Here is a 72,089-nt window from a genome sequence, read left to right as displayed (position 1 = left end):
TATAAAAACCCATAGGGCACCTATAAAATTGCTCAATTTAAGTTTTTGTAGGTATCCTATATATAGAAAAATAGGACTGGGTGGGCTAAATCCGCTATCATCAGTTTCTGTTCTCTTGCACTAAAGAAGCCACGGTTAACTTTTTGTGTCATCTGTTACAAATCGTTTTTTCTTTCAACCCCTCTCTCTATATATAGCAAATTTCCTACAGAGAAGTTTTAGATTCTCCTGTGGCCAAATAGATCCACGGCTCGGTTGTTTCCGACTTTCAGGTCATGTTCAGAAAGGCCCTCTCTAATCCAGGATTATAAGAACGTTCTCCTGTATATTAAATTAAATATTTTAGAGTTATTACTTGATTTTAATATTTATACTAAAATATCCTATTTAAACATACATCATCATCCCTCTATATCTGTGGGGGAGCAACGTGGGGTATCTGCAGGAGGAGGGGTGCAGATACCCAAATCCACAACTGTGCAAGTCCTTTATATAAAATGTCATAGTATTTGCACAAATCTTAGCACATTCTCCTGTATAGCTAAAAATCAGCTCTAGGTTCCTTATAATACCTAACATAATGTAAATAGTTGTTATGCTGTTTTGTTCAGGGAATAACGAGGAGAAAAAGTCTGTATATGTTCGGGCCAGATACAAAAAAATTTTTTTTTTTTCTTTTTTTGGGTACTGGGGATTGAACCCAGGGCCTTGGGCTTGCGAGGCAAGCACTCTACCAACTGAGCTATATCCCCAGCCCCTACAAAAAATTTTTGAATCTTGTTTTCTTTGTTCAGTACCGAGATGGAACCCAGGGGAGCTCTGCCCCTGAGCTACAGTCCCGGCCCTTCTAATTTTTTATTTTCAGACAGGATCTCACTATGTTGCTCAGGCTGGCCTCAAATTTGCATCCTCCTGCCTCAGTCTCCTGAGAGGCTGGGATTCCTGCCATTCTGCCACACCCAACCCTTTGGCACATTCTTGACCAGTGGTTGGTAAAATCCTTGGGTGCAGAACCCGTGGGTACAGAGGGCGGACTGTATGTAGTTTAAAAATCCCAGCACTACCACTATTACCTTTTTAATAGATGTTACCTCTTTTCTCAAAAAAAAAAAAAAAAAAAAATATATATATATATATATATATATATATATTTTAGTTGTAGGTGGACATAATACCTTTATTTTATTTATTCATTTTTATGTGGTGCTGAGGATTGAACTCAGTGCCTCACACGTGCTAGGCAAGTGCTCTACCTCTGAGCCACCACCCCAGCCCCCCACTCTTTTTAACCTTCATTTTAAAATGAAATGTTCACATGTAAGTGAACATTTACACTGTGCATTCCTGATTTTCAGTTCCAGTCCCTCTTTACTGGTTACCAGGGAAACGGGGGACTTATTTTCTTACCATCCACTCCTGTCCCGTCCCTGACAGTTCTTTTATTATCTGTGGGTCCCCTCTGTTTTTTCTTGGTGGTTGTTGCAAATTATGTGTTGAAGAGACAGCGGGTCTGTTCTCTAGCTTCCGGCAGTCTGGATTTTGCGCTGCACCCCTTGGGTGTCATTGAATGTGCTCCTCTGTCCCCTGTATTCCCTGTAATTTGGTGGTTGGATGGGAGCAGGTCTTGTCGGGCACCTTCTGTGAAGAGCTCACAGTAAGTAGCTTAGGCTTTGGGGCCCTGAGGTCTCTGAGGCAGTTCCTCAGCCCTGCTGTGGTGGGAGAGAGCAGCCAATGACAAGGACAGCCATTCTATAACAGGGACCTGTCCCCGTCAGACCCGCGTGGCCCCTGCTGCGTTGGACTTGGCTCTTCCCTTGAGGCCACTTCCTTCCCTTGGGGGCACTTCATGCCCCATCTTTCTCGATTGCATTTTAACTTAAAAAGGTACAAAAGAGGTCAAAACTGAAAGAGCCGTTCATCCCGGTCCCACCGCATTTTGGGGAAGTGTGTGAACTGAGAAGTGAGAACTAGCTGAGCGCAGCTTCCTGCGGACACGTTCGGGGAACACGTGGTGCGAGCTGGTGCCCGCTCACCCTCCGCACAGCCCGAAGGGCAGAAGGGCAGGGCCTGCCCCAGGGCCACTGTCGGGGAGAACACCTTTCCTCTCTGAATTTTTCCTTACCCCTTTTCTTGAAATAAAGTAGACACCAGACTCATGTGGACTTTGGCTCTTAGAAGGTACAGGAAATTTCCCCCAAGAGTCAGGGGAGGGTGGAGAGACTGGACCTCATGCATCCTGGGTGACTCCACCAGCCTCCTACGGTGGCAGAGGCAGACGGAGGAGAGGCTCCAGGCGGCTCCCGGGAGCGCCTCGGCCCCTCCGCCTTCCCAGTTCTCCTTTCACGTCCTTTGCTGCCCTGCACCTTGGTCCCAGCCCTGGCTTGGACGTGCCCTCCTGCAGGACAGCAGCCAGGCCCTCCAGACCTTCGAGCGGCTTGCCCGCGCCCGCTAGATGGCGCTGTCCGCACTGGTTCCTTCCTCCCGGCTCGGGCGGGGCCGGGAGCCGCGGGCCGGGCTTGGGTCCAGCTGCTCCGGGAGGGCGCAGCCCTCTGAGGGCCACTGGCTGGGCCTGGGAGGGCGCGTGGGAGCAGGGATCAGAGGCAGCTCGCGGCCCGGCCGGGGTGACGGGGTGTTAGCCTGTCTCCCGCCTGCTGTCCGGCCGAGGGTGTAAGGAAGCAGGTGTCCCCAGGCCCCACTTCCTTGCGAGGAGGCTTGTAGACCAGGCCACCAGGACCCGGCCAGCGGCTCCTGGACGACCGCCCCTCTAGCCTGTCAGGAAGGCCAGAGGACTGGGACCAGGCTGGCAGGATTTTCTTCAGGGAGCCATGGAGGCGGCTGTTAGCGCCCCCACCCCTTTCATGTCAAGATAATGGAGAGGCATCTACAGAGCTTCTCTGAGAGTTTGATTTGCACCTCCAGCTGGGGGGACGCTGGATGGGTGACTGACACGCACCAGAGACAGTGGAATGGTGATTGATTAGTGGATCAGCCTGAGGTAGCGAAGGAGACAGCTGTGGTCCGGGACATACGTGCCTTGTCTGGCAGCTGCTGTCAGTGTCCCCACCAGATTCCTGTCCCCCTCTCTGGAGACTTACCTTAGGGTGGCAGAACCACAATGTCTTGCTGATTTGGGGGGACAATCCACAGCCCCTGGCACAAAAGGCTGCCTGCTCACCTCAAGACAGGGGTAAGTCTAGGGTACGTTGATGTCCCAGAGCTTCCGTGGGCCTGGCCAGGGCTGCACTTAACCCTGAGACCACGCCCTTACCGTCTCTGTCCATTTTCTGTCGCTAATAATACAGTTCCACAGACTGGGTGAGCTGTAGAGAACAGAGGTTTATTTCGGCTCATGGTTCTGGTCCAAGGTCAAGGGGCCTCATCTGCTTGGTGGCCTTTTCGCTGGCAGAGTCCTGAAGTGGCACAGAGCATCACATGGCAAGACAAAGGGAGTGTTCGAGAGGTAAAAGCCAAACTGGCTTTTAGAGTGGATCCACTCTTGAGATAACCCATTAACCCGTGAATCCGTTAATCACATGAATGGATTAATCCACTCACGAGGGCAGAGGTCTGCTCGCCTCCTGAGGGTCCCACCCCTTAAGAGCGCATAATGGGGATTAAAGCTCGGCATGCGTTTTGGAAGGGGCAAGCCATCTATCAGTCATAGTGTCCCCTGAGACCTCTCATCTTCCCTGTTCTGCTCCCTTGCCCCGCCCTTGTCAGGACAAGCCCCCTCTAGTAAATCCTTATCTCAGACTTTGTTTCTGGACAACCTAAGGCTGGGAACACAGGGAAGTCCCAGGCAGCTGACCCAAGGCTGGGATTCTGCAGTTGCTTGCTGGCAACTGGGATAAGGAACCTGCTGCTGGCAGTTCCTGACATGAGGCGGCAGAGCAGCTGCTTGGACCTCCACCTCTGGTGTCCAGGGACAGGGTTGAGGTGGACAGGGGTGCTGTGGCTCATGCAGCATCCTGGTATTTGAGTGCTATTGGGGAAACTAGTTATAAAGACAGCAGAATGGGAAGGTTGTTGCTGAACACCATTGTTGCTTTGAAGAGAGGAAATGACAAGTTCAAGGTCACAGATCAGCAACTTAAAGCAACATCGGGATTCCTTGGCAGCTTTTAAGGAAATCCTTCTTTTCTATAGCCAGCGGGCAGATGACTGAAGACAACGTGCAGGACTGAACTGTACAAGGCTCAGAATTTCAGAAAAGATTGAATTCCCAGCCCTGGGAAGTCTACTGGATTAGTCAGTTTTCTGTTACTGTAATGAAATAACTGATGCATATTAACTTTCTTTATTAAGAGAAGAGTTCTGGAGCCTGAAAGTCCAAAGGTCATGGCACAGGCTCTGGTAGGTGTCCCCTTGGCTGTGTCACCTCCTGTTGGGAGGCAGTGGCAGGATCATGCACGGAGGCTACTGATCATGTCCCACACCGGAAGCCAGAGAGCTGGGTGGGCTCCGGCTGTTAAAACCCTTCTTGAGAATTACCAAGGAGCAGGCTGGGCTGGGGCTCAGCGGTAGAGTGTGTGCCTGGCACGCACGAGGCCCGACTGGATTCCCAGCACTGCAAAATAAATAAATAAAATAAACAAAAATAAAAAATGACTCCCTTCTGAGGGCTTGTCCCCATTCCCAGTGATTTAAGGACCACCCACTAGACCTCACATCTGAAAGGTCCACTGCCTGTCTCGTCACCATTCTGGGGACCAAGCCTCCAACACGTGAAACTTTGGGGGATGCTTGAACCATAGTCAACTGGTAGCATCCCCCCCATGAGAGTCAGGGTCTAGGTGGGGAGGGTCTAGGTGGGGTGTGCGAGGTCCTTGAGACCTGAGGCAGAGGTATCTGGAAAGATGCTCTCGGGCACCTTGAACCCCCAGACTCTGGTTTGCAGAAGTGGTCCTCTCCCCTCTTTTGAAAAAGCCCCCTCCCCAATCTTGTTTAAAGAGGACAAAACTTAAGAAAAGCAAAGGTGCCTTACAAGACGAGGCTTCCCTCTTAGAACCTGTCCCTATCTCCCCTTTTGGCTGCTGGACTCAAAGCCAGGACCACATGGCAGCAGGAGCTGACCAGGGATGTGCTTTGTGCTGTGGGATGAGAGGAACTGACCATGGAAGGAGCTGTGGGGCAGGCGGCAGGGGCTGGCGGGGCAGGGAGGATATTCCCGGGCAGGCGGGCTGAAGGTTTTGGATCCAGGGAAGCTGCGTGTTGGGAAATTTATCAGGGTGGAAGGACTCGATCTGACGCCTGGAAGACCCAGGGGAGATGGTTCTGCACATTGCTGGATGGTTCTTGGAAGCTTGGAGAAAGTGACAGTGTGCTGTCCATGAAGCTGGGGAAGGCACGCAGAGGCTCAGAGAACGGGCGGCCAGCGGGCGACTTTGCTGTAGGTTGGACTGGTTTTCCCAAGAAACTGAGGTCTGATGAGTAGGGCTGGACTGGGGCTGGGGGACGCTTCAGTGTGGTCAGGAGCCCAGGGGAGGCTGTCCTGGCTGTGCCTGGCAGAGGGAGATGCTGCTCGGAGCTGAGCTCTCTCTTAGCCATGGGAGTGATAGGTGCCATGGTCTGAATATGGCTTGTCCCCCCGAAACTCATGTTGAAATTTAACCCCCAGTATGAGAATTCAGAGGTGGAGCCTTCAGAGGTGAACCGGGCTCTGACCTCCTGAGTGGGTTGATCCATTCGTGTGATCAGTGGGTTCAGGGGTATCTCAAGCGTGGTCTGCTGGGTCTGGGGATGTAGCTCAGTGGTAGAGTGTTTGGCTAACATGAGGCTCTGGGTTTGATCCCCAGTCCTGAAAAATCAGAGACAAAAAGGGAGCCGGGCACTGTGGTGCACACCTGTAATCTCTGACTAGGGAGGCTGAGGCAGGAGGATCACAAGTTTGAGGCCAGCCTTGGCAACTTAGATTCTGTCTCAAATATTTTTTTAAAAAAGTTCAGGGATGCAGCTCACGGGCCAAGCTTCCTGGGTTCAATCCCCACACTCCCTTCTCCCCCTGAAATTGGTTCTACTATAAGCCAGTTGGGTTAGGTACCCCTTGTACTCTGTCTCCTTCTCTCTTGCCATATGACGTTCTACATTGCCTTGGGACTCTACCAGAAGGCCATCCCCAGATGTGGCCCCCTTAACCTTGGACCCTAACCATAAGCCACAGTAGAACTCTTTTCTTTTAGACCAGCTCAGCCTGTGGGACTGCATTATTAGCAATGAAAACCAGACTGAGCTACCAGGGTTCAGAGGTCTGCAGGAAACGTCACAAGCAAGGTGGGTGCCAGGACCAGAGTGGACAGTGAGGGGCGATGGCAGACAGGGGCCCTGATGCGTACGGCCCCAGGGCAGTGGCTGATAGGACATGGCAGTCCCAAGGCCAAGGGCAAGATCTCTGTGTAATGCGGATCATCGACAGTGGTCAAGAGGGATTGGAGGAAGCCAAGGTCAGGCTTGAACCTGACCTCCGAACCCACCAAGTGAACAAGGGCTGATCCCTGAGGACGACCCTGCAAGTGTGTGGAGGACCCTGTCCTTCCCTAGAGGGACCACGTGAATTTACTAGGGCTGCCCCATACAGGGCCACGGAGGGGGTGGCCCGAGCAGGAACCCACTGTCTCACGGCCCTGGAGGCCAGAAGCCCAAACTGAAGGTGTCCTCAGGGTGGTTCCTGAGGAAGGTGCGAGGGAATCTGGTCAGCCTCCCTTCCAGCCGCTGGTGGTTCTGGTGGTCTTCGGGGTTCCTTGGCCTGTGGAGGCATCACCTTGACCTCCGCCTTCATCTTCTCGTGACGTTCGCCCTGCGCGCTTGTCGGTCTCTGAGTTCAGATGTCCTCTTTGTATCGGGACACAGTCCTGTTGATGACCTTGTCTGAGTGTGATCATCTCCAAAGTCCACAGTTCCACAGAAGGTCGCACTCAGGTAGAGGTGCAGCGGGGAGGACCTCAACGCCTTCCGGGGGAGACACAGTTTAACCCCAACAGGGGCATCAGCTACTGGCTCTGGTCACCGCACACCAGGAAAAGCACTGTGTCGGTTCAGGTCGTCTGGAAAGCGGGCCGATGGAGTCAAGGGGGTTCATAGGGGCTACACCCCATGAGCGGGGAGGACCAGGAGTCGGTGGGGAAGGTTTCAGGCATGACACGGGTCGGACGCTGGCAAAGGAGTCTGGGAAGGAGGGAGGTTGGGCAGGAAAAGCCTCCCCCGGGGGGACAGCTTGGGGTCTTGGGCAGCCTGGTGGAGGGCAGTAGAGCAAAGACTCAGAGGAGTCCCACACTAGGAAGGAAACGCGGGCGCTGCTGCCCCTGCTGTGTGTGCTCACTGGAAGGCTTGCGGAGGCCGGGCCTCGGCTCAACACGGGGCCCCCCCTGGAGCTGTCTGCACGCCGCCCTTTTGCAGGCTGTCTTTGGAAAGGGGAGCCGAGTGGCCCTGAGTGGAATCATTGACACTGATACCCAGGGACCCGGGGCCATTCTGTTTCGTAGAACCTGGGTCACAAATGGAGTCCTGGCCTAGCTCTGTCCTGCGGTAGGACTGCAGCTGTCCCTCTACCAGATCCTGAGTATGTGAGTGGAACCAAGTGCTTAGCGATCTGTAGGCCTCGGCGCTGGTTCCTTGACGCACCGCGGAGTGTCAGCTGCCATGTGGGGGAAGGTCAAGGGGAAGCCCCTGAGACTGCCAATCCATCTCCCTCCTCCTCCCACCGCCCTGACTCAGCTCAGAGAATCAAAAGCAGTGCCGAGAAAGAAGAAGGGAAGTATGGCATTTGCCAGCAGATGGATGGATCTGGAGACAATCACGCTAAGTGAAATAAGTCAGTCCCCAAAACCAAAGGCTGAATGTTCTCTTTGATTTGCGGCTGCTGACTCACAATAAGGGTGGGGGGGAATGAAAGAAAGTTGGTTGGATTAGACGGAGGGGAAAGGCAGGGAAGGGAGGGGGATGGGGACAGGAAAGGCTCAGGATTGGAGCGGAACTTTCCTCTGTTCACACGTGGCACAACACCAGTGAAACTCCACAGCATGGGCAACCACAGAACGGGATCCCGTGTATGTACAATATGCCAAAATGCACTCTGCTGTCAGGGAGAGCTACAAAGAAAAAGGAAAAACAGCGCTGCTTTTCTGGAGCAGAGACTGAGTTCGGCGTCATCTTCGGACCCACGGATGCGGGAGGAGAGGCCTTTATCAAGCGCTACGGGACTCACTGGTCTGGCTCCTGCGAAAACCACGTGGATCAAGGTCCACGGCAGTGGACACCACGGACTCAACCCGGGTGCCGCTTCTATGGCTGACGGGGCATCTGGGCCAGGGCTGGTCAGCATCTCCGCCGGCTCTTGGTCTGGCCACATACACAGTTGTGGCCTTCGCCCAGGACTGGGCTAATTTTGCTGCTGTCTGTCACAGAATGATCCAAAGTATAATCCAGCCCATCTGCACGGGCTGCAGCCACCCCGCCGGCCAGCTCTAGTGGTGGCCTGGTGTTACGGACCCCAGAAGCAAGAAGGGGCGGGCACAGAGGAAGCTTTGGGAGACCCCACCCCGTGTGCTCCAGGGGTGGCGGGTAAGCGGAAAGGTCCAGGAGCTGCTGCAGGGGGCTTTCCCTGAAAGGCCCAGTGGCCTGCGCATCAGGCCTTCTCCTCCAAAGTAAAGGGTGGGTCACATGCGGACCTCCTCCCACCACAGGAGCAGCACTTCTGGAGGGCGCTTGGGGGAGGGGAAGCGCACTCAGCACCTGGGAGCCGCTTTGGCCCACCTCTTGGTGGCACAGAAGGCTGCTCATTTGGAGCTGCTGTCATAAGCGACTGCTTGGGACACGTGACTCGCCAGACCCGATGGTGCTGGAGGTTTCTGTAGTCGAAAGGTCACCATGTGGTGTCTTTGGCAAGCTCTAACAGGAAAGCCACAACTCGGAGTCCAAGGGTGCTGGAGCAAGGCCATGCCATCTGCAGCAGAGGACTCCTGGTGTGCCCAGGGGACACTGAGTGGCCAAGTGGCCACAACTTTATATCATGGGCTGATGAACCACCCACCAAATCACAGGACCAGGTATTCATCACAAGACGCAGCCAGCACATCAGGGAGGGGCCCCCACAGGTCAACGGCGTGAGACAGAGGCATGAGCAGATGGTCCACTGTCACATGGAGGCCTGTCCCTCAGCTCACACACTGGGGTTTCCCTGTGACCAGCTGACACGTGTCGATATTTCCCGTCAGCTTGGCGAGTTGGCGGGAGCTGACACTGATTTGCTGCAGCACGGGGTGGGGTACTAAAGGCCTCTGGGCGGAGCTCTGGGAGCCACCTGCTTTGGGAGAAGAGAGAACTGGCCTGAGGTCAGGATGCACGGGGCTCCCGGGCAGTGGCTCAGCTGGTTGATCTGTCTAGAAAGAGCAAGATTGGAGGCTCGGCAACAGGGAGGTCTGGGGAAGGGCCCTGGCCCCTCACAAGGACCCGAGAGTGAAGATCTCCGTACCTCATGTCAGCAGCAGAGAGCACTCAGGACAGAAGGGGCATGAGGCCACCGAGGGGATGCGATGGCCTGGGCAGCAGGTTCTCGGTGGAACAATCATGGCGGCAGAGATGGTGGGCCATGGAATCCGCCAATCCGCCGGTCCTGCTGCAGAATTGCTCTGTGGGGAACTGCCAGCTGAGATTGCACTGGAATGGCCTCCTCCACCCACCGGATCCAGGTGGCACCCTGTCGCTGTCCCTCAAGGAGAGATTGCTCTTGAAACCAAGCAATCACTTGAGGCCCTGCCCCTCCGGACAGCAGGGGGCAGAGAGATGTTTTAGGCAGCTTTCTCACTGCTGTGACTAGAAGACCCAACCAGAACAACTATAAAGGAGGAAAAGTTTATTTGGGGGCTCACAGTTTCAGAGGTCTCAATCCATAGAAGGCCGGCTGCATTCCTCAGGGCTCGAGGGGAGGCCGGACATCATGGCAGAAGAGTGTGGCAGAGGGAAGCCGCTCACATCACCATCAGGAAGCAGAGAGACTCTACTGACAGATACAAATATATCCCCCAAAGCCACGCCCCGATTCCCACCTCCTCCAGCCACACCCACCACTTCAGCTACCACTCAGTTCATCCCTATCAGAGGCTTAATCCACTGATTGGGTTAAGGCTCCCACAACCCAATCATTCCTCCTCTGAACCTTCTTGCCTTGTCTCTCACATGAGCTTTTGGGGGACACCTTGCATCCAAACTATAGCATTCTGTCCCCAGCCCCCCAAAACTCACACTCATCTGACAATGCAAAAAACATTTAGTCCATTCCCAGGAGGTCCCATGGTCTCAACAGTTCTGAGACTGTTCAAAGTTCAAGTCCCAAGTCTTCTCTGGGGCTCGAGGCAATCTTGCATTGTGAGCGCCTGTAAGATTAAGAGCAATTTGCAAGAGTCCTGTGTATAAAGGTGCTGAGTGAACATTTCCATTCACAAAAACAGGGGCATAGAAAGAAAGGATGGGACCAAAGCAAGATCAAAATCCAGCTGGGCAAACGGGTCCAGTAGCTCCATGTCCGTCATGTGGGGTACTTGGCATCCTGATGTTCTCTCCAAAGGGCTTGCGAAGCTCTGCCCCTGTTTGCTGTAGTCCAGGTGGTCTTTCTGTTGGCTTGTCTCTGCTCGATTCCTGCAGCTTTCCTAGGATGATGTCCCACGCTACTGGCATTTCTTAATCTTGGGGGTCTCCACGGCAGCTTCAGCTTCCTTCTCACATCTCCACACTTTGATTTCTCAGGGGCTGCCCGCAGGGACCCCGACCCTGCAGCACCTTGGCTGGCCTCTAAGGCCTTCCTTTGAAATCTCGGTGGAAGCCTCCATGGCCCCCTATCCCAGCATCCTGCATTCCTGAAGAACCAGCACCACGTGGTTGATGCCAAGGCCTACCGCCATCTCGAGCAGTAGCCCAGCCTCTAGGTTCCCTGACCGCAGCAGCCTCTGAGGGTCCGGGTAGCTGAGCACATTGAAAAAACTTCCTAAGCCCCCTTGTGCAAGAAGGGTGCCCCCCTGGTCTCAAGAGAATTTTGAGCTTGAGATGGGATGGTCTTGCCAGCTCCTAAGATCCCCTCAGCCATCTTTCTCATTGTCTCTGGGCAAAGTCTTTGCCTTTTCTGTAGTGGCGATAATGTCTTTAAAACTGCAACCTCCTTAGCCCTGCTTTTACTCAGGTCTTTTCAAGTCCAAGTTTTTCAAATATTTCTGCTCTGCTTTCTGCTCCTGAATATTGCAATAAAGTTGACTGAAAGCTGCCAGCAATGCTATGCTGCTTAGAAATTTCTTCTGCCAGATTCAGAAGTCCATCACTTTAAAAATCAACCTCACAGAAAGTCTCAGGACTTAGGGGACACCAAAATGCCCAAGACAACTTCTTAGCAAAACATAACAGGAATTTCCTTTTAGTCCAAATACCAATGGTGTCCTCCTTTCCCTCTAAGCCCTTGTAAGCCCTGTCTTTACTGTCCAGAGTCCTGTTGGCATTCTGGTCTTCTGAGCTCCTACCAGAATTGACCATTAAGCTCCGCTTTACAACAACCTAAAGCATTTCCAGCGTGCACTGTTAAGCATCTCAAAATTCCTCCCAACAGTTCCAAAATGCTCCAAAAGTTCACAAACCACATGGTCAGGTTAGTCACAGCAGTGACCCCACTTCTTGGTACCAATTTCTGTTTAGTCAGGTTTCTCGCTGCTGTGTGTGATGAAGACCCAACCAGAACAACTCTCAAGGATGAAAACTTTATTTAGGGGCTCATGGTTTCAGAGGTCTCAATCCACAGAAGGCTGGCTCCATTTCTTGGGGCTCCAGGTGAGGTTGACCATCATGGTGGAAGAGTGTGGCAGAGGGAAGCAGCTCATGTGATGATCAGAGAGCAGAGAGGGTCGCCACTTGACCAGATACAAATATATCCCCCAAAGCCACTCCCCAATGCCCACCCTTCCAGCCACACCCACCACTTCAGTTGCCACTCAGTTAATCCCATCAGGGATTAATTAACTGATTGGGTTAAGGCTCTCGCAACCCAATCGTCTCTCCTCTGAACCTTCTTGCACTGTCTCACACGTGAGCTTTTGGGGGACAGCACATCTAGACTATAAGGAGAGGATCAGCTCCAGTCACAGTCCAGGACCATATGGGGGAGCCTGTCTCGTGTCGCATCAGGCTTTGGGTGACTCCTAAGTGGCCAGGGCTTCCATTGGAACACAGAAAGAGTCCCACTGAACTTAAAGCTACAGGTGACCATTTAGGCCATTTTTAGATGGACAGTCCAGTGGCATTGAATCATTCACATTGTGTACAGCCAACACCACCAACCATCTCCAGAACTTTTCCACCTTCCCACACTGAAACTCTGTCCCCATGGAACACTAAATCTCCATTCACCTTCCCCTGCCCTGACAACCACTGTTCTTTCTGTGTCTCTGGATGTGACTATTCTAGGAACCTTGTGTAAGTAGAATCATATGATATCTGTCCTATGACTGGCTTATCCCACATCTTCAAGGTTCATCCATGTTGGAGCAGATGTCAGAATTTCCTTCTTTTTTAGGAATGAATAATATTCCACTGCCTGCATACACCACATCCACTCCTGGGCTGAACAGTATAGCTTCATTTATTTCAAAATTCCTTACTGAGAGAAGTTTAGTTTTCCTTTTTAATCTTTCTAGTTACTGACAATGTAGAAAACACACCCATGATTATAATTTTATATTCTCATGCTGTTATTTCTGTAGGGCACATTTCTAAAAGTGAGATGGCTGGGTCACAGGATATAAGCATTTCAAATGTTTATAGATATTCCAGATTCTTCTTCCAAAAGGTTACACTGGTTCCTGGTTGCAGCAAAAGGGTCTGAGTGTGGGTGCATTTCTCTCCACACCAAGTTTCCACCTTCTAAAATTTTGCTGAGCTGGGGATAAAATATGATAATTGCACTGTTTTAATTTGCATTTTCTCCAGCTATGGAGGCAGAACATATGTCCGTGTATCTTGGTCATGTGTATTTTTTATTTTTGTGGAGTTTTTCGTTCTATCCTTTGTCCATTTCCCAGTCTTATTGAATTCTTTCTAGAATGTTCCTGCATTTTTTCCACTGGTGCATTATACGTGTACATAATGGTGGGTCTGTTGCTACATATTGGAACATGCACAGAATATAACAATACAGTTCGGCCAATTTCCCTCCCCCGCACTTCCCCTGTCAGGACCTCCCACCCTTTGGTCCCTTTCCTCTGCCGACTGATGTCCCTTGGATTTCCATGAGCGCCACTTCGGCCTGTCTTTTCCTTTCTCCGCTCTATCTTCTGCATATGAGAGAAAACGTACGACCCTTGACTTTCTGAGTGTGGCTTAGTTCGTGTAACGTAGTGGTCTCTCGTTCCATCCATTTTCCTGAAAGTGGCATAATTTCATTTTAATTCTGGCAGAAGAAAGCTCCGTCCTGCAGATCTACCATCGTTTCTTGATCCGTTCATTTGTGGAGGGACACCTGGGCTGGTTCCGTTGGCCGTTGTGATGGTGCTGCTGTCGACGTGGGTGTGCGTGTCACCGAGGTAAGGTGAGGTCCCTGCTCGGGACAGACCCGGAGGCGGGCGCGGCGCTCCCGCGGTGCCCTGCCCGCCCGGGAGGCCGTCCACGCCGTCCGCTTCCCGCCTGCCCCGCGCTGGGCCGCTTTTCCTCCCCGTCCTCGGCAGCCCTGCGGACCCTGTGTTCTTGGTGGCCGTCACTGGGAACGACCTGAGCTGAGCTCGCGGAGCTCATTTGCATTTCCCTGGTGGCCGATGACGTCGAAGGGGTTTCCGCGGGTTCGTTGGCCGTTCAGTGCAGGCCGTTTGTTCACGGGCTATTTTGCTTTTTGATGTTAGTCCTTGGAGCTCGTCGTGGGCATCACCCCCGTCGGAAGAGCCGCCGGCAAAGACGTGGCCCGCCGGCTCTCCTCTCACGTCTCCCGGGCTGTCACGTCTCCTCTCACGTCTCCCGGGCTGTCACGTCTCCTCTCACGTCTCCCGGGCTGTCACACGCTCCTTAACTGCTGCCCCCGTTCACTCGCTCCTGGTGTCACTGGCGCGGTGTCCTGGTTCCCGGTGGCGGTCCTCCACGGCCCTGTACCCTCCCTGACCTGCCGTCTGCGCTGTCACTTTGTCACTTTGTCTTCCGCTTGGAACCCCCAGCCGCGCGCAGGCACCCCGATGCCGCTGTGGTTTCCGCGGGGCCTCAGCCTCCCCTGGAGGCGGCCTCCGCACAGGTGTCACGCAGGGTCCTCCCGTTTCCTGCTTCTACGCGTTTCAGAATTTTGATTTCCATCTTGGGAACTTATGTTTTTTTTTTTTTTTTTTTTTTCTGGAATGAGATTTTCTTGGGTTTGATTTTCCCGGGAAAACAGATCCTGAGGCAAGGATTTGGGTGCAGGAATGGGGGAAGGGAAGGAGCCTGAAGGACGGGTTGGTGATCGGGTATCCCTGTGGGCAGCTGGGATTCCGACTGCCAGGGTCCCAGCAGAGATGGGACAGAACACGCCCACGCCCGTGCCTCCCGAGGGGCCAGGGGAAGCACTTGCCCTCGGGACATTCTCCTGGTCAGAACCCCTGACTCTTCCAGCTGCTGTTCTTGCAGGGTAATGGGGTCCTTAGGGCTCAGGGGGTCACAGGTATGTGCCAGGTATGCCCAGGTAGGGCTCAGGGGGTCACAGGTATGCTCCAGGGACACCTTAGTGTGAAGAGGCAGAGGTCAGGACACCGCGGTGGCCACTACACTGTGGAACCTGCACACTCTGTTCCAAGTGGACAGTGTTGACGCAGCACAGTTTATTTGATCCATCCATTTTCTTATTGGTTTTATTAAAATAACATTTCTGGGTCAATATTCTGGGTGGATTATCCGTCCCTGTGATGTTCTCGCATTTTTTGAATTATTGTAGCTGCAGAGGTCTTGATTCCTGGTAGGCACCGTCTCTGCCCTTGCTTTGACTGGTTCTTCTTTGAGATTGCTGTGACTGTTCTTAGCTCTTTGCTTTTTGCATTTGCATTTTAGGATCTCATTGTTCCCTGCAAGGCCCCCGTTCATGCTATGATTCAAATTGCATTGACTTTATAGATTAATTTAGGAAGGGTCGTTCCGTGTTTATGATGCTGAGATTTTCTATTCATGAACATGCTATATAGCTTTCTTTATTCATGTGTTTTGTGTTCTGCAGGAGTATTTTCTAACTTCCTCTACAAAGGTCTTACACATCTTATTTTCTCTTTTAATTTCAGTGCCTAATGGTTTTTACTGCAAATGGAAGTGGTTCCTTCGTGATGTTATTCTTTCTCATTGGTTATTGTAGGGCACAGGAGTATGATTGGTCATTTACAATACACATTGATCTTGTATCCAGCAACCCTATTGGAACTTTATTCGTTTCTGAAGTTCAAAGATGCTCTGGATTTTTCTATGTAGACAATCATATCGTCAGCAAAGAACCACATGTGTGGGCTCTTTCTTTTCTTTCTTTAAAAAAATTTTTTTAGTTGTTGATGGCCTTTATTTTATTTATTTTTTTATATGTGGTGCTGAGAATCGAACCCAGTGCCTCATACATGCCAGGCAAGTGCTCTGCCACTGAGCCACACCCCAGTCCTGGCTCTTTCTTTTCTGTTGCTATGCTGTTTATTTCTTTTTCTTGTCTTACTGAATTGGCTATGACCTCTAGCACAAAGTCAAGTGGAGAAGTGGCTGTTAGCTTCTGTATTTACTCTGAATTTAAAGGCTGATGCTTTTAATGTTTTAGCACTAAGTAACATGTCTGCTATCAGTTTTTGATAGTTATCTTTGACTAAATCAAGGGAATTCCTTTCTATTTTTAGTTTGTGTCATGGATAAGTATGGAATTTCCTTACATGTTTTTCTGCATCCACGGAAGTGGTGATATTTTCTCTTCTTAATGCTATCTAAATATTTTTTTAAAAATTGACCATTTCATCACTGGGGTGGTGCCAACCTGGCCATGGTGGGTATATTTTTAAAATGCATATTGATTTTGTTTTGCTTATATCTTAGGATTTTTACATCCATGTTTAAAAGTGGGATTTTTTAAAATCATTTTGTTTTCTTGTGTAGTCCTTACTCAACTGGGATACAAGCAATGCTATCCTCCTAAAAATAAGCACAATCTGCCTTTTATATTACTTTAAGACTTCATATGCAGTTTTTTTTAAAATTTATTTTTATTGTAAACAAATGGGATACATGTTGTTTCTGTTTGTACATGGAGTAACAGCATACCATTTGCATATTCATACATTTACATAGAGTAATGATGTTTGATTCATTCCGTTATTTTTTTTCTTTCCCCCCCACCCCTCCCACCTCTGTTTTCCCTCTATACAGTCCCTCCTTCCTCCATTCTTGCCCCCCTCCCACTCCCCATTATGTGTTATCATCCGCTTATCAGTATCCATCTTTTGGATTTTTGAGATTGGCTTATCTCACTTAACATGATATTCTCCAATTTCATCCATTTGCCTGCAAATGCCATAATTTTATTATTCTTTATAGCTGAGTAATATTCCATTGTGTGTGTATATATATATATATATCACAGTTTCTTTATCCATTCATCAATTGAAGGACATCTAGGTTGGTTCCATAGTCTGGCTATTGTGAATTGAGCAGCTATGAACATTGATGTGGCTGTATCTCTGTTCATACGCTGTTTCATCTAAGGTTTAATATTTGGTATTAAAGCTGCTCACAGTCTTCTTTAATGGTTTTAAGATTCCTGTTGTATCCATAGTTACATTCTCCTCTGTTCCTAATGTTTAAGTCTTCATCATCCTTTGAGTTGATGGAACTTGCTAGTAAGTTTCTTTATTTTATCGGTCTTCTCAGGGAATCAGCTCTTGGTGTTGCTACTTGTTGGGGGGTTGTAGGGAATCTGCTGCATATAGTCCTTTCTTATGGAATTTATGCCATTTGTGAAAGAAGACAAAGGGGGAATGGGGGGGTACCTGGCTGCCATCTTTGATACTGATGAGGTCGGCGCAGAGCAGGAAGCATGCGTGGGGCAGAGGCAGCCTGGGTGGAACCCCGTACACCCCCCATTACACAGGCAGGCCTCCCCCTGGCCCTTGGAGACAGTTTTCGAACCTGCCCTACTCAGTGCTTAGGAACGTTCTCGGTTGGGGTGAGGAAGACAGAGAAGAGAGAGTGTAGGCTGTGGGTATGTCTATGCACGCCCCCCCCTCCGTCCAGTCAGAGAGCCACTCAGGTCCCCTGCGGGTGGGCGATGCAGGGGACTGGGAGAAGGCCGGGCCTTCCTTCCCCCGGGGGGAGGGACCCCCCAGGGGCCAACAGTCTCCCCGCCTCTGATGACCTCCAACACCTAGTGTTCCTGCTTCATTAGTCCTTGTTTTGCTTTAGGGTTTCTTTTCATTCTTTGACTTTCTGCTTCCTTTGACTTTCTCCTCGATCCTTTTTCCAGCTTCCTGATTCCCCTGCTTTTGTCCTTGTTTTCAACCTTCATTTTTTTTTTTTTAAAGAAAAATATGCAGTTAAGGTTGTAACTTTAGAGCCTAGGACCAGTGCACTTGAACTGCAGCCCACACAGTTTGGAAAGTAACCCTGGCAGGGACGTGTGGTTCTCAGTATTTTGTCGTTTATTGTAGCTACCTTTATAACCAGTCTGTAGTTCCCTGTGGCCAATTTCTTACTTCTGAATGAGTGGGGCTGGATTTTTATTTATTTTTTTTTAGTTGTGGATCTACAGTTTATCTGCATTGTGCTGAAAGATTGTGACCTGTCAGATACGGATTCTCTGACATTTTTAAGAGTTCCTCTGTGACCTCATAGGTGGTCAAGTTATATACATATTCAGCGTAGTCTTGAAAATGCCGAGTGCTATTTGTTGGATATACGGTTTGACATAAAGTAAATTAATCTTTGTGAGTCACGCTGCTCAGGGAGATCAGTCTTCCTCTATGACTTTTCTATTTCTCCTTGCCTATGAGTCAGATTTCGCTTCGTGTATATCGAAGTTATTGTTAGGTATACGCAACTTCACGACTTCAGGATGGTACACGTCATCATTATGTTGTATATTTACTTATGCCTAATAATGCATTCTGCAATAAATTCTTCTTTTAATATGTTACCAGGCCAACTCTCTCATTGGTCAGGGTTTGCCTGGCGCCCCAGGGGCCTCTAGTTGCCAGGCAGTATTAATTTTCCCCAAACTGTATTCATGGAGAAAATGCACTTGGCTAAGAGTCTACATTAAACATCTTCTCTTGCAGCAGGGTGTGGTCTCACGACTAGATGCTAACCCACGAGATGTGACAAGAAGGCTGCTGGAAGGGAGTCAGCCCAGGTTGGAGAGCACCCCTTTTCTTTGTCTCCTTTTACTCTTTCTGCTACTTGGAATGTTGACTGGAGAGCTGGAATTTCAGCAGCCATCTTTGTACAAGAGGTTGCCTTGAGGATAGCATGAAGTACTGGAAGAGCACAACGTAAGATTCCCGTGCTGAATCCCTGTTCACAGTGGAATCGTCTCACCTCTCCTGGATGGCCTTCACACCCGCCTTTTTACGTGAGAGAGAAAAGCTAAGATGCTGTTCTTTTTGACTTTCATGTGTAGTCAAACTAACTCCAACATACATCAGGTATATCTTTATTTTTGAGACTAAATGTTCTGCCTTAGGGGTATCTGTTCACATATTTTGAATATAAATCCTTTGCTTAGTCACACATATACTCAAAATTTGAAAAAGATGTCAATTTCTGAATATTCTACAAATGTTTTATGAGTATCTAGCACTGTGCCTAGGACATGGTAGGCACTCATTAAATATCTGTCGAATAATGAATGAACAAATATGCTGTGAGTATTTTCTCCCATCTGTCATTTTGTTTTGTAGCTGTCATTATAACATCTTTGCTATACTGAAGGGAAAAACCTTTTACGTAGTTAACTGTTGGCCTTTGCCTGTTTGGCCTCTGTGTTTGTGCTATGCTAGAGGCCCTGCTTGCCCTGAACCTCTACGTCCATAACCTCTACGTCCGTCTTCCTGGGCTTTATTCTAGTTACTTATATGAGTAAGTGTGTGCGTGGATGTTGACTTGATTAGGAGTTTTGGTGTATGATGTGAGTAGACACCTAACTGTATTTCCTTCCAAATAGAGAGTGAATTATACCAGGAGCCGGCGATTTGAGATGTTCCCTAAGTGAAACCAGCGGGCCTCGGGGTGTTGCTTGGAGCCACAGGAACCATCTCTGTGCAGATGCTGCGGGCTCAGCGCCCCCTGCAGGGCACTGTGAGACGACACCTGGCTGCATTGTAGGACCAGGAGGCGATCAGTTTGGGCTGTATTCACCTGGTCACTAAGGGCCACTCTGCCGTGGGGACCATTTACAGAGGTCACAGAGTCCCTACATTCTGCGTCCACATCAAGACAGCCGTCTGCTACCCCTTCCCCAGGCCTCCTGGACACCTACACCCCACTCTGGTTCCTGCCTAATCCTCAGCCGTGGCGAAGTGGGAAACAGACTGGTCTTTGTCCCTGGTTCCTGGCACAGAGCTCCTAACCCCTGGATGGGAGTGTCTTTTTTCTGATGAGGTGACTCTTGGCAGATCCCTAGATGGCTTTCAGGATGGAGCCTGGTTGTCAAAAAGACCAACCTGGATGAGAAGCTTGGAAGTTCAGTCTCGTCCCCCAACCACTGCAGAGTGGCAAGGCGCTTGGGGCCTCTGGGGTAGTGAGCTGGTGGAGTGCGGGCAGGCCTGGCCTGGGCGGGTATCAGCTCTGCCCTGTCCCCACACCTTGCATCCCTTCCACCTGGCGGCCCCTCACTTGTCTCTTTATTATGAACCAGAACAGGTGGTTCATCCCTAATCTGGGAATCCAAAATCGGATATGCTCCAAAGGTTTGAGCACTGATGTGATATGGAAGATTCCACACCTGACCCCTCCTGACGGGTTGCAGTCAAAATGTAGGCGCCGATAATCCCGCACAAACTCGTCTTCCGGCTCGTGTGTAACGTGCGTGTAAAGCATGACGGGACGTCCTCTTCCCAGGATGCCTCATTGGGCACCGTCACGTCTCGCTCAACCAGAGGGACGTGTTCTGAGAAGCACGTTGCCGGGCGATTTTGTCACTGTGTGACCATCAAAGAAGGTACTGGCACAATCTAAGAGGACGAGGTCTCCAGGTGACACAGTGCTGTGGGACACTGGGCTTGTGACCATCACTGACGGAAACATCACGTGCAGCGCGCCTGCCTGTGCGCATGCGTGTACATATACACCGAAGTCCTGAAGCGCTGTGGTCCCGGCGTTGGGATAAAGGACACTCGACCCGTAGCAGCAGACTAGAGCGCCGTCCCCAGTTCTGTGAGCCCTTCCCGAGCCCAAGAGGGCTTCGCAGAGCCAGTGGCCAGGAGCGTGGTGGCCCGGGGCTCGTGACTGGCATCTGAAGCGGGGGATCCTGTGGGACGGGGCCTTAGCTCGTGGGAACTGGTGCCAGATCAGAGGTGCACACGGCCGTCCGGTCCAGTCGGCCCGTGGGTTGGCCCGTACCCCTGTCCTCCTCTCCTTCCTGGCAAAGTGGACGGCCAGCCGCGCTCTGCCCTGCCCTGCGGCAGGATGTCCCTCCCCCACTGCCCTCAGGGCCCCTCTGAGGAGGCCGTCCTGCTCCGCCAGCCTCACAGGGGCTGGAATGTCCTTCGGTCGCCCGTCGGGTGGAATGGCGCCACGCGTTTCCCTGTGCCTGCAGCAGGGCGGGGGGCGGACCCTGCCCGGGCGAGGGCCACTCACGGAGCCTCTGCGGGACCAGAGTCCACTGGTCAGCATGACCCTGAGCACAAGCTGGGTGTTCCCATGATTCATTGCTGGTGATCTCAGACCAAGCTCCCTTTGCTTCTGCAGGGAGCCTCGAGGACAGGCCGGGGAAGAGTCTCCATCCTCAGGATCCAGGGCGTGCCGGCGATTGACTGGGTCTCCGCAACTCGCCTTCATCACCACGCTTGTGTCTGAGCGGGGAACTTCGTGATCCGGTGTCAAGCTGGCCCAGCCTGGTGTAAGGTGGGGAGCGTCCCACACGGCCGCGGGTGCGGGGCTGGCATTGCGGGGCCTCTGCTCTCCTGGGTGACAGGCTGCCCATGCTCCCTGCCCCTAACTGCCAGGAAGGACGCCTGCTACGCCGGCTGCGGGTGACTTTGTCCTTTCAAAAGGACACACTGAAGTTCTCAGTCCTGGTATCTGTGAATGTGACCCTGTTTGGAAATAGCCATCCTTTGTTATTCGTGGGGGATTGACTCCAGCCCTTGCCCCTCCCACAGATACCAGAATCCGGATACTCCATCCCTCTACCAAATTGTGTAGGATTTGCCTATGACCCAGGCACGTCTCTAGGTGACTGACAATACCCCATATAATGTCACTACTGTGCACTTGGTTGTTTTACTGTATTGATTAGTGAGTGATGGGAAGACAGTCTGCGTACGTCCTGCACAGATCCAGTATTTTTTCAGATAGTTTTGATCTGCGGTTGAACCGGTAGCTGTGGAACTCACGGACGCTGAGGGCCGGCCGTAGAGGCTTTGCAGACGTGAGGAAGGTGAGGTGGGATCGCTGGGGTGGGTCCTGGCCCAACATAACTACATCTGCATGAAAAGAGGACATTTGGACAGAGACGCGGAGGGAGAATGTCAGGTGACAGCGAAGGCAGGGATGCGGGTGATACATAATAATTCCGTTATTTCAAGCCACTCCGTCTCTGGGATTTGTTGCGGCAGCCTCGGGAACAAATGCATCCCTTGCCACCATGATGCTGGGCAAGTCCTTCCTGTAGGCCTGCCTCTCAGCCCGTCTTCTCCTCAGCTCCTCCACCCCATATTTGAATTTTTCCTTTCAGTGAAGGACCACAAACCAAGGTCCCATTAAGTGGTGGCTAAGTGTGGGCCAGCAGCTGCAGAGACCTGGCCTGTGCCCCTCAGGTTGGTGCGGGTGTGGACAAGGCCCAGCTAAGGACTGGCGGTTGAGAGTGCAAGGCTGGGGACAGGGTCCCGGATCCTCCTCTGTCCTGTGCCAGATGTGGGGTCTCAGAGCCCTGCTGCTGAGGGAGGGTTCTGGGTGCCATTCAGAACAGGAAGCCTGGTATTTCCAATTCTCCTCTTAATCATATTAAAACATTTTCCTAGATCACAAATTCGTGTGGGCTGTGGGAAAATAATACTTATTTTTGGAAAAACAGAAGTGCTTTAAGGAGTCAGCTAAGGCACAGCTGAGTTGGAAGATAAATTCTGTTTTCCCTGTACTAGTAGGACCTCAAGGAAACGGAGAGACATTTAAGTCTTCAGTCCTGAAATGCCCCACGACATTCCTTTAGTTCCCACAGTGTTTGTTGGGAGAGAACATGGAAGAGGAAGGGTTGGCCCCCTTCCTCCAAAATAAATGATCTTCATTGAATTTCTGTGATTTTATTAAAAATGTATATTTCTTGTAAAAATATGAAACCCTACAGAAAAGTATTAAGAAGAAAGTAAAACCCATCACCTCGGTGTTACCACCACTAATGTTTTGGAGCACATCCTTTCATGCACCTCTCCATGTAGGCTTTTGTCTTCGAACATTATTTTGTATACATTGGATCATGGTAAATACATTTTTTTTTATACTGGGAATTGAACTCAGGGGCGCTCAACCACTGAGCCGCATCCCCAGCCCATTTTTGTAATTTTGTATTTAGAGATAGGTCTCACTAAGTTGGATAGGGACTCACTAATTTGCTGAGGCTGGCTTTGAATTCATGATCCTCCTGCCTCAGCCTCCCAAGCTGCTGGGATTACAGGCGTGCACCACCATGCTGGATTGTGGTAAATACATTTTAAAAATTTTAGACCTATTATATAGAAAAGTTCAAGAAAATCACCCAAATCCATAATCACTAGGTCATGGTTAGCATTTTGATGCATTTCTCCTACCTGTCTTCTTTATGTATACTCTCAGACTCATACAGATAGAGTTATAAAAGTAGGTATGTTTTACATGCAGTTCTGTTGCCAAGTGTGTATCTTCTATTACTAATAAATCGTAAACATCTTCCATGCTGATAATTTTTTCTACAGCCTGATTTTGTGACGGATGAAATTATTCCACCGGACGATTCTCCTTAACCGGTTTCCTGTTGGAGTCCCCCTCCCCCTCCCCCCACATTAAGTGGTACTGGGAACATCTTTTCCATCATGGCGGCTCACTTGCTGTTGGTCTTCTGGAGGTGAAATTGTTGAGCTCAAGGTGCGGGGCACAAGGCATTTTGCAGGATTTCGATACAAATAGTCTCTGAAAGATTCTATCTGCCGCTCCCCCCACCTTGAGCCAGCACCGGCTTCAGGGCTTCATTTCAAACCAGCAGCAGATGGTCGGCAGTGCCTGACCCCAGCCTTTCACCAGCCCCAGCCTGTGACTCAGCTCCCTGGGCAATACTCTCTTCCAGAGTGCTGGGTGTTGAGTACTTGGTGACTTACAAAGGGCTGTCACGTCCATAACTTCAACAGGCCTCAGCAGCCCTGTGCAGTCAGGAGGGAAGGGACCCATTCCTAGGCATAGGGGAAACCTGGGGTCATGGAAGGTCAAAGGACTTACTCGGTGATCCACAGTGCTTGTCAGTTCTGGCCGCCACAGCAAAATCCCACAGAGAGGGGCTTGGATGACAGCCTGCCATGTTCTCTCAGTTCTGGAGGCTGGGAGTCTACAGTTCCAGCGGCCTTGGTTTCTCTTGGGGCCTCTCTTTGGCTGGCAGATGGCCGCCTTCTCAACACACGTGGTCATTCTCTGGTGCCTCCATGGTGCCTCTGTGGGTTTACAGCTCCTTTTTTATGAGAACCCCCATCAGATTGGATTAGGATTCACGCTAATGACCTCATTGGACTTTATCACCTCTCTAATGGCCTTATCTCCAAACACAGTCGCATTCTGAGACGCTGGGAGTTAGGGCTTCAACATACGGATTTCCGGGGGGACATAATTCAGCCCAAAACTGCATTAACAGCAGAAATGAGAGAAATCCACATTTCTCAAGTTTCCCCGTCTCCGGAGAGCCAGGACTGTGGCCGGGTCTGGGGAATTGAACATAAACACAGCATTGGAGGCATTTCACACCAGGATGCCCCATGAGTCCTCAGGAACGCAGGCTGCGAAGTTCACGCGTTTGGGAAAAGCAGCAGACGGCACCGGGGCTGTTGCTCCCCAGTCCCGCTATTTGGGGAAGGTGGAGGGATTTTCCTTGGATCACTTTTTATCCAAGTTTGATGTGGGGAATCTTTTGGTTCAAAGAGTCTACAAACTTTCCAAAGCGATTCCAGTGCCTGGGTACTAGCGGTTCCTTTACTATGAAGTTTCATTCTCTAGCTGCGGGAGGAACCTTGAACCAAAGATGAGGGCCCAGGGGGGTTGGGAAGTGTCAGTCTGAACTTGTGTGAGCCTTGTCCACAAAACCAGGGTGGCCCACGTCTCCTCAGAGGGACTGGGGAGTTCTTTCTTGGCGGAAAACAAAGAGCATCATGGGGCTGGAGGTGTAGCTCAGGGGTAGAGCACATGCCCAGCGCTGCAAAGAGAGAGAGAAAGACGTTATTAACTTTAGTAATAAAAAGAAAGCCAGAAAGAAACAGTCATCCAGCCTCAATCACTGATATCTCTGAGGGAAACAAAGTCAGCGCAGATTGAAATAGGAAAAGCGGGACTTCTGACGTGGCGGTGAGATTCAAGTCCCTCTTCCTGAGCTCTGGGCAGTAATTGGCCGATTGAAGGGCGGACTTCAGACCTGGGGTCTGGGCGGCTGACGGGAGCTGTAGCCAGGGCTCTAAGCAGCGGTGCCTGTGGCGCTTCCTGGCGAAGGCTGGCGTTGGCAAGCTGGAGCTGGCGTTTCCTGGGGGAACCTGGGTCCGACGAGGTAGCAGGAAGCGCGTCCCAGGTGGCTGATCACCTCAGGCGGGCCAGCCCAAGTCCGGACACGTGGAAAAGCAGCGGGGATGAAGGGAAAGAAGCCAGAGGCCGTTGACCACTGAGTTGCGCAGGGAGAACGCGGTCCAGGAGCCCAGGGCACGCTTCCCGGGAGAGGCCTCAGCTTGTGGCTGGCGGGAGTTTAATCAGATCCAGAGGCTTTTGTTTAAGCCCCGGGCCTCAGATTTGCACCCACTGACGGACTGAATTGAAATCAGACGGCACTGGGGGACATCTGGGGCTGGCCCTCAGGACAGCAAAAGCCCCGGCAATGGCCTCTCGTGGTCCTCGACGCGGGTCGGGTGAGAGGCGGGTGGGACCAGGCTGCTCAGGAGAGTGGCTCTCACGCAGGTGTTGGCTTTGCACCTGGCTGGCCGTGCCAAGCCCTGGCTCTGCACCACGGGGCGGGACCCCTCAGCAGAGCGGGCACAGCGGCACCTCAGAGGAGGTGAGGTGGGAGGAGAGCCCCCCAGGGCTGGCGGGTTTGCGGAACAAGCTGACTGGATGGCTTTCCTTTTGTGTCCCCTGTGGTCCCATTTAAATTTACTTAGTGAGTGTATTTGTTTCCCAGGACTGCTGTAATGAAGTGTCACCAACTAGGTGGCTTAAACAGTTGCTATTTATACTCTCACAGTCCTCAAGGGCAGAGTCTGAAATCACGATGTCAACAGGGCTCCCTCCGAAGGCTCTAGGAGAATCTGGCTTCGGCTTCGGGAGGGGGCTGGAAACCCTTGGCATTCCTTGGCCGTAGACTGTCGCCCCATCTGTGCCTGCTTTGTCGGCTGCCCTGCCTCCCCACCTCTCTGCCTTCACATCATCTTCCCTCTGTATGTGTGTCTGTGTCTAAATTTCTCTCCTCTTATAAGGACACCAGATGTGTTAGACAGCTTTCCATTACCATAACAAAATACCTGAGACAACTGATAAAGGAAAAAGGTTCATTTTGGCTGATCATTTTGGGCCTTTGAGGGCACTATCCAAACCATGGCCCCGATCACTGGATCAGGGTCCACCCTAATCCACAGTGACTTCCCTTGGCTAAGTTATCGGGGGTTAACTGGATTACATCTGGAAGTTCCTATTTCTCAATAAAGTCATTCTGAAGTTCTGGGTGGACGTGAACTTGGGGTGGGGGGAACTGTTCAACCCAGTGGGAGATGAAAACTCTAGTGGTCCCACGGCTGCCGATCACCCTCAGGTGAGAACAGTCTGGGAGTCACTTTCCGTCGAGCGTGTTCGTGGCCTCCCGTCACTCCCAGCCTCGTCCTTGGGTGGTTGCAGGCTGAGGCTGGCAGGGCAGGGGCTGGGCAGCGTTATCTTCCTCTCTGGCCTCCTCTTCCCTCCACGGCTGTGGGGGACACAAGGAGGAGCCATCAGGGTACAGGAGGGTCTGCATGGCTGACACCATCCACGGAGACCACTCTGTGCTTTAGGGTTTGCCTGGTTTTAAAGCTGTCACTTCCTCTCATTCAGCAATTTGCAGACCCTCCAGGGCTGGGGTTCCTCAGCAGTGGCCCCTTGCTCTGGGCGGGTGCCCTTCTGGTGGGCACCTGTCCCTCCTCAGACCAGGAATCAACCAGCCCACCACAGCCCTCGCCTGCCTGGCTCTCTGCCTTCCAGGCACCCTCTGGACCCCACCTGCTCTCTGGCGGGCTGGCCTCACCTCCCTGCAGCTGATCAGACTCTGAGCGACAGGCTAGACCCTGCTTGCTCTGGGCCCTCGGGGAGCGAGCCAGCCACAAGCTCCGGCCTCATCTCCCCCAGCCGTCGGGTCCTCCAAAACTTGTTTGGGAGACTCAGTGTCCCCAGGCAGACACCCGCCCGCTCTCCTCATCCCTCTTGGGAGAGGCGAGACTTCCAGCTCCTGCTGGAGGAACCCTTTTGCCAACCCCTGTCCTGCCCGATCCCTTTCCATTCGAGGGCACCTGCTCCACATCCTGTACTGAAGCCCTGTCTCCCTCTCATTCCACGTCCAACATCTCGTATTCGGTCCAAATTGTGAGTGGGAGATCCTGGTCCCCATGTCACATGCCAGCCCAGGACTTGTCGCTAGTGGCTGTCAACAGGTGGGCGTCCCTGCCCTGTGGTCTCAGGGCCTGATTAGGGGTGTGGCTCAGGGATGGAGGTGGAACTCCAGGGATTCTCTTGACAGGAGCCAGAGGAGGCGGGAGAGGCGAGCTGGACCTTTAGGGCGGCCTCTGCGGAGGGCTGACCTTGGAAGTCACGTACGTGGGTTGGAGCAGGATGAGGTGTTCAGAGGAGTCCACGTGGAGGCAGGGACGGGCTTACAAGGTGGCGAGAGGCCGTAAAAGGCAAGCCAAGGTCTGCAGGGAATGAGGACCGGGGAGGTCTGAAACCAAGGAGGGGCGTGGCGAGTCGACAGCTTGGTAAGGAGGAGCTGCCACCTTGTTCCCCCCCACAGCAGCCTCTGTGACCCAGCCCGCCCTTTTCTCCTGAGCTCTCTGCTCTTTCCGGGCTCTTTCCTCTGCTTTTTGGAGTGATGTCCTGTTCTTAGGTCAGATTCCCTAGAAGGGATCCCGAGAGAGGGACTCTTGAGCAAGTGGTTTGCTGGGAGAAGGCGCTCAGGAGAAGGAAGAGGGCGCCTCGGACGCTCAGCAGGGAGAAGCTCAGCGGGGTGGCTCCGCCCGACCTCGCTGGTCCCACGGGGGCTCTGGACTGGGAGTGGCTGGGGTGTGAGCTGTTTCACGGTTAGGCGAGGAGCGGGGCTTGTTCCTCCCTGTCATTGTCACTGGATTCCGGCTGCCTCCTGGGGAATGCTGTGACCTCCCGGGCATTTCCAGCAGAGGCGGCTCCTCTTCTGCCCAGGGAGGAGACTCTGGGCCAGGTGCCAGCAGGTCTGGGCCGGCTTCTCCGGCCCTCAGTGAGGGCGCGGGCCCCTCCTCAGCCCTCTCCCCTCCGCTCAGCTCACCCACTCTCCCGTCCACAGTGGTTCACTGCGCGGGCTCCTCCCTCACAGAGTCGTCATGATAGTAACTTCTAGGTGACACTCTCCCTGCTGATGTGTGTCAGATCATCTGCGCGGCCATAATAAAACACTCAAGGACATAAAAACCGATGTTCTCACAGCCCTGCAGGCTGAGGGTACAGACCTGGCGAAGGCGACTCCCCACTAACAACAGCACCTTGCTACGGCGTCCTGGGGGCATGAATGCCATGTCCTCACGTGGCAGCGGGCCAGGGGAGAGAACGCCCTCCGTTAGTCCTTTGGTAAGGGCACCTCATTCCGTTCGTGAGGGTTCTGTCTGCATCACCGCTTTTTAAAATTAAAATCTTTTTTATTTTTACAGACGGCATTTTGATTCATTGTACACAAATGGGGTACAACTTTTCATGTCTATGGTTGTGCATGATGTAGATTCACACCATTCATGTAATCATACATGTACACAGGGTAACACTGTCTCCTACTATCTTTCTGACCCCACCCTCTTCCACCCCTTTCTCCTCTACACCATCCAAAGTTCCTTCATTCTTCTCTTCCCCCCACCACCCCCTATCGTTATGTATTGTCATGCACTTATCAGAGAAAACATTCGGCCTTTGGTTTTTTGGTCTTGGCCTATTTCACTTAGCATGATATTTTCCAACTTCATCCATTTACAGGAATTGCACACTGAGGAATCTCCACACTACTTTCCAGAGTGGCTGTACCAATTTGCAACTCCACCAGCAATGTATGAGTGTGCCTTTTTCCCCGCATCCACACCAACACTTATTATTCCTTGTGTTCTTGATAATAGCCATTCTAATTGGAGTTAGATGAAATCTTAGGGTGCTTTTAATTTGCATTTCTCTAATTACTAGGGATGATGAGCACTTTTTCATATATTTGTTGATCATCTGTACATCTTCTGTGAAGTGTCTACCCAGTTCCTTAGCCCATTTATTAATTGGGTTCTTTGTATTTTGGGTGTAAAGTTTTTTAAGTTCTTTATAAACGTTGGAGATGAGTGCTCTGTCTGAAGTGCATGTGGAAAAGATTTTCTCCCACTTGTAGGCTCTCTTTTCATGTTATTAATCATTTCCTGTGCTGAGAAAAAACATTTTAGTTTGAATCTATCCCATTTATTGATTCTTGCTCTTATTTCTTGTGCTATGGGGGTCTTGTTAAGGAAGTCTGGTCCTAAGCCAACGTGATGAGGATTCGGGCCTACTTTTTCTTCTGTTTGGTGAAGGGTCTCAGGCCTAATTCCTAGATCCTTGATACATTTTGAGTTGAGTTTGTACAGGGTGAGAGATAGAGGTTTAGTTTCATTTTACTGCATATGGATTTCCAGTTTTGCCAGCACCATTTGTTGAAGAGGCTATCTTTTCTCCTTTGTAAGTTTTTGGCACCTTTGTCTAGTATTTATGTGGGTATGTCTTCTATCCAGTACCATTGGTCTACCTGTCTATTTTGGTGCCAATACCATGCCACTTTTGTTACTATTGCTCTATAGTAGAGTTTAAGGTCTGGTATTGTGATACCCCCTGCATCACTCTTCCTGCCTAGGATTGCTTTGGTTATTCTGGGTCTTTTGTTCCTCCAGATTAATTTCATGATTGCTTTCTCTATTTCTATGAGAAGCGTCATTGCGATTTTAATTGAAATTGCATTAAATCTGTGTAGTGCCTTTGGAAGTATGACCATTTTGGTAATATTAATTCTGCCTATCCAAGAACTTGGGAGATCTTTCCATCTTCTAAGATCTTCTTCAGTTTCTTTCTTTAATATTTTGTAGTTTTCATTGTAGAGATCTTTCACCTCTTTGGTTAGATTGATTCCCAAGTATTTTATTTTTTTTTTTGAGGCTATTGTGAATGGAGTTGTTTTCCCCATTTCCTTTTCAGATGTTTCATCACTTATGAATAAAAATGCTTTAGATTTATGCATGTTGATTTTATATCCTACTATTTTGCTGAATTCATTGATGAGGTCTAGAAGTTTTTTGGTGGAGTTTTTTTGGATCCTCTAAATAGAGAATCATGTCATCAGCAAATCGGGCCAACTTGAGTTCCTCTTTTCCTATTCATATCCCTTTAATTTCTTTAGTCTGTTTAATTGCTCTGGCTAGTATTTCAAGGATGATGTTGAATAGAAGTGGTGAAATAGGACATCCCTGTCTTCTTCCCGTTTTTAAAGGGAATGGTTTCAGTTTTTCTCCATTAAGAATGATGTTACCATGGGCTTAGCATAAATAGCCTTTACAATATTCAGGTATGTTCCTACTATCCCTATTTTTTCTAGTGTTTCGAGCATGAAGGGGTGTTGTATTTTGTCAAATGCTTTTTCTGCATCAATTGAAATAACCATATGATTCTTATCCTTAAGTCTATTGACATGATGGATTACGTTTATTGATTTACAGATGTTAAACCATCCTTGCATTCCAGGGATGAACCCCACTTGATCGTGGTGCACTATCTTCTTAATATGTTTTTGAATTCAGTTTGCAGGATTTTTTGAAGAACTTTTTCATCTATATTCATCAGAGATTTTGGTCTGAAATTTTCTTTCCTTGATGTGTCTTTGTCTGGTTTGGGTATGAGGGTGATATTAACTTCATAGAATGAGTTTGGTAGGGTACCCTCCTTTTCTATTTCCTGGAATACATTGAGAAGTATTGGAATGAGTTCTTCTTTGAAGGTCTTGTAGAACTCGGCTGAGAATTCATCTGGTCCTGGGCTTTTCTTGGATGGTAGATTTTTAATGGCTTCTGCTATTTCATTGCTTGATATTGATCTGTTTAAATTGTGTATGTCCCACTGGTTCAGTTTGGGAGGATCATATGTCTCTAGAAATTTGTCAATCTCTTTGGTATTTTTCATTTTGTTGCAGTATAGATTTTCAAAGTAGCTTCTCATTACGTTATGTCTTTCAGTGGTGTCTGTCGTGATATTTCCTTTTTCTTCATGAATTTTAGTAATTTGAGTTTTCTCTCTCCTTCTTTTAGTTAGTGGGGCTAAGGGTTTTATCTATTTTGTTTACTTTTTCAAAGAACCAACTTTTTGTTTTGTCAATTTTTTGAATTGTTTCTTTTGTTTCAATTTCATTGATTTCAGCTCTGATTTTAATTATTTCCTGTCTTCTACCATTTTTGCTGTTATTCTGTTCTTTTTCTAGGACTTTGAGCTGTAATGTTAGGTCATTCAGTTGTTGACTTTTCATTCTTTTCTAGAATATGCTCCATGCAATGAATTTTCCTCTTAGTACTGCTTTCATAGTGTCCCAGAGATTTTGATATGTTGTATCATCATTCTCATTGACCTCTACGAATTTTTAATCTCCTCCCTTATGTTTTCTGTTATCCATATTTCATTCAATAGCATATTATTTAGTCTCCAGGTGTTTGAGTAATTTCTGTTTTTTATTTTGTCATTGATTTCTACTCTCAGTTCATTATGATCTGATAGAATACAAGGCAGTATCTCTATTTTTTTTGCATTTACTAAGGGCTGCTTTGTGGCATAATGTATGGTCTATTTTTGAGAAGGTTCCATGTGTTGCTGAGAAGAAAGTGAATTTGCCCATTGTTGGATGGAATATTTTATATATGTCATCTAAGTCTAGGTTATTGATTGTGTATTGAGTTCTATGGTTTCTTTGTTTAGTTTTTGTTTGTAAGATCTATCCAGTGATGACAGCAGTGTGTTAAAGTCACCCAGAATTATTGTGTTGTGGTCTATTTGATTCCTGGAATTGAGAAGGATTTGTTGATGTACATGGATGCACTGTTGTTTGGGGCATAAATATTTATGATCATTATATCTTCCTGATTTATGGTTCCCTTAAGCAGTATGAAATGTCCTTCTTTATCCCTTCTGACTAACTTTGGCTTGAAGTTCACTTTATCTGAAATAAGAATGGAAACCCCCACTTTTTTACTGAGTCCATGTGCATGGTAGGTTTTTTCCTTTCACCTTTAGTCTGTGGATGTCTTTTTCTATGAGATGAGTCTCTTGAAGGAAACATATTGTTGGGTCTTTCTTTTTAATTCAATCTGATAGTCTATGTCTTTTGATTGATGAGTTTAGACCATTAATGTTCAGGGTTATTATTGAGATATTATTTGTATTCCCAGTCATTTGGACTTATTTTTGTTTTTTAACTTGACCGGGATTGTCCTTTGATTGATTTTTCCTTTAAGGTAGTTCCTCCCTTTGCTGATCTACATTGTTTTTCATTTCCTCCTCATGAAATATTTTGTTGAGAATATTCTGTAGTTCAGGCTTTCTATTTGTAAATTCTTTTAACTTTTGTTTATCATGGAAGGATTTTGTCTTCAAATCTGAAGGTTAGTTTTGCTGGGCATAGGATTCTTGGTTGGCAACCATGTTCTTTCAGAGCTTGAAATATGTCGTTCCAGGCCCTTCTAGCTTTTAGAGTCTGAGTTGAGAAGTCTACTGCTATCCGTATTGGTTTCCCCCTATATGTAATCTGATGCTTTTCTCTTGCAGCCTTCAAAATCCTATCTTTATTTTGTATGTTAGGCATTTTCATTATAATGTGCCTTGGTGTGGACCTGTTGTTATTTTGTGCATTTGGTGTTTTGTAAACCTCTTGTATTTGATTTTCCATTTCATTCTTCAGGTTTGGGAAATTTTCTGATATTATTTCATTGAATAGGTTGTTCATTCCTTTGGTTTGTATCTCTGTGCCTTCCTCAATTCCGATAATTCTTAAATTTGGTCTTTTCATGATGTCCCATAGTTCTTGGAGATTCTGTTCATGATTTCTTACCATCTTCTCTGTTTGGGCAACTTTATTTTCAAGATTAAATATTTTGTCTTCATTGTCTGAGGTTCTGTCTTCCAAGTGACCTAGTCTGTTGGTGATGCTTTCCATTGAGTTTTTTATTTGGTTTATTGTTTCCTTCATTTCAAGGATTTATGTTTTTTTTTTTTTTTTGAATCTCTATCTCTTTGTTGAAATGATCTTTTGCTTCCTGCAGTTGCTCTTTCAACTGCTTATTGGAGTGATCATTCATTGCCTGCATTTGCTCTCTTATCTCATTCTTTGCTTCATGAGTCATTTTAATTATGTATATTCTGAACTCCTTTTCTGATATTTCTTCTACCTTACTGTCACTGGATTGATTAATATAGAATCTAGGTTTGTTTGGATCATTTTATTCCCTTGTTTTTTTAGTTGTTCATGTATCTTCCCCTCTAGCAGTCAGATCTGGAGTATTGCAGTTTCCCCCCTATAGGCTTATAGTGACCCTATAGGTTTCCAAAACCTTTCCTTTAAGAGGGAGATCAATATTAGCAGTGCTCAGTACAGACAATATGCAACCCTAAACCAAATAGCTCCTATGAAGATGTTAGGAATATTATCATAATAAACAGAATGAGTTCAATTATTATCTTCAGTATAACAGATTTGCAATAAGGTCTGCAGTTTCTAATGGAGGACAAAGAGGAGGGGGAGGGGTGTAGGATGTAGCTGTTATGGGATAAGAAAAGAGTATATAGAAGTTCTAGATCATAAAAAAAGTGAAAGTGTAATCAAAAGAAGTTGGTTGTTAGTATGAGAAAAGGGAGAAAGAGACTCTGAGGAAACAGGTAAACAAAAGGAAAATAGAGCGAGAAAAGTAAAGAAATAAAAAATTAAAAATTTTCAAAAGGAGGGAAAAAAAGAAAAAAGAAAAAATCCACACTATAATAGTCATATAGTATTCAAACCTCCCAGTGTTCAGTAGCCTGATGTATGAGAGGTACCTGCCTATGAGCTTCCAGTCTCCAGTAGGCATCTCAGGATGGGATTTGCCCCACCTAAAGATGGGAGATACAGCTTCCAGGATTATCCAAGATGGCCACTCTGGCTTCCAAATGTGTTGGCAAATGGGGAGCTGCTGGTTGGGGTGTGGGCATGGTCGGCTGGAGGTCCTGGAGGCAGGGTGCAATTTGTCGGGTAGGGGTCCTGGAGGCAGGGTGTGGTTGGTCTGGTTGTGGGATCCTGGAGGCAGCAACCAATCAGTCGGTCTGAGGGCCCTGGAGGCAGGAAGTGGTCAGTTAGGCTGAGGGATCCTGGAGATGGGGCTCAGTCAGTTCAGCCAGGGAACCTACAGGTCCTGGCTGTTGTCTCAAAATGGCAGCAGCCACGTGTAACCAAACTTGCAGGTACTGTGACAGTGGACTTCCAGGCAACAGCAGGCAGCTGGCACTCCACCAGTAGTCTGTGGTCAGTCTGCTGGCTGCTGTCAGATGATTGGCAGGTGAACCTCAGGCAACGGGTGCTAGGTAGGTGAAAAGCAGGCAATGGACAGGCAAGAGGCAGACAAAGGTGGATGATAGGCACCAGTTAGTGAGCAATCTGCGTTCTAAAAGTAGTTGATATACTGGCAGACTTCAGGTGATTGCAGTAGACAAATGGGGTAAACAGCAGGGGATTGATAAACAGCAAAAACTGCCTCACGGAGAAACAGATATCCTCTGCTTGAAACCCAAGTTATGGAGCCACAAGGAACACAGCCTTCCTCTAGTCCACCATCTTGGAATTCCCCTTGTCCAAAGATATCTGTGTAACTTCTTATATCAGTCCTTTATTCATTACTACAACAAATACTCAAGGCAGGCTAACTTTATAAAGAAGAGAGGTTTATTTTGGTTCATGATTCTGGTCTGAGTTTGAGGCCTCATGTAGTGATGGCCTTCTTGCTGGGGAAGTCCCATGATAGTGGAGGGTACCACATGACAAGAGACAGAGACCATGTGTGTCTCCTCTGGTTTTTCTCTCCTTATAAGGTCACCAGTCATCCTGCTGACCTTATTTAATTCTAAGCACCTCCCAAAGACCTCACCTCTCAACACTATAATCAATTAAGTTTGTATCCTCTTAATACCTCTCAATAGGGACTAAACTTCAACACATGAATACTTGCGGGATACACTTGAACCATAACCAAACCATAGCAACTCCAAGGGGCTACACTTCTTAATATGTTGCATTGGGGATTAAGTTTCTTTCAACATGAACTTTGGAGGGGGAAAAAACATTCAAACCTGAGCAATGTGTTATATTCTTTTTTTATTACTTTGTACTTATCAAAACTAATTATAACTATTTTTTGCATTTTATGTTACCATTTTTACTTTATCTTGATCTTGTTTGCAACCCAATCAAGTTCCAAATTCTCACTTTAGAGTTGACAAATGTGAGCACCAATAGGTACTGTGCCTGTGCTTATTATAGAAGAATGGTTAGTATGTAAGGCTTTATAAAATAAACTTTGGAGAGACATTATTTGGGATTGCATTAAACCTAAGCTGAATTTGAATAGAATAATCTTCTAAATGATACTGAATTTTCCCACTCCATGAACATAGTATGTCTTTCCTTTTGATTTAGATTTTCTTTAATTTCTTTCGAGTGCTGTGCACTTTCCAGCATGTAGGTCTTGACATTTTTTTTGTATGTGTGTGGTGATGGGGATTGAACCCAGGGCCTTGTGCATGTGAGGCAAGCACTCTGCCAACTGAACTGCATCCCCAGCCCAGTCTTACATATTTTAAAACTTTATCCTTAAGTTTTTCACATTATTGATGCCAAGATACATCTATTTTAATCATACAGGTTAATGAGTTTTGACAAACATTTGCCTGTGAAACCCCTACCTTGATCAACAGTCTCCCAGTCCCAGATAATCCACATGCTTTCTATCAGTTTACATTAGTTTTTTCTCTTATTGAATTTCGTATAAATGTAATCATACTTTATGAAGTTGTTTGTGTATAGTTTCTCTTGCTTAGTGTAATGTCTAAGATTTGTCCCCACTTTGACTATTAAGAATAAAATTATTAAGTACTTTGTGTGTGTATATTTTGTGTAGACGTGTTCTCATTCCTCTTGAGTAAATAACCTAGAAGTGGAATATGTGTGTCATATGGGTAAGTAAGTATGTTTCACTTTATGAGAAAATGCCCAATTATTTTGCAGAATTTTGCATTTACTTCAGAAATGTATGAGAGTTCCAGTTGCTTCTCATCCTCCCAACACTTAGACTTGCCAACCTTTTAAATTTTAACCATTCTAGCAGTGTGCCATGATACCTCAGTGGAATTTTAATTTAAATCTCTCTGATGCTAATGATGCAGCTATTGGCCATTTGTAATATATCTTCTTTTGTGAAATATGTTTGAATATTTTACCTATTTCTAAAAATACAGTTGTCTCCATATTGATTTGTAAGTTTTTGTTTTTTTTTTTAACATATTCTAGATATTAGTCTTTGTACAGATATATGCATTGTGTACATTGTTTTCCTGGCCCATGACTCACATTTTTATTTTCTTAACAGACTCTTTTGAAAAATTTAAATTTCCTCAAAATTTAACTTATCAAATTTCTATTGGCTCATAGTTTTGTTTTTTAAAGAAATATTTGCTTTCCCCAGGGTTGTGAAGATTTTCTGCTATGTCCTTCTAGTAGTTATTAGTTTCAAGTTTTGTGGTCTGTTATTTACTTCAAATTCATTTTTGTGTACAGTATGAGAAAAAGAGTCATTTCCATATGGATATATAATTGTTCCAGTATTTTACAGAATAGGTTATCCTTTCATTGTTGAATTATTTTGGCTTCTTAATCAAAGCTCCAACTGACCGTATATGTATGGTTGTGTTTCTGGCTTCTCTATTCTGTTCCACTCTACCTTTATAATAATATCAACTGTCAATCACTGTAGCTTTATAGTATGTCTTGTCATTAAAATATTAATAACAAAATATAAGTATTAGACATTTTTCAAATTTGTTCTTTTTCAAAATTGTTTTTGCTATTCTAGGACCTTTGTATTTCCATACAAATTTTAGAATCATCTCATAAACATTTTCAAGAGAATCTGCTAGTCTTTTGGTTGGGATTGTATTAAACCTAAGCTCAATGTGAGTGTAATAATCATCGTAACAATATTGAATTTTCTAATTCACAAACATGTTATACCTCTTTCTTTATTTTGTCCTTCTTTAATGTCTTTCAGAAGTGCTTTGCAGTCTTTAGTGTACAGGTCCTGACATTATTTAAAAAAGCAAACTTTATCCCTAAATATTTCATATGCTCAATGTCATTGTCAATCTGCAAATATTTCATTTTCTAATTTATTATTGCCAGAATGGAGATATGCAATTGATTTTTGTATATCGACCTGGTATCCTGAAATCTCACTAAATGAACTTCTTAGCAAACAGGCTAACTCCTGTCACACACATGGAGTCACACACGGCACCCAGGCAGAGCTGTAGAGAGGAAGCTATTCCAGGATCCCTCCAGAGCCACTGGACTCCAAAGACAAAGGTGAACTTCCAGGAAGGGCCAGGAGTAGGGCGTGGCAAAAGAGGCCTGTAAGGTCTGAAATTTAAGGAAGTTCCTGCTCCCTGGGGCATGCAAGCACACGGCTGGATGTAAAAGGTGGTGGGGGAAGACCGGGTGCCTCCTTAAATGTCGCATCTGCTCTCGTGACATCATGAAACCTAAATGGAATTCCTTCTAAATTTTTGGAAGATCTCCTTTTTCATACACACATTTAATTTTTAAAAAAGTTTTTGTAGTTGTAGATGGATAGAATGCCTTTATTTTATCTATTTATATGCGGTGCTGAGGATGGAAGCCAGTGCCTCACACATGCTAGGCAAGCGCTCACCACTGAGCCGCAACCCCAGCCCCACACGCTTCATTTTAACTAGAAGGTCTAACTGAACTTGCAGAAAGCAGACAAAACAAAACAATTCAAGGTTAGTCGTAATTCTTTGTTTTTAAATCTCTGTGTGCTTACAGACACTGGTGGCACCTCTAGGTCATGCATGTGGCCATACCAGACCCAGCAGGCAAATGCGACTTGCTGCTAACTTCTGGAACACAACTGTCACTCAAAGTGAAGGCAGACCGTACACTGTTTTGGGGGGACTTCTCTATGAACCCCTCACCATGCTCTGTGCAAAAGGAACTCCGGCTTTATATGGGAAATAGAGCTGGGCTCTAGGCAGAGGTCTGTGGCCAACAGGCTGTGCCCCACCCAGTGTCCTGCTGAACACTGGAAACTGGCTATGTTGCAGGAGAGCCGGTCACCAGGTGGGGCCGTCCCAGAAACCGTGGCACCTGTGATTTGGGCCCTGCCACCAAAGGCCAGCACAGTCATCGCAACAGCCAGGGCATCTCCTACGAATTCCCAAGTGCCACTGTTGAGGGTCACTACTCTAAAAGGGCCACTAGGGTCTGGGCGCGGGTTCTGTCCTCCCACGGCTCCCTGGCGTCCCCCCGGCTCCAACGCAGGGGGCCTTTCTCAGTCCACTCTCCCAAGCTGCCCGCCCCTCACATTAGAGACAAAACATCAAAAGAAAAAACAAAACCAACCTTTTCCTCCACCGTCCCTGCTGGTCCCAACCCAATCTCCCTGTCCCCCTTCACAGTCAAAGTCCTCAGAAGAGCCTCCTACCCCTGCTGGCCCCGCTTCGTCGCCTCGCAGCCACGCGTCTATGGCAGAAATGATTCAATCACAGGAAAGAAGGAGGCTCCCACGGCCTCGTGGCCGCTCTGCGGGACGATGCGGGGCTCTCTCCTCCAGCCCCTCGCCCCGTGGCTCCTGGCAGTGAAGGGAGGGGGACTCATCATCACGGTAGCACCACCAGGAAAGGACCCCTGAGCACGGCTCCAGGCAGTTTCCCTGAGGAGGCGGGGAAGTCCACTCATACTTCGCTGTTGGGACTACAAATGGGTGCAGTCCTCTGGAAAGCAGTGTGGAGAGTCCTCAGAAAACCTGGAATGGACCCACCGTTTGACCCAGTTATCCCACTCCTCAGCATACACCCAAAGGACTTAAAATCAGCAGACTACAGTGACAAGGCCACATCATTGTTTATAGCAGCTCAATTCACACTAGCCAAGCTATGGAACCAACCCAGGTGCCCTTCACCAGATGAATGGATAAAGAAAATGTGGTACATATACGCAATGGAATATTACTCAGTCATAAAGAAGAATGATACTATGGCATTTGCTGATAAACAGATGGAACCGGAGACTACCATGCTAAGTAAAATAAACCAGTCCCCTAAAACCAAAGCCCTAAATGTTCTCTCTGATATGTGGGTGCTATATCACAATAAGGGGGTGGGGAGGGAAGAATAGAAGTTCAATGGATAAGACAAAGGGGAATGAAGGGAAGAGGGGATGGGAATGGGAAAGACAGTGGAATGAATCGGACATGACTTTCCTGTGTTTGTATTTGAATACACGACCAGTGTAAGCCCACGTCATGTCCAACCACAGAATGGGAAGTTAAACTCCATGTAGGTATGATACGTCAAAATACACTCTACTGTCATGTATCACTAAAAAGAACAATAAATTTAAAAAAAAATTTCTCCTTGCTGGCTTTGTTTTTCTCTATAATGAAAATTTCTCCACTCCAGCTCCTCATAAGGAAGGCAGAGTGTGTGGAGGAACACACACTTCCTGGGGTCCGGCTGGCGCCCTTGGGTGGAAGGAGGGCCTCAGGCCCGTCCTGGTGAACAACATCCCAATACTTTTCAAAAGGGGACCAGTGTCTTCATTTTTGCACTGAATTGCACAAATTCTGTAGCTGGTCCTGCTTTGAGGAATTAGCAGAGGGGCCCCAGGAGGAAGTGATGTTTAGAAGATTCTGGGCTGCAGGCACCCCCAGATGGCAGTGGTGGGGGCAACTGGGGCGGCTGGGGATGGGGCTCTCTCTGCCCTGCTCAGGGAGCAACAGCCGGCCAGTGACTGGGGACCAACAGGCTTGGTCTCTCTTGAACGCAGGCTCCAGAGGTGAACTTGGGTCTCTTTATGTTGCTTTTCTCATTAGAGAGAAAACTGAAGAGTGAAGACCCAGGATTGAAGATCTCCCGGATGCAGACACACCCTTTTCAGAGAGGAGGGGAATGGTGTTTCCCCAGGGCCCTGCCCAGGCTGCCCGAGCCCAGGACAAGCCTGCCCCCAGGGACCCACTGCCCTCAACAGCCAACGGCGGCAAGAAGCTCACGGGTCCAAATAGATGACAGGTGTCAGGGGCAGAGAAGCCCAGTCGCAGGAAATGTTGATCCTCACGTTCGCCGAGTCTGGATTTGCAAATTCGCCTACTCGCTAAAATTTCTTTGTAAATCCCAAATCAATCCTGGGGAGCTTTGGCGGTCACTTGCAGACATGCGCAGAGCAGCAAGGCACCTGGTCCGGAGAAGCGTGTTCCTGGCTGAGGTGGAGCGAGGCCCGTTTCCTGGCTTCTGCTCCCAGATTGTTAACCAACGCTTTCCAAGTCTGTTTCCCGCTGCGTGCTTTGCCCGTGGTCCCTTTGCTCAGTGACTTTTTTGTTTAAATGGCTCCCACTTCAGCCTTGAAGTGCAGTCCAGTGTCCCCATGAGTGCGGAGGACGGACGTGCCGTGCTTCTTGCAGAACACCGAGTTGCACAGGGTGTATTCACAAGAGTGTTCTAATGGGTTCTTGTGAGTTGAAGGTTAACAAACCCGCAGAAATTTCAAGTATGATGTTCTAGGACAGAAACACACGAAAGAGAAGGCCGTGCATTGCTGGGTTGACGAGATGTTGTGACCATCAGTACCTAGTCTTGCAGGCACCCCGTGTTTCCCTCTGAGTTTCTAAATCAGGCTGTGGGTGACTTTATAGAACATCACTTCTGCGAAGGACGTGAATCAGCTGTAGCCTGAGAGTCCTAAAAGCTTTAGGAATGTGTTTTAGGCTTCTTTGTCTTGCGAATTCATAAATACAATCTTCATTTTATTGATGAGAAACAAACTCAGAGAAATTAAGCACCGTTGGGCTGGATGTCCGGGTACCTCATCCCTCCCCACCCCCGGCCAAATTTTTGTGTTGAAGCCCTAAATTTTTTTTTAACCAGTTCACAATGGTCTTTTTGACCAAAGAAGCAGTATTCCTCTTTCACTAGCAGATCAGTTTGACACATGTAATGAGTTTGACGGTACACATGCAGCCAATCTCGTTACGTAACTGTGTAATGTAAAATGTCCATCATTTTCCTATGCTTTATAAGACAGGAATTTGTGGGTACTGGATTACTGATGTCAGACTGTCTAGTTCTGCTTAACATGTTTTCCCAATGTTTGAACATATATATTTTCTTCTTCCCATCTTATAATATTTTTAAAAAATTAATTTGTTGTAATTAGCTGCACACGAGAGTAGAATGCATTTATACAAATGTTTTATTCTATAGACCAGGCCACACTTTTCAAATATTTCCCTTGAAGCGTCCCCAAGGCAGAGGACGGTAGCAGAAGTCCCTGGGGGTACAGAGAAGGAATGGAAATGAGCCACCCAAGTGTCAAATTTGTTGAAAACCTCCCATTTTGCCTTAAAAATTTTTGCACATAATTCAATCTCCTCTGCAGACTCTTATTTTGTTTTGCCATAAAACACTACATTAAATCACCGGTTGAATTGTTTAACTCCAACAACCAGACATTCTGATGTCATATGCATTCCTGGAGGGATGGGGCTGGGTGTCCCCTGGGATCTGCAGAGTAGAGGGTCTCAGCACAGGACAGGACAAATGGACCCGCAAATGCATATTATGACTCATTGCCAGAAGCCAAGGCCGGGTAGGGGAGGGGCCTGATGAACTCAAGCCCCAACACCCCAGTGTGGTCCCCAGGGAAAGTGCTGTTTGTCTCTGGCACATGCATGTGCCTTTGCCACGACTTTCCACTTGGGGGCGCCCCTCACACAGGTACCTCCATACTCAGGTGGTCTTGTCTCAGGGCTGGGGGCCAGATGAGTCGTCTTCCTCCTCCTATGCTGGCCTCCCCCTGACAGGTCGTTGGACATATCTAAAGCCATGTTGTGAACAAAGGACAAATACAACTGAAGAACTGGGCTTTTTCACAGATGAGTCTTAATCTCTGATTCACTTCCCAGGGTCTGACCAGGGCATTGTGTTCTTCTGAAACCACACGTGTGCGCGCGCGCGCACACACACACACACACACACACACACACCACTGATATTGCCTGGACAAGTCCCTGGGTCTCCGTTCCTATGATTCTGTTGCCTGATAGGTTCTATATCTCTCTACAGTCCCCTGGGTTCCTATCAGCAACGGCCTGTATGACACGTGTGGCATCCGCAGGGATTTGTAGAAAAATGCAGGTTCGGGATCCCACCTGGGCCATGGACTCTGACTCCCCAGGCAGCTGTCTTTGCAAATGGCGACACCGTCCATCTGTGAGCCGTCCTGTGGCCCAGCCACTCCACCACCATCCCAGGGACTGACCAGCTTGGCGATGACTCAGAAACCACACCACTTGTGTCCCTCCTCCACCCCACCTGCTCCCTCCAGCCTGAGCGGTGTTTAGAAGACCCTGTGAGTCGTTGCCCGTCCTGTGGCTTCTTACCTGGAGGGTGCAGCAGACACCGAGACCGGCCGCCCTGGCAGGGGCTGCCCAGGTCCATCCGTGCCACTCACCCCGCTTGCTTTCTCATGAGCGTGTTATGGCTTGGACGGACGTGTCCCCCACGAGCTCTCGGGTTAGTGCAGGGACATCGGAGGTGAAATGACTGGACCTGAGAGCTGGAGCCCAATCCGTCCATCCCATGTGAATGGCTAACTGCAGGCAGGGGCCCTGGGCTGTGCCCTGCAAGCTCACCCTTCCTGTGGTCCCTTCCTTGCTCTCTCTGCCTCCTGGGCACCGTGAGCTGAGAGCACTTTTCCCTCAGGCCCTTCCACCATGATGTTCTACCTCAACCTGGGCCCAGAGCCACCGAGTCAGCCCACGTGGACAGAACCTCTGGAACCCAGAACCAAAATAACCTTTTCCTCCTCTAAGTTGCTCTTGTCCGGTATCTTGGTCACAACCTTGAAAAGCTCACACAGAGTGATTTTGTTTTCCTTTCCCAATTTTTTTATGATGATCACAAGGCATTTTTTTTTTAAAAAATTCTTCTTATTTTAATTTAATAGCAAAAGGATTTTAAAGTAAGTAGTTTCCTCTGAGTATTTTTTTTTAGGTCTCACATATATTTTGTTTGAAACATCTCCCTTTTTAGTACTCTCAAGACAGCATGTCATGCCGTCTAACAGATGAATGGATAAAGAAATATGATACATATACACAATGGAATATTACTCAGCCATAAAGAAGAATGAAATTGTGGCATCGACTGGAAAATGGATGGAACTGGAGAGTCTCATGCTAAGTGAAATAAGCCAATCCCCAAAACCAAAGGCCAATTATTCTCTCTGATATATGGATACTAACTCACAAGAAGTGGGGAGGGAAGAATAGAAGTTCATTGGATTAGACAAAGGGGAATGAAGGCAAGGGGCGGGGGCAGGAATAGGATAGAGAGCGGAAAGGATTGAACTAACTTTCCTACGTTCACCTGTGCACACACAACCACGCGAACGAACGGCAAGGCATGCTCCACGTATACCCAATGTCAAAATCCACTCTGTCTTATACATCTGAAAAGAATGTGAGAAAAAGACAGCTTGTCATTTTAAAGTTTCCTCCTTGAGCCGTGCCCAAGCTAGGGATGTCTCTTAATTTCAAAGTCATAAACACTTTTTGATCGTCTCTATGAAATATAATTATTTTGGGTTATGTTTAAAAAAAAACGGTGGGTAAAATTCCTATTTTAAAACTATCATCAGATTTTCTTTATGGCCAAGCACAGGAACATGTTCCAGGGACATGAAAAGATGAGCTTCTTTATGCCGGTGACACGTGGACCTGTTTCTATTAAGTGTGAACACGTTAGTTGTGTCGTGCTGGGTTGAGCGTGCAGGTTAAGGAGTCCTGAGAGGAAATGCCAGGAACCAGATGTGTTCCAGATTTCAGATGGTGGGATGTCCGTGCAGGCATGATGCGCTATCGGGGAGGGGACCCAGGCCTAAGCATGAAAGTCACTGAAGTTCTACGCGTCTACCTTCTACGCAAATCCTGACGGCGACTGCCTGCGAACAGAAGGCCATGTTTCACGTTGTGGAAGTTTCCAGTTGTGATGTCATGGCAGCCCTCGGGGAGTTTGGATTTGGATCAGCTTTTGATCAGGTGTGCTCCCTGTGTCGTTGTCTCCACTACACCGTGTGTGCGTGTGTGTGCGTGCGTGTGTGCGTGTGTGATGCTGCAGATGGAACCCAGGGTCTCTGCATGCCAGCCAAGTACTCTGCCACTGGGCTGCACCCCCCCACCCCCGTCTTTTTTAACTTCTAAAATCAGACATTATTATGATGTTTCTTCATCAGTATCTAGTTTTGCCAACATTTTTCTTACCAATTTCTTTGCTCATCGTTTCTTCTGATTTTTTGGTGCTACAGTTAATTTTGAAATGATTTCATACTTGTAGAAAATTGTAAGAAGAGTACCAATTGCTTCTCTCTCTCTCTCTCTCCTTCTAAATCATTTGGGAATAAATTGCCATTCCAATGCCTTATTATCTCAAATAATTTAGAGTATATTTTCCACAAACAAGGATGTTATCTTACAGAGCCACAGTGTAACATCAGAATCAGGAAATTAACACTTGTACATGGCTATCACGGGCCCACAGAAACCCCATCCGTGTTTTGGCAATTTCCCAATAATGCGCTTTATAGCCTGGGATCTAGTCCAGGATCACCAGTCGGACGTGGCTGTCATAGCTTCTTAGCCTCCTTCAGTCTAGGACAGTCTGTCCGTCTTCCTTTGACTTCCTGGACCTTGGAGCTCTCAGCATCCAGGTGAGTTATTCTGTAGGATGTCGCTGGAGGAGGATTTGTCTGATGTGCCCTTTGATTAGATGGAGGTTTTGTGTTTGGGGTGGGATGTCTCAGAAGCTGGCCCCTGGTCAGGGAGGGCACCCTCCCCATTTGCCCCATGACTGGCGCTGTCATGTTATGTTTGATTGCGACTTTGGTTACTTGGTTAAGGCAATATCCACCAGGCTTCTCCCCTGGACAGTAATCCGTCCCCCTTTCATAATTATTAAGTGTTTTCAGGGGAAGACTTTGAGATCATGTAAATAACTCTTGTGTGTTCAAACTTTCACCACTGGTCTTAGGAATCAGTCATTTTCCAAAGAAATCCTGGTTGCTCTCAGGGGAGAATGGTATTAGAAACAAGATCTGGGGGGTAAGCGTGCTCACCATACGGGAGTGATATTGCTCTCAGGCCCACCCAGCAGTTAAAGCTAGGGAACACCTGTATGTGTACACACGGTCATAGCTACGCATTTCTGTGTCTGTTCATAAATACTGAAAACATTAGTTTACCCCTTCAATGATAATCTAACACAGGGTTCATTCCATGTTTTTCCCTTTCTACATTTGTACCTCCTCAGACAGTGAGAACCTGGCTTCTGTTACTCTTAGAACCTGACTTATTGGATCGATCTCATCCAGATAATCAATCTACTATTGTGTTGCTACATGTCCCCACTGCTCAGAGACACTTGTCCTGAGGGTATTTTCCCACCAAGAGAGGCAGTTAAAGAGATGGGCCTTGTTTCTCAAAGTCCCTTAAGGTTATGGGGACAGAAGTTGGAGCAGGAACCTGTCAGGGCTAGAGCCAAAGAAATGGAGTGAGCTTCACTTAGAGTCTTCTGGACGGCTCAGAAAACCTCAAGCTCTGAGCTCATATTAAGATGATTCCAGAGCCTTCTTATTTTCCTCAGGCACCTGAAAAGAGCAAAAGAAGATGAAAAATCCTCATTAAAGAAGGATCACATCATTTCAGTTCTCAAGTGTTCTCTACAGTTAATTTCAAAAATATGATGTCAACTGCACATTTGAAAATAACCAGACACATGAGGGTTCGTGATGCTTTTGAGCAAGAACCAGCAGAAAGAGTTACAGGGGGACAGTGTGTGCAGTGTGCTACAAACATGGAAGACTGTAAAATAATGATGCTTTTCCTGCCCAAGAATATACAGGCTGTGCTTGAATTGGGGCAAAAAGGAGTATCAGCATCAAAACTGACTGAGAATCAGATGTGATGTGTGTGTGTGTGTCTGTGTGTGTGTGTATGTGTGTGCGCGTGCTGGGGATTGAACTCAGGGCCTCATGCACGCTGGGCAAGTGCTTCACCACTAAGCTGCATCCCCAGCCCAGAAATTCAGTGGAATTCTTAATTCCTACAGTAGGAATTTGGTTATTAGCTTATTGTACATAGATTTGGAGATAATCGGTGATCTCGAATACAGGTCGGGATAAAGCAGACAAAACGACGCATGAAATATCAAAAATGAAAATCAGAAAAGAGGCCCAGTACGTAACGGGGCGTGGAGTAGATGGACTCTCTTCACAGCCTCGGAAAGGGAGGCTGGAGGAGATGGTGCAAGTTTTGAAGAGAGCACGGCTGAGTTTTTTCTGGATTTGATGAAGAACACAGATTCAAGAGGTCCCCAAATGCCAAGCTGGATCAATAAAGGGTAGGGGGAGGTGCCCCAGGAGACGCCACTACCAGGAGGGTGACGTCACCCGGGGCCTCCTCCACGGGCCCACATGGGTCTGGGAAACCAGTCACTCTCTCAGGCACCCATACCTCAGCCACCACCCAGAAGCCAGCTTGGGTTCTTCATTTTGAAAGTGAAATTCCATGGTTCTTCACTCCGTAGAGTCCTGGGCTTACGTAAAGGAACCAGATTTTAGAAAACAATGGGATAGGTCAAGAGGAAAGGCAGTCAGTGTGGTCGCCATGTTGGTAACAGAATGTGCACCCGTGGATGGGGAGCTGGGCAGGGACTCAGACTGGAAAGGGGAGCAGAACCGGGAGAAGGCCCGGGACGAGCCCTGGGGACCAGGTGGGGGAATCCAGCCTAAGCAGAGTCCTGGCACTGTGGCTCCCACGCCCCACTTAATGATGAAGATTATGTGCATCCTTCTTCAGTGTCTCACAATGAAATTCAGAGGAACGTTTTTAAACTCCGTGTCATCGCTGACAGTAGTACGGGCGAAATAAAATACCCTTTGGTTGGTGTTGGGGAATTGAACCTAGAGCCCCACCCTCCCACTAAGCTACTCCAGACCAAGAAAGACGTAAAGAAGACAATCTGTATTTTAATAGAGAAATGCTCAGGCATAACTCCCTTAGAAGACATGGTCTTCCCAATGGGAGACTAGTTTTTGGAAAAAATAATCAGAATAAAAAAAAATGTTCACTCTCATTTATGATGACTGAAACTCTGAAAATAAAATCAGTGTTTAGTACAAATAGTAATAAAAGTGTAAAATTATTGCTACAATTAGTTAGGTTTTGGGTGCCCTGTGACTATACATGGGTTCTTATAATTTAACTTTGGGTTATTAGACTGTAACATTTTAAAACACTAGTCGTTATTTATGATCCGAAGTCCAGCGTGGGGGCAGATGGCTGGTCCTGGTTGTGCAGGACCCTCTTGCCCACTGTAGGACCTGGGCTGTCTCCCACACCCCTCTGCAGACGCCAGTAGCGCCCCACCAGGTATCGGACCCAATCACGACGCGTCTGGAGGCCTCCAAACCTGCTTCTGGTCCCGCCCCTTGTGCAGGGTTTCCCCGGCGCTGTCCTCCCTCCGGTCCTGGACCCTGCGGCCTCCCCTGGGGCTTTTGTAAAGTGGTCTCCACGCAGGGGATGCCGTGGGGCAGCCTCAGAGAGGACAGTCCCCATTGTTTTTTTTCTTCAAATAGGACCCTGGTGATGGCTTCGGCAGCCCTCAGAGAGGGGACCTCGGTCCTGCCCAGAGGAGGGGGCCTGATCCGAGGTGGGAAGTGTGGCGTCCACATCTGCCCCTGGGAGGGAAGGTGGGCGCTGATCCTCGTTCACGAAGCACATCCGTGAAGAGCGGCCACCTTGGACCTGGCGACCCATGGGGAATGGATGACCTAGCAATGCCCTTCCAGAGCCTGCAGCCTGGCGTGGGTGGGCTGGGGAGACGGCAGGAAAAGGAAGTAGGTGATCACAGGAGAGAGGAGCTGCGTGTGTGGGGAGGGTGTGGGAAGGGAAGGCCATGGGGCAGCCACCCGAGGGCTCCGCTCTCCTCCCAGGGTGACCTCTGAGGGGTGGGAGTGGGGGCCAAGGGTTTTGGGGGCCCCAGCTGTCCTCACCCTTGGGGCTGATAATGACACAGTCCTCAGTGGAAGAAAATTTGCAAAGAGGAAAAGTTGGGGATTGTGATTGAGAAGGGGGGAGGGGTGGAGCTCAGCGGGGAGGGGTGGAGCTCAGGAGTAGGGCTCCCTGGCGTGTGGGCGGCCCTGAGTCCCCCCCAGCGGCAGGTGTGTGCACGCGCACGCACACTGGGAACGGGCAGGGAGCCAGACTGGAGAGGCTCAGAATGCAGAGTAAAAGAGGGACGAGCTGGTGAGTTATGGAAGATATTTTGAGATTCCAGCAAAATACAGCATTTTGGGAGGAAGATCCCTTACGGGTTTCCCCTTTGGTGACATCATGGAAATGAACCAAGAGATCTGAAGCATTTAAAAAACTTCCCAAGGTTTGGATTAGACCATGGCCTTATTTAAATAAGCGCCCAATCCCACCTAATTCCCATCCCTCCACCCCCACTGCAGAAATAAAAGGAGAATTACCCATTCAAGATGGCCCTGGGGCCCAGCCCTCTGGTTGGTGGGCTCGGGTCACATGACCCCAACCAGCCCCTTAAAGATTGACACCATCTTTTGTGAGGCAACAAAAGGGCCCCAGAGGTGGGCTGGGCTGCTCAGTAGGGGAGGAGCAGGAGTCTGTCCCCCACAGGAGGCCAGAACTGCGCTAGTCCACAGATCCCAAGCGGTAAATTCCTGAAAAGACTCAAGGAAAGGGAGATTTGAAATGTTGCAAGTTTTGCTCCTTCCTGTTCCATAACTTTCTCTATTGTGCAAGAGTTTTCTTCTCCAAGTTTTAACAATGTTTTGAAATGTATGACTTTAAAAACCAGTTTAAAAATACCTATTAAAGAAAAAGGAAAAAGTTGAAGAGTTTGTTTCCATCTCACCATCTGCCTAGGACACTGGGTGTAGACCCACGACCTTATCCCCTCATACTCCCAACACGACACCACCTCCCGCCTGTCTCCTCGCTGTTTGTTGACCATATGTCCTGCCTCAGGACCTTTGTGCTGGCTTTCCTGTCCCTGGAAAGCATTTTTGTAGACACGAGTGGCTTACTGCTTTGCTCACACATGACCTTCTTGATGAGCCAGAGTAACTGCCCTACTTCCAACTGCACCAGTCCTTCTTGGGCTTATCTATTTTGTCTTTTTTCTGCAGCATTCATCACCTTCTAAACTTGGTAATTTACTTCCTTATTACATTGATTGTCAGTCGCCTGTCCCCCACTGCTGGGCCGTAAGTCCCACCAGGCAGCCATGTCCACTCTGTGTTCGTGGGTCTAGAACAGTGCCCGTCACAGAGCAGACATTCAGTACATTTTTACTCAATGAATTAAATGAATGAAGAGCGGCTAGTATTTGTTGAGAACTTACTTTGTACCAAGCACTGTTCTAAGTACTTAACATTCTTGCAACAACCCTTAAGGAAAGTTTTAATAAACCCATTTTACAAACGAGGAATCCTGGGCACAGAGAGGCTAAGCTACTTGCCTAAGTCCATTCAGTAAAGTAAATGTTGGTGCCGGGATTCGAACCCAGGCAGTCTGACACCAGAGCCCGCGGTATCTGCCACAAGGCGGGATTTGACTCCTGTGGCACGTTTTCCTTATTATATTTTAGTTGAATGAAATGAATAAAGCACTAAAAACCAGCATAGCCAACTCGCTTTCCGGTTCTAGCGGCCAGGGCTGACCAATGCCATGGGTGGGTCTTGATCCCTACTATGGTTGGGACATGGTTTGTCCCCTCCCAAACTCTTGCTGAAGCTCAATCCCCTTATGAGACACTCAGCGGGGCCTTTCCCAGCTGAGCAGGGCTCTGCTCTCCCCAGCGGGTCGGCCGCCCTGGGACTGACGTGAATGAGTTAAGGGGCTGTCCCCAGAGTGGGTCTATAAAAACCCGTCTGGCTCAGTCTCACGTGCACCCCGTCGCTAGCCACGTGAGGCCCTCGGCCACCTGGGACTGCCAGCGGGAAGGCCATCGCCAGATGCAGCCCTTGATGCAGGTCCAGAACCGTGCGCCAGAATCAGCCTTTTCTTCATCGCGTGCCCAGTCTGCGACGTCGTGTTATTTGCAGCAGAAGATGGACCGTGGCCATCCTTCCTCTGTGGAGGCCTCTCTGTACCATGCAGCCCGGGGACGGAAGCTACGGGCAGTGGAAAACAGGGTGCAGAGTGGGTGAGGGTTTCCTGCAGCTTCGGGGACTTCCTGGACCTTCCCCCCACTAGCCAGGGTTCTCCAGAGAACAGAACCAAGAGGAGAGTAGATGACAGATAGGTAGGTAGAGGATGGATGGATGGATGGGTGGATGGATGGATGGACAGATGGATGGATGGATGGATGGATGGATGGATGGATGGATGGATGGACGGATAGATGGATGGATGGATGGATGGATGGATGGATGGACGGATGAATGGATGGTCAGATGGATGGATGGACAGATGGATGGATAGATAATGGATGGATGAATGGATGGATGGGCAGATGGATGGATGGATAGATAATGGATGGATGAATGGATGGATGGGCAGATGGATGGATGGATAGATAATGGATGGGTGGGCAGAGGGATGGATAGATGATGGATGGATGGATGGATGGATAGATGGATAGGTGGATGGATGGATAGATAATGGACGAATGAATGGATAATAGATGGACAGATGGATGGATGGATGGATAGATGGATGAATAGATAATACATGAATAGATGATGGAAAGATAATGGATGGATGGATGAATGGATGAATGGACAGCTAATGGATAGATGGATGGATGGTTAGATAATACATGGATAGATGGATAGATAATGGACAGATGAATGGATAATAGATGGACAGATGGATGGATGGATGGATGGATGGATAGATGAATAGATAGATAGATGACAGATGATAGATAATAGGTGATAGATGGATAGGTAGATGGTAGATAGATAGATAGATAGAGGGATAGGTAGATGATAGATAGGGGATTTATTAGGGAATTGGTTCACAAGATGGCGGAGGCTGGGAAGTCCCTGATGAGCCATTTGCAGGTGGAGAACTAGGATGGTCCCCCGGCCGCCCTCCCTCCCTTCCTCCCCTGTGTCTGATGGCGCTGCTCCGGCTGGCTCTGCCTTCCCTGGAGCTGGCTCCCGGGCTCCCTGTCGCCCCTACCCATCTGTCCAGCTTTATCTCTCGCTGATGTCCCTGCCCTGAGCAGAGCTGGCTGTTGGCCCTCCCTGGCTGGCCAAGTGCGTTTCTGCCCCGTGGCCACGCCAGCTCCGCGTGACCTTGTTGGCAGGCCTGTGCTGTCCCCCGCTGCAGCAGCGGCCCTGCTCCGGTCCTTGCACACAGCCCTCCTGGAGGTACCAGTTTCCTCCTCTGTGTCCCCGGTGCTCTGGTGGCCCTGGGAGCCCCTACACACTCCACCTCTTCTGGGTGCTTTCTACCCAATCCTTTGTGTCCCTTGTTTCCTGAGGGCAGCAGCCGAGCCCAGTCCACCTCCCCACTCTCTGGAGCACGGCTCAGCCCGGCCAGCCACAGGTCAGACCCATCTGTATGTGTGTGGGCCCAGCAGAGGGCTCAGAAAGGACAGTGCTTTGTCACCGGGACCCCCAAAGTCCCCAGTGTCAAAAAAAAAGCTCTAACAAAACCTCAGCCTGCATCCGAAGGCTCCCCTGGACCCCGGAAACGGCTCCCGCCCACCCTGGCCTTGGTTTGCTCTGATCAGTGTTTCACCGAGGACATGCTGAAAAATTTATCAAACGTTCCACGAAATGTCCCTTTCACATCCATTCTGCCTCTGGACCTTCCCTGTTGGCTTGTGGGGATCACACGCAGGTGACGCTGACTGTCCCTGCTGTGCTCAGATGGCGTGGGCACATGCTCACCCTCGCTGTCACCCATCTGCAGAACTCCCTCCTTGCCCCAGGGACTCTCCGTCCCTGTGAAAGGCCCCCACCCGCCTCCCCGGCCCCTGGAAAGTTCAGTTCTCCTTCTGCCTCTCTGACGTGACCACTCCGGGTCCTTCGTGGCAGTAGGTCATTTAGAAACTGTCCTCGGTCCCTTGGTGTCTGGCTCCTCCGCTCAGCAGGGGTCTCCAGGGCTCAGGGTCGGCCTCCTCCGACCTCCTCTGCTGCCCGGGTTCCCCGCACCAGCTCTGCCCTCTTGCTTTCCGTTTTTGTTTGTGTGGACTTGGGGGAAACCTGGCCTGTCCTGTAGGCTCGACTGGCACGCTGGCCTCTGGGCCTTGGTTGGTGGAGCCCCCAGGCCCGGTGACTCCCATCTGATTCTGATGTACGAATGCCCCATCTGGAGCCCCCCGACCCTCTCCTCCTCCACAGACCTCCCCAAACCTGCCTCCATTGCTCTTGCCCTTGTCCCCCCAGGGCCAGCGAGAGGTCATCAGGGACCAGTCCTACAGCCCAGAGCACGGGGTTCCCACACCATCCACCCTTTGCCCACCCGGGGCTCTGCCTCACCCGCTTCTCCCCGGGAAGCCCCTGAAGCCCCGCTGCTCTTGCTCTGCGCCCCCTGACCAGCCCTGCCTGGCACGGGGCTGTGGGCGCCCACGACGGTCTCGGTGACCACGGGTTCCACCTCTGCGTCTCTCACCATTCCCGAACAACACACCTGGAGTGCCTTTCCACATAACCCAGCTGCATCTGCCTTTCACCTGCCATTGGACGCAGGGCACGTCCGCTGTGGCTGCGGCTTTAAAACAGAATATTCCAGGTGTGCAGAGGGAGTAGCAAGCGACCATTCACCTGCTGCCACCAGACCTAAGCAGCCAGCGGTTCTGACTTCTCCTGGAGCTCCATGTGCCCTCCACCCGCCAGCCCCTTCCTCCCCAGGAGAGTGGCTCTTCCCTGTTAATGTCACCATCTCAGGCAGATGGCAACTTTCATTACACACGCATTTCTTAATAAACATTATATGGTGTTGTCTTGTAGGTTTTTTAACTTTTATGGAAAAATCATCATTCAATACACTAAGCCATGTTCCTTTCCTACCAACATTATGTTTTTGCGATTTATCCATGTTGACACACATAGCTTTGATTTATTCATCCTATCTGGCTGCATAATACTCCATTCTTTGACCACACAATGTAGTATGCATCCATTCTGCCACTATGGACATTCAGCTTCCAGATTTTTTTTACTAACACATAACAGAATGTGTGTGTGTGTGTGTGTGTGTAAGGGACAAACAAAGGGAGGGAACTGAGGGAAGATGATACGTACATCTGTTTTACCGGATGTGGCCAAACTGTTCTCTAGGCTGAGATATCAATTTGCACCCGACAGTGGGGTAGGAGGCTTCATCTTGGAAGTGAAGGAGCGGATCCTCAGCCTTTAAATCCATCCTACCCTGGACACCATCTTGCTCCCTGCAGTTTTCTCAGGAACTGCATCCTCCTTAGGTGGTCTTGGCTTTCAGGAGAGTGGTTTCCTGGAGCTTCTTGCAACCATGGGTGAAATGGTTTAGCTGGGGTGACTCTGGAGGGGACCCCTTGTTTCTCTTGCAGGAGCCCAAGGACCACGCGTTAGTCAGCAGAAGGATCCTGGCTGCCCCTCCGATGGTTCTGGCTTCAGGGAGTGTTCTCGGGCCCCCGTGGGGTCCTCTTGGCTCCCTTGAGCGTGCATGCTGATCCCCTCCTTGTGAGACCTGCCGAGACCCAGCCCTGTATCCACGCTGACCGGCCGTGTTGGCCTCCAGCTGGTCCAAGGCAAGATCTTCTATCAATTTGCTGGCCGTCGGCTCAGCAGATTTATAGGCTTCAAACCAAAAAAAAAGAAAACTTGCTTAATAACATGCTTGTAAAGTGTTCTTGTGCTTGCGTGCTCTGACAGCGCAAAGTGTTTCGGCAAAGAGGAGGCAAATTTCTTTGAAATTAGGATATTCAAAGTAACTACTCGACTCAGGCCTTTTGATATTGCTTTAAGATATCTGTTTTGCCCATAAAATCATGTCTGTGCTGTTCACGCCATTCAGTTGACATTTATTCCAATTTTCAAATAGCAACTTCTTCCACTTTACCTTCTGTAATTCAAAATAGGAATCCTTAAGTCTTTGGAAAATTGTTTTTGTAATATTCTAAAGTGAAAATACTTGCAAATGTGTGTTTTTGAGAACAAGCGTCAATTTTAAATCCAGGACTAAAGGAACCTTTTATGTGCGAGCTGGTCTGAACGGTGAACTGCTGAGTGTTTTCCCTCTATTTGTTGCAGGTCTCAGTTGCTCTGCGTGCTCTCGAGGCTGAAGCTGCTGGCGAGGGGCTGAGAGGGCCTCACAGGAAACCTGTCCTGGGTGCTCCGGGTCTCCTACGCATTTGCCTCAGCTGCCATCAGGCCTCTCCCGCCTGCGGGGAAATAAGCCAGCGATACCTGTGCTGGGTGCTCGTCCCCACCCTTGTTTGGGGTCTCGGGTTCCTGCAAAGTTCTCCCACGCGTCACGCCCAGGTAGCTGCCAGTGGGCATCTGCTGGGTGCAGAAAGCCCTGATGCTCAGCACGCGGCCCTCCCTTGGGCCAGCCCCTGAGGGTTCCAGGTGACAGGTTGGGGGAAGGCCTGTGGCCAAGGTGTCTGCTGTCGGGCCCTTCAAGGACAGTTCCTGCAGGGTTTCCTCCCTCTCTAGGACCCAGACACGTCCAGATGGGCAGGCAGGGCTGAGTGGCAGCCGGGCTCAGGAGCTTGGGCTTCTCCTCCCTGCAGGGCCCCGTGGACCTCTGTTCCTCCAAGGCTTCTGGGGCTGCCTCTCGTTTGCCAGAAACCCACCGTCCCAGCTTGAGTCACTGTGCTTGGGAAACAAAGTTTCTCGAAGCTGGAAATGGGCAGCACCTCATTCCACGTCTCCTAGGTGTTGGGCTCCCCGCCCCCCAGCACCTTCCCCACGATGCTCACTGTGGGTGCAGCCAGCACCGGTCCAGGGCGGGGCTGGGTGCTGTGGGGCTCAGGAGAAGGTGAGCACTCAGACTCCTGTGGCTTCAGCCCTCCAGCCGGGGAAGGACTGGGTCTCACGGGTCGGGTTGACCCAAGGGACACTTCCAGCTCTTTAAACTATTAGAGAGAGAATGAAACCTTGCTTGTTGCTTATCTGCATTTTAAATTGGATGAACATTCGAGGCACCTCTGTTTGGGGACCTCGCTTGGAGTTCTCATCCATGCTCAGCCCTTCTTCTTTGCTACGATAAGCATTTGTGGCTATGAATTTTCCCACAAGTATTGCTTTGGTTGCAGCCCATGTACTTTGATAGATAGTATTTTCACCCCTTTGAGGTCTTTGTACTTTAACATTTTTCAACTGATTCATGAATGATTTAGAGGCATAGAGTTGATTTTTGGTTTGGGCAGGGGGATAGGTAAGATATTCAAAAAGTTTCAAAATCAAAGAGCATAAAAAGTCTACAAGGAAAACTATTCCTTCTACCTCTGTCTACTAGCCAGCCACCCACAGACAACTAATATCACTCACTGTAATTTTCGGATGTAGTTCTGTGTACATAAGGATATATGTGCATGTGTGTGTGTGTGTGTGTGTGTGTGTGTGTGTATCGAGACAGAGAGAGAGAGAGAGAGGGAGAAAGGGAGAGAGGGAGAGAGAGAGTTTGAATCTCAAATGTGCCCCAAAGGCCCATGTGCTAAGGGCTTAATTCCCAGGTTGGCATGATCGGGAGGTGATGGAAACCTGTAAGAGGTGAGGCCCAGTCAGAGTTCTGGCCTGTGGGGATGTGCCCTTGGAGGGGTGGGGGCACCTCCTTTTCCTCTCTCTTTCACATCCCAGCCATGAGCACTGTTTGCTCTGAATGCTCCCTACCAGGACACCCTGACTTGCCGCAGGCTCAAAGCAATGGAGCCAGGTGGTCACAGATTGAAGTCTCCAAATCCGTATGCCAAAATAAACCTCCCCTTACAAGTTGGTCATCTGGGTATTTCGTTACAGTGACGGACACCTACCTAACCCAAGTGTAGAAACACAGCATGTGTGAGGTGAAGTCTGCAGATGACCTTTCCCCCTTCCTAGGAAAACCCTGTTGCTTCAGTTGTGAAACATGTTCTAGTTTGTTCTCAATGTATCTTGGAGATCCCACCACACCGTGACGTAAAGAGCTTCCTTGTGTTTTTTTTAACAATGGCGTGGCATTCCACTGACTGGATAAACCATGATCCAAATGCCCAGTTTCCATTGGTTTTTATTTAGTTATTACAGTTTTTTGGGGGGTTTTTTGGTACTGGGGATTGAACTCAGGGGCACTCACCACTGAGCCACATCCCCAGCCCTCTTTTGTATTTTATTTAGAGATAGCAGTTCATTGAGTTGCTTAGCGCCTCCCTTTTACTGAGGCTGGTTTTGAACTCTTGGTCCTCCTGCCTCAGCCTCCTGCACCGCTGGGATTACAGATATGGGCCACTGTGCTGGGCTTGTTTATAGTTTTTTTAAAATTCATGAACAAAATTGCAACAGAAATGTTTTAAACATCACTTCTTAGGTGGGCACGTCTGTAAAATTGCTCGTCACAGCCTTCGAGCTCTTGGATTTTAACAGCAGTGGCCCAAGGCCTTCCCCTGAGGCTGTGCGGTGGAGCCTCCAGCAGTGTATCAGGAGGGGCCTATCTGCCCCCAGTTCTGCCAACAGAGTGTCTTATCAGATTTTGGTTCCGTATTGATCTAGTAGGGAGTAATGACCCATCTTAGCTTTCATTGATATTTCTCCTATTACGAGTGAAGTTCAACCTCTCTTCGTGTTTTAAAGTAATTTCATACAAATTTGGCTCCTCGTGGCCGTTCTCTGATAAGAGGAGAAATGACTACTTCTAGGTCGGGACCAGGGAATATAGGATGAGCCTGGCATCTTGTAGGATCGGAAGTAAGAAATTGCCGGAACCCAAAAAGAACCAACCAGCAATGATAGGAGCGGGTCACAGGTCACAGGTCACAGGTCACAGGAGCTAATGAAAACGCTCCCTATGGTCTGAGCGAGAGCAGGGTGAGCAGGAAGTGTGGTCTACGGCCCAAAAGGGGAAACGCATACACTGCGTCCATGGAGTCCCTACACGTAAGCAATTGCAGAAATAAATAAATCTTACAGAAGATTCCAGAAACACATGTAGATAGTCTCCCCTCCAGAGGGAAGTTCAGTCTCCCCAGGTGTGGGCCGGACTTACGACGGGCTTCCCGAGAATGCAGTGCAGGTGGGAAACACTGGAAGACAGCGCCTCGCGCCAGCGGGAAGGTTGGCATCACCGATGACGTCACACGCCTGACGCGGTTGGCGGCTGGCGAGTCACGGGTCTTTTCCCCTAAAATTTATAATCCTGGTCCAATAGTGAAAAAAATCAGACAATTCCAAACCGGGACGGTCTACAAAATATCCCAGACTACTCTTCAAAGATGCCAAGGTCATGCTGGGCGCGGTGGCACACGCCTGCGATCCCAGCGACTCAGGAGGCTGGGGCAGGAGGATCACAGGTTCAAGGACAGTGCAGGCAACTTAGAAAGACCCTGTCTCAAAATAAAAAAATTAAAAGGGTGGGAGATGCAGCTCAGTGGTCAGCACCCAGTTCAATCTCCAGTACCGCAAAATAATAGCAATGACAATGACGATCCTGAAGAACTGTCAAGATGGGGCTAAACAAGGGGAGTTAGCGACCCCTGCAGACCAGAGGAGACTCAAGAGATGTAGATACACCTACACTGCCGCACCCGGGAATGCAGCCCAGGACGGAAAAGAGCATCGTGAGCGAAACTGGTAAAACAGGAACAAAGTGTTTAGTTAACAGAAAGGTACGTAGAGATTCCTCAGAAAACCTGGAATGGGACCACCATTTGACCCAGTCCTTTGGCACATCACCAAAGGACTTAAAATCTGCTTACTGCAGTGACATGACCACATCAATGTTTATAGCAGTACAATTCACAATAGCTAAGCTATGGAACCAACCCAGGTGCCCTTCGCCAGATGAATGGATAAATAAAATGTGGTATATATACACAATGGACTATTACTCAGCCATAAAGAAGAGTGAAATTATAGCATTTGCTGGTAAATGGATGGGACTGGAGACTGTCATACTAAGTGAAATAAACCAGTTCCCCAAAACCAAAGTCTGAATGTTCTCTCTGATATGTGGTTGCTAACACACAATAAGGGCGGGGGGAGAATGGAAGTCCATTGGATTAGACAAAGTGGAATGAAGGGAAGGGAGGGGGAGGGGAATGGGAAAGACTGTAGAATGAATTGTGCATGACTTTTCTGTTCATATATAATTACATGACCCTTGTAACTCCACATCATGGTCAAGCACAGAATGGGAAGTTATACTCCATGTGTGTATGATATGTCAAAATACATCTGCTGTCATGTGTAACCAAAAAGAACAAATAAAAAATTTAAAAAGTAGTAAGGTACTAATGTTAATGTCTTAGTTTTGACAAATAAACTACAGCTAAGTAAGATCTTAACAGTGAGAAGTGGGAGAAAGCTATCCAGGCTCTCAGTACTATCATTTCAACTTTTCTCTAAATCTAAAATTATTCTAAAGCAAAATTTTGTTTTTAAATAGTTATTTGCATTTCTTTCATTATATAATACTTTGATCATTCCCTTTGTCCATTTTCTTTTGATTGTTGGTCTCTTTCTTATTTATTTGTAGAATCTCTTTACATATTAGGCTTTGACTATAATGTGAATTACATATATTTCCCCAAAATGACTTTGTTTTTCCTTAAAGTCATCTTTCCCATCAGAAAACTTGCAATTTACATAGTCAAATTTATTCACTTTTTTATTTCTATAATGTTGTTTAACTTTATATTATAAAAAATTGGAAAAGCCTCTCTTCCTTTCAGTCTTATAAAATATTTTACCCATGGTTTACTCAAGTACTCTTCCTTAAGTACTTTCTTTTCCAACATAGTCTGTATGTTACAAATGATAAATTCTTAGAAATTTATTAATTTCTAAAGCTGCATTAGATAAGAGCACAATCAAGAGACAGAAGCCATCAAGTTATTTGAACTGAATTGAATATCAATAATAAGGGTCTGGGAGTGTAGCTCAGTGGTATTGCACTTGTCTTAGCATGTGTGAGGCCCTGGATTCAATCCCCATTACCACAATCTATCAATATATGCATACAATTGTTAGCTAGGTAACAACGGAAACAAATGAAAAATCTATGACATTAGGGATTAGTAGTCACAGTGAGCAGCTCAGGGTTGAGAGAACAAAGGGAAGAGGCAGGAATTGCTAAAGTTTAATAACTTAGAGGAAGTGTTCCCTGGGCATAGGACATGAGAAGGGAATACAGTTTGCTACCCTTTTTTGGTGGTGCTGGGGCTTGAACCCAGGGCCTTGTGCATGGGAGGCAAGCGCTCTACTGCTGCGCTCCATCCCCAGCCAGTTCTCTGCTTTTTAAACTTTGTTAATCTTTTGTTACAGCAGCTCAGCCTTTAATCCTATGGTGTCAGCCTTCCATTTCAGTGATTCTCTTCTCAACTCTGTCTAGTATGTTCTTCATGTCGAATCTTTAACTTTAATAATAACACTTTCGTTTTTAGGAATTCTATCAGATTAAAAAAAACTGCCTACTTATATTTGAAGTCTCTTATCTCTTGCTCACATTTTCAATTCCCTCTTTTACTTCTCTCTCTCTCTATATATATATATATATACACACACACACACACACATTCATATGCATATATATATTTAAGTTGTAGGTGGACACAATACCTTTAGTTTATTTTTATGTGGTGCTGAGGATCGAGCCCGGTGCCTGGCGTGTGCAGAGGGCGCGCTCTGCCGCGGCCGGGCTCCATTGCCCGGGTTCAGCTCTCTGAGTGTGAGTGTTCGCCTGAAGTGCTGAAATTAGTCTCTAATTTCAACAACAGACATCTTCGAGCTTGGCTCTAAAGTGTCCTAGAAGCTGACCCCAGAGCAGTGAGTTGGTGAAAGCTGATTGTTCGGAAGGCCTCTGGAAGCAGCCCTAGGGGGATGGGGGAGTTTAAACAGGAAAGGAAAGGACCCCGTCAGAGGCCAGGTGACCAGGCAGGTTTCGCCATGAGCAAGGGAACTCGGCCCGAGGCCCAGATCCAGGGCTGCTCCCTCCAGGGGAAAGGAGGTGGGGCATTTCCAACCAGCTCCTTTTCATCCTTGGCGGAAGACTGTCCCCAGGGTTCTTCTCCCCGGTCCTGAGATGGAGCCCATGGGGCCGGTGAGTCCTGCTGCCAAGCACGACTCAGGTCCGCTTCTGCTCCCCGCTGCTGCTTCAGGGCAGCGACCTGCCACAAGTCCTGAGAAACAGCAGGCAACAGGGTGGGGGGGCCAAGTACAGCCCGCTGCCTTAGGGGCCCCAGGGCCATGACCCATACGACGTCTCTTCCCTCTAACGACCCTTCTGACTCCCCTCAGCTTGGTCAGCACGTCTGCTGATCGTGGTGACCTTCCTGGTGGAGTGGCCCGACCTTCACCCCTAGGGGTCCAAGCCCTCGTGAGCCCACGGTGGCTGCAGGTGCCCGTTCGGTCACTTCGGGACCCCGCGCCTATGGGGCCACAGCGAGGCCTTTGGTTTCCAGATGAACTCTGCTCTGCCCTGCTGTGCAGCCTCGGGTCCTCAGGGTCCTCAGGGTCCTCAGGTCTGTATCCCTGTCAGGACAGCGACTTCCCTTTTTGCTTCTGCCTGCGTGAGGAGCCCAAATAACCAAATGGCAGCTGTTCCCTGAATCCTTAGCACGTGCCCCAGGGCCCTCCCCCTCCCCGGCGGGAAGCAAGACCTCTGGTCCCAGAAGACTGTAACGCCAGGTAGAAGCCGGTTGAGTGGGTCACTGGGAACCACTGCTGTTGGGGTCTCCTCGAAGCAGAGCCACGCTGTCAATCTCCTGCCCAGGCGGCCTTCACCGCGGAGAGTGCTCCAATCACCGGATGGGATGTGCTGATGGGACAGCCCCGGGGGCAGAGTTCCTCCACCTGGCACCTGGCACTCTAGGGGGTAGAGAAGGGTCCTCGCGCAGACCCAACCAAAGCTGGCACTATCCAAGTATTCTGATACATAGTTTGGAGCCGTATTTCCTGATATGTCATGTGTCGTCTCCCAAGTCCAGAGAAGAGGCTGGTAGAAGATGCTGGAAGAGAATCTATAAAGAACTCAAAAAACTCTACACCAAGAATACAAATAACCCCATCAACAAATGGGCTAAGGATATGAACAGACGCTTCACAGAAGAAGATCTACAAGCAATCAACAAACATATGAAAAAATGTTCACCACCTTTAGTAATAAGAGAAATGCAAATCAAAACTACATTAAGATTCCATTTCACCCCAATTAGGATGGTGATTATCAAGAATACAAGCAACAATAGGTGTTGGAGAGGATGTGGGGAAAAAGGTACACTCACACATTGTTGGGGGGGCTGCATATTAGTGCAGCCACTCTGGAAAGCAGTGTGGAGATTCCTTAGAAAACTTGGAATGGACCCACCATTTGACCCAGCTATCCCACTCCTTGACCTATACCCAAAGGACTTAAAATCAGCATACTACAGAGATACAGCCACATCAATGTTCATAGCTGCTCAATTCACAATAGCCAGACTGTGGAACCAACCTAGATGCCCTTCCATTGATGAATGGATAAAGAAACTGTGGTATATATATACAATGAAATATTACTCAGCTATAAAGAAGAATAAAATTATGGCATTTGCAGGCAAATGGATGAAATTGGAGAATATCATGCTAAGTGAGATAAGCCAATCTCAAAAATCCAAAAGGCGAATGATCTCACTGATAAGCGGATGATGACACATGATGGGGAGTGGGAGGGGGGCAAGAATGGAGGAAGGAGGGACTGTATAGAGGGAAAAGAGGGGTGGGAGGGGTGGTGGGGAAGGAAAAAATAACAGAATGAATCAAACATCATTACCCTATGTAAATGTATGACTATGCAAATGGTATGCTGTTGCTCCATGTACAAACAGAAACAACATGTATCCCATTTGTTTACAATAAAAAATAAAAAAAAAAAAAATAAAGAGAGATGCTAGAAGCAGCGACTCATCCGTCTCCGAAGGACCCAGCGCTCTGAGGCTCCGGGAACTTCACTGAGGTATCAGACGCCTTGAACTTCTGGAGGGTTTATCTCCCACCCTCGTCATGCACGGAGTCTTTCAAGGGAACCCAGACGTCTCACTTCCTGCCCATCAGATATGATGAACGTGGGATCCTCGATGGCCTGTGCCAACGTGATGTCCTACAGAATGTCCAGTGATTAAGGCCCCGGTAAATGCAAACTGCTGTCTATTTTAGGCAGCTGCTAATCACTTCTGATACATCTTCCTCACGGGGCCTGCGAAGGGCACGCTCACCACATCAACAGCTTTGTACCAAACCCCAGAGGCTGAGTCGATCTGTTCTGCTAAAGAGAGAATAAATGTCACAATAGCAGCGTGGGGCTACCATCTAGTTGCGTTCGCCACGGCCCATGGCCATCTGCTACGATTCAGATTGCTTTTGCGAGGGTCAGGTGGTGAGTTCCGCAGGGACGCGGGGGAACCACCTTCCCTGCATTCTTTAGTGATCGAAGCAGATCGAAGCCGCTCTCTGACTGACAGCCTTCGTGTTGCTCCCGGTCTTCCATCTCATAAGGCTGTCCACCCTAAACACACGGTCGGGGACGGAAGAAATGCCCACAGGATGGTTCTCCAGACTCACTGGCCTCCTGTAAGATGGACTTGGGCTGGACTTCTCTTCTCTCTGGGATTCTGTGAACTCCATTCTAACGGAAAATCAGGATGTCTTGGGTCTCCTCGTATCCGTGTCAGTTCTGACCCTATTTCCAACAGTTTCCAGGGGTCCTGTGCATTCCTTTTCCTTGCATAAAAGTTATTCTGACAAACGACCATAGAGGAAGGGTCAAGAGGACCCCGCTTGGTGGACGTTCAGGGTCCTTCCTCAGGTGGACCTTCCTTCCCTTCAACCCAGCTCAGACCTGGACGCTGGGGAGAGACCACGACTTTCCCACCGGAGGCTGACCTCAGCCCTGCGCTCACACAGCCTCTCATCCCTCTTGGGTTTGGCAGCCTTGCTCCTGCCCATCTACATGGCCTCTGGAAAGACCATGGCGTCACGGTTCCTGGTCACCCTTCCAGCCTCTTGCCTGGGATAGTGAAATGTGCCCCTGGTCCCTGCTGTTCGCACACTGCTCACCTCCATGGGCCTCCATCCGTGGACTCGGTACTGCGGATGACGGCCTTCGGGGAGCTTGTGGACCACAGCCGGGCTTCCTTCTCTGGCGCAGTCCTTACAGGGTCCTCTGGGGCTCACAGGGGACACCGTGGGGCAGTTCTCCAATCCTTGCTGATAAATTCGTTCCACCCTACGCATTACCTCTGAGCCGTTGATTCCTTCCCTAAAAACCTGTCAGTGATTCTAGTCACGGGCTGACCACGATTAGCCTCCTCACACCCATACAGGAGTTTCAATCTCCAAGTCCCAAGTTAACGGTTCTAGAAGGTGGGAACGGAATCAACCAGGGTGTTCAGCAGTGGGGTCTTTGGAAGGTGAGTGGATTAGATTAGGTCTTTAAGGTGCAGCCCCAAACTGAATCCTGGTGGCTCTCTAAGAAGAGGGCGGCAGGCCACACGTTGGCAGAGGCACACAGACACAGGTGCGGCCACGCTGCACGCTGTCTCTTGCAACTCGATGCTCCGCACGGCCTCAGGATGCTGCCGGCAAGAGGACAACAGCAGAGGGCAAGAAAATGGGATTCCGCTGCTCTATCTTGGGTTTTGAGCCTCTAGAACCATGAGCCAAAATAAAGTTCTTTTCTTTATAAAGTAGTCAGACTCAAGAATTTGTGACGTAGTTATGAAAAGCTGACTAATACATCTGGCCCTACTCCCTGGTTTACGGTAGGCCATTGTTGTGAACCTCAAGATGGCAGCCAGCAGTGTATTAGGGGCAGCTTGGAGTGCTCTCCCCTGGAGGGAGACCCTGGAGGGTGCTCCTGAGCAGTCAGCTCTCCCCCATCCAGCTCCATATTCTGCTCCCCAGCCTAGCCCAGCACACTCCCCAGGGTGTGTGCCCAGGTTGGTGCGTGTTATTGGGACCAGAGGTTCCTCTGTGAGAGACTTCTCGACCATTCCTTTGGTGGCCGGATGGGTCTTCCCAGCTGGCCATGCCGAGGCTGGGCCACACCCTGTGGTATCTCTGCTACAGTGGGATTTTGCTAGCCACCTTTTTCCACAAAGGCAGCAGCCTCCGGAAGATTCCGAGCTTCCGTGGGGAGGGGTCTCGGTGCCAACTCCGCACTTTCCATGCGCTCAGGCCTTGTTCCCCGTCTCCAACGCAGCTCTTAAAACCCACGGGCACAGTCTCTGCCCCATAGACACCCTCTCTTCATCTCTGCTCACTCTCTCTTCCTTTTCCCTTCCTGTTCCCTGGAATATCTGTACTTCCTTACAGCTGAGCATTTAGAAGGAAGTTTGCACTACTTTATCTGGCGTTTTGATTTATTTATACGTTGGATTGTTTTATTTTGCAGCACTGGGGATGGACCCCAAGGCCTCATGCACACGAGGCGAGCGCCCCACCACCGATCTTCACCCCAGCCCTGCCTGGAGTTGTGATGTTTCGTAGCTTTTGTTGCTGCTGCTGCTGTTTCCAGACTCTCGAGTCCTTGATACTGCAGGAAGCAGAACTCCTCATAGTTTTCATTGTTTCTAATTTCTATCATAAAAAATAAGTTACTGTTGCAGAACAAATAAAACGGTGGTTTGCTTTCTAGCATGTTTCAAACAATTAAACGACTTCTCTCCTCTCCCTACTCCTGGAGCCTCAGAGGAATTATTTTGTGACTTTGGAGCAGTACATAAATACTTCCAGGGAGTAGGGTCATAATTATGTGGGGGTGAACATCCACTGTGTTCCGGTAGGGGATCTACTGTGTCCTCCCACCTACCAAACACAGTCTGCTTTTGATTTGTGCTTTATCTTGAATTATCACTTCTATTTATAAATATTTTGTGTTTCTCCCCTAGATTTTTTTATGGTTCATTTCCCCCCTTTTTAAAATATACGTGCACTCTACTTTTGAGTGTGGTGTGAGGTAGGGATCTAACTTTCTTCTGCCACGTTGCTAGTGAATAGTCCTGGTGCTATTTCTAAAGACACACCTGCTCTTGTCCATTGGGTGTGATGCACCCATTAGTTCCGGGTAGGTGGTTCCATTCCATTGGCCTGTGGTTAATCTGTGCATAGAATCAGGGAGAGTGTGTTTGGCTGCTTGTAGCAGGGGAAAAAAAGACCTTGTTTTAGACAGATGGGGGCTCCTTTTTTGTGTGTAACTGTAAGTCCACAATGAATGGTTTCTGGCATTGGCTCAGTTACCTAATGGGGCCACCAGGGGTCAGATTCTTCTCTCTTTCTGTCCATCATCTTCACCCTGTCTACCACTTCCGGGGCACAAGAGATCCACCACAGCACATGGCTTCACCTCTGCTCTCAGAACAAAAACAATGAAGGGATGCGGGTGGCCACCAGCATTTTTTCTTCAGTAAGCATGAGGTTTCCCCAAACCCCAAGACTTTTGCTTGTTGGCCAGCACCAAGTCATGTCCTCCAGTTGCAAGAGAATCTGGGAAAGTGAGTGACTGGATTGTCCTACGTGACTTAGAACAATCCTGACTGCCTTGGGCTGGGTATAAAAGTGGGGACTCTAGTTGCCCAGACAGAACAGTGTCAGGTGCTTCGTCGCTGTAGCACAGTGGTCTCCTGAGAATGTTGTCAGAGGCACTTGTGCAGGAAAAAAAAATACAATAGCCAGAGCTCCTGGGGGTGCCAAGTGTTCCCGCTCAGGGATGTGGGAGGTGTGAAGTATCCAACCTTCCCCGGCGGGACTGGGCCATTCATTTAAGCCACATCCCACACCTGACCCCACAGAGAGCGAGAACCCAGCCAGGTGGGCGGAGTGTGAGGGGTTGGGGTACAGTTGTCACCAATGGGTGGCAGCCAGCTGCTTCTGCCACCCTGCTGTATTGATTTCCTTTTGCTGCTGTAACAAATTACCACAAACACGGTGACTTAAATGCAACACAAATTTATCTTACAGTTCTGGAGGTTAGAAGTCTTAAATGGATGTCACTGGGTTACAAAGTGCCACCAGGCTGGTTCTTCCTGGAGGTACCAGAAGAATCTGTTCCTGTCCTCTTGCGGTCTCCCGAGGCTGCCCCTCCAGCATGTCACCTCTCCAGTCTCCCTCTGCCTCTGCACATATGACGTATCATTCTTAAGGACATCGCCAGGACATTAGCACCCCTCCGGATAATCCAGGCTCACCTCCCATCTCAAAACCCTCCACTTCCCACTCCTGTGAAGTCCCTTTTGCACAGAAGACGACATGAACAAGTTCTCAGGATCAGGACTCAGTATCTCTCCTTGTCACCAACGACGGCAGCAGCTGGTTCTCGGGGAAGGAGCAAGGGCTCAGGGGCAAGGCAGAGCGGGGACACTCCAGAAGACCCTTGGGCTCAGGGTGCAGCTGTCATTTCAGCTGTGCTCTGACCTGGATCTGAAGGGCCTCAGTCTGGTTCCAGTTTGAAACCTACGCAGGGCCCAGGCAGAGGCGCACTTGCCCCCACCCCACCCAATCGGCCCTGGTCTGGAATTCTCACGGTGGGACCCGGGTCCTCTCCCTTCTCTCCACTCCCTGCAGCAGACAGGATGGTGCTGAGAGGACCAGCTAGAGAACAGGGGCTTCCTGCACTTGAAGTACAGATCCAGGTTGCACCGCCGGGGTGAGGAGCCCCGCGTGCAGCCGCAAGTGGGCGTCTGGCCAAATAGCACAGACCCGGGTGCGGCTCAGGCTCCTCCCCTGGATCTGGGGACACAGAGTGTAGACCTCAGGCCCTGAAGGCCTGCAATTTGAACCCTCCATTGTCCACCAGTTTCATCTCAGTAGACAAAGAAAGACGGGGCACGGAGTCAGCAGTCTGCCCTTTGGAGGGCACATTTCTCACACTGCAAGGAAAGGTTTGGAAATTTTAAATAACTTTTCTCACTCTTTCCTGTCCCTCCCCTTTCTGTCTCCACCCTATCCCTTGGGTAGAGGCGGGGCTGGGCCATTTGCCTGCATTGGTCTCAGAGGGGTAAGGGGCCACGGACAGCGAGGCCGGTGTTGTGGGGAGTCTCCAGCTGGGATGGTGGGAGGACAGTATAGGAAGAGATGCAAGAGAAACTGCGGGGTAGCAAGGTAGGGTCTGTCCTGGGGTGGAAGGAGGATGGCAAGACGGACCCTGGGACCAACCCCCACCCCAAAGAGCCCAGCTCCTGCCACCTTCTGGGAAGGAGAAGAGGATCCAGGGATGATGAGAGCATAGCTGCCCACCTCAGATGCCCAGGCCTGAGGGGAGCAGGCTACCAGGAGCCATGGGTCACCACAGACAGGATCTCAAACCATGACCCCAGGGTAGGACACAGCCTTGGGACAGCGCAGCAGATCAGCTGGCAGATGGGCCAGCATCTCGGGGGACTGTGGTGCCCTGGAAGAGGTGGAGGGACTCAGCGCCATCTTAGCAGGGGCTGGAGGCAGTCATGGCGGAGGAGGGCTGGGAATGGAAGGAGGGGAAGCAGGTCGTGTGGGTTCTGGGCCAGATGACTGCTGTAGACGAGGAGGCCCTGGTCACATCCCGGGACCCAGTGGGGCCTGGCCAGGCCTCTCTTCAGATATTCAATATGGCACAATGACGAACTTAACTGGCCTTTGTCCCCAGCTCCTGGGAGTGACAGGCTAAATCTTTGTAATTCTCAAGTAGTGAGGGTCTTCATTCTACAGGAGCCCCGATATCCCCCATAACACCTGAGTTCATGCTAATGAGGTGGTTCCGGGTGGACTCCTAAAAAGCTTCCAATGGGGACGGACCAGGCCACAGAAATCAACCCTGTGATGAGAGGTTGGGTCTTGGAGACCCGCTGAGCGGGGAGGCGGGCGGAGGTTGGAGTTCCAGTTCGATGACTGGGCCTGTGATCCAGTCCATCGGCCGCCATGATGAAAGCCCAGTGAGACCTCTGGACACCAAGGCTCAGCCAAGCTCTCTGGCTGGAGAACACAGGGACGCACCGGGCACATGAGGTGCCCTGATTCCAGCGGGAGACCCTCGCAGACCTGGCCCCGTGTGTCTCTTCATTTGACTTGGTATCCTTTATAATAAGATTGTAATCATGAACACAGCGCTGCGAAAGTGGTCAGAGTCAAAATGGAATCACCAGTGTCAAATCTTAAAATGGAATCAGAAGGTCATGAAGGGGGATCCTTGTGCATATTCGCCTGATAACAAGAACCCAAGAGACCGTCTAAACCACAACCTTGCAGAAAGACCACTACAGCCTTGCACACACACAAAAATGTTTCCTTGAGGACACCTACTGCTCTGCGACCTTGGATTGGCAAAACCCTTACTGTGGTTTCAAAACAACTTCCGCAACCATCCTCATTTTATCTGTAAAAGCCCTTGACTTCTCTTGCCTCCCAAGGTCCTCCGTGATACGTATATTACAATCACTTGTCACTCCACATAAAATCTTTTTTTGAAGAGCCTCTGTATGTCATTAATTTAGGTTCATAACACTATCCTGGACTCTGTGGTTTTTTTTTTTTGTTTTGTTTTTCTATTTTTTGAGCAAATAACCGAATCTGAAGGGTGGAGTCATAGAAACCCCCGAATTTGTAGCCAGTCATTTGGAAGTGCGGCTGGCCCAAGGACCCTCTGAATTTGCAGCTGGCGTGTGTAGTGGGGGTGATATTGTTTGGAACCATGAAGTCTGTGGAGCCCGACAGGAACACCAGGTGGCTGTGTTAGAAATGATTTGCCATCTAGCAGTTGGGTTTGAAATGGAATATTAAGAAACCTCATCCAGCTGAGCAGAGTCGTGCGTGAGAAGGGAATCCCAGATCTGTTTGAGAAGCCGTTTTAAACCCAGAGAAATTTAGACTCGAGTATGGCAAAGACAAAGTAGATAAAAATGAGAGCATTTTAACTTTTGCACTGAGTTCAGAAATACACATCTCAGGCATTTTAAGAATGTTTGGAGTTTAAGAGAATTTGGCATATTTGAGTGTTCACATCGCTTGTGATTCTGATTTTAAATAGGCCCTTGAGTCACTGATTTCAACCTGTGATTGCAAGTCGAAACCTTGCTAAGTTGGTAAACTGTTTTTGAATATTTAAATATCACCATAATTGTACATTTAATGTATCTGATTTATAAGAATCAGGTAAGGACTTGGGAAAATTTGTTAGTCAGATAATTGAAAAACTTAGAAAACTGAATATAATAAATTTTGATTGCCACTTAAGATGTTTAAAGGAGTTTAATTAACTAAGTAGGTAAATGGTACAAACATTAATCAAAGTTCTCCTTATACATGATTGTTAAAATTTGCTGGATCTATTCATAGAATAAGTTGCATTTGAACACTCCAGAAATGGGAGAGGAGAAAATGAAGAACTTTGGCTTGATGATATAAAGTTTCTGTTCCGCAAGAAAAATAAGTTCTGGAGATCTGCTGTTTAACGCTGCGCCTACAGCTAAGAGTAGTATGTTGCACACTTAAATTTTTGTTAGGAGGTGCGGCTCAGTGGTAGGGAGCTTGCCTCGCTTGTGTGAGGCCCTGGGTTCCATCCCCAGCATAGAAAAGAAATTTTTTTTTTTTTTTTTTTGTTAAGAGAGTAGCTCTCATGTTAAGTGTTATCACCAACATAGAAACCAAGTCGCGGGGTGGGAAACTCAAGGAAGAACGAGGTCTTTAACACCAACTTTTAAAATCCAGCCATAAAGTCTTTCCTTGCTTAAAAGCTGCCTCAAGAACGTCAAAAAAAATCCTCGGAGCAGAACCAGAAGGAGGCTGGATGAGGTTGGCTCCTCTCCTGCCCCATCTGGGAAGATTCCAATTCTCCTGCCTCACCAGGGGCTTGGTCTGAGTTTCCAGGGACAGGGGTTGCCAGGGGCCCTGCCCTTGGCTGGTAGGAGGTGTGCCAGCTGCTGGATGTCTGAGCAGTTGTGCCCTTGGTCCCAGGTGTGAGTGCGTGGTCAGGCGGGCGCTGGCCAGGGTTACCCCAATGCCATTTCTGTGCAGCTGCCGTTGGTGGTGCTTCCTGGTGGCAGTGGCTGTGGCTAGCAGGGGCATCTGTGAAGGCGCAGGTGGCACAGCCTGGGGCCTGACATGGGGCCGTCTTTCTCTTTTCCCACCTCTCCTAGTGCTGCCCCACTCTGCAGGAAGCTGCAGTGGTAAAGTGGATTGCAAACCCGACCAGGCCACCGAGGTGACCCCCGTCACTTTCACTACTGGTGGGCCTCATGGTGGTGGGTCCTGAGCTACTGCTCCTCAGACTGGCACATCCTATTCCTCATCATCTCTACCTCGCCTTCCTGTGCTCTTGGCATGTATGGTCTGGGTTCCCCCGTGACTCAGTCACGCCTGGTGTCAGGCTGGGGGACACAGTTGCACACTGCACAACCCCACCGGCCAAGTGGATTCACACGGCAGTTAGGCTGAAGGTCATAGGAAACCAAGTGTGTCACACACCTGCACCTCATCCAGTCTCCTGGAGGCCATGCAAGGCGATCAGTCAGGTATGGGAAGAAATATCAGATCCCCTTTTATTTATTTTTAACTCATTCTTTTACATTTCCAGCTCTTGAATATCTTTTTTCAATATCCAAGGGATTTTATTTCCAGGATTCCCCAGAGATTCCCAAATTCCAGAATGTTCGTGTCTCTTCTATATAGTATCTGCTCCTCCTCCCATAGACATAAAAATCAACTTTAGACAACTTATAACATCTCACACAACGTGAACACTATGTAAATAACTGTCGTACTATATTGTTAAGCAAAGAATGACGAGGAAAAATATCTGTACATGCTTAATACAGATGCAATTCTTTTCTGGATGTTTTCATTCTGTGGTCAATTGCATCTGTGGAACCTGCAGATACGGAAGATCGGTTCTTTATTACAGTGGGTCAGAAGTATATGTTTATTCATCAATAGATATGATGGTGGTGGTAATGCTTTAAAATCTTTATTTATAAAGACATTGCATAAAGAAAGTTTATACAGCATTAATCTAATCGACAAGCAGTTATTGATCATCCGCTGTGAGCAGGGAGCAGCACTGGATGTGTGGGAATTTCTGAAGAGAGAGAAGGCAGGACAGAGAGGTGGGAGGGCTGGCTCTCTATGCCAAGCTGGGACATTTCCGGACAGGAAGATAGAAAGCAACGTGCAGACCAACCAGAAAGTGACCTAGAGTCTAACTGTGGGGAACAGACAAAAGAGACCACGGAGCTGCAATGGCCGCCAGGAACCAGCATGCTGACTGCAGTTGGGATACAGGGTTCCACCGAGGCGTTGGCCAAAATCCAAGGACCCTTTGCTGATGAAGAGGAGGGGCTGGCAAAAGCGTGGGCTGTGACAACGACAGCTGCAGAGTCACACACCCACAGCAGCGGCTGGGAAGTTACCTAAGTGACACTCACCTGCAGAAACGAGTCACTCGCGTCCCATGGTGGACGGTGGACGTGAGTGGAAATGGCCAGGGCTATGATTACAGCGAAGAAGGAAGAAAGAGACGACACCGGTGCATGCACAGATAAATCCAGGGAGAGCTGGGCGCAGGTGGGAGGGGAGGGCCAGAGCCTTCTTTGGGAACAGACCCCCAGCCAATGAACCGAAAGCCAGGCTGGGCTCCAGAGAGGCTGCTCCAGGTCTTCGAGGAATGACATTTGGCTAGCCAGCCTCAGTTTCCTTGCTGGGGACAAGCCCCACCCATCCCTTCAGACTCTGAGGTTGCTGGCTGTCACTCAGTGGGCATTTTCCAGGGGACCTGACAATAGCTGGTTGAAAGGGCTAACTCCTTGCATCTCCATTTCCAGGTACTCAAACTGAGGCCTAAAGAGTCGATAATGCACGTCACACTGGCAAGTGAGGTCCGCTGGAGCTGTCCCCTGCCAGAGCTGAGCCGTGCTCCCTCCTGCAGGAACTGAAAGCCAGAAGCAAACATGCAGGCGGGACTTTCTCC

Source organism: Sciurus carolinensis, chromosome 11, assembly GCF_902686445.1.
Source record: "Sciurus carolinensis chromosome 11, mSciCar1.2, whole genome shotgun sequence".
Taxonomy (NCBI): Eukaryota; Metazoa; Chordata; class Mammalia; order Rodentia; family Sciuridae; genus Sciurus; species Sciurus carolinensis.
This window is presented reverse-complemented; position numbering follows the sequence as displayed.